The 72,089-nt window shown below is 44.6% G+C and overlaps 1 protein-coding gene and 1 long non-coding RNA gene across 3 annotated transcripts; both read left to right on the forward strand.

Moving 5' to 3' along the window:
- Nucleotides 1-19,582: 19,582 nt before the first annotated feature.
- On the forward strand, nt 19,583-41,352 carry LOC109746300 (uncharacterized). Of its 2 annotated transcripts, XR_005760256.3 has the most exons (6): nt 19,583-20,023; nt 20,109-20,214; nt 20,405-20,442; nt 20,959-21,128; nt 26,516-26,701; nt 41,161-41,352. It is a non-coding gene; the product is annotated as an uncharacterized lncRNA (long non-coding RNA). The 2 variants fall into 2 exon arrangements; XR_005760255.3 differs by lacking the exons at nt 26,516-26,701; nt 41,161-41,352 and having other exon boundaries at nt 20,959-21,253.
- LOC141025383 (uncharacterized) lies at nt 27,255-32,484 on the forward strand. Its single transcript, XM_073500666.1, has 7 exons — nt 27,255-27,260; nt 29,583-29,855; nt 29,973-30,017; nt 30,153-30,220; nt 30,299-30,818; nt 31,269-31,545; nt 31,621-32,484. The coding sequence occupies exons 1-7, from the start codon at nt 27,255-27,257 to the stop codon at nt 32,274-32,276; spliced, it is 1,845 nt and encodes a 614-aa protein (XP_073356767.1). The 3' UTR covers nt 32,277-32,484.
- Nucleotides 41,353-72,089: the final 30,737 nt, after the last annotated feature.

Genomic DNA, 72,089 nt, shown 5'->3' on the forward strand with positions numbered 1-72,089 from the left:
GTGCGTCGGCTCACTGGCTGCATTGCCGCCATGAGCAGATTCATCTCCAAGTCCGCCGAGCGTGCCCTTCCCTTTTTTCAAAATCTTGAAAAAGGCGGGCCCAATGGAGTGGACCCCAGAGGCCGAAGCAGCACAACAGGATTTGAAGAAATACCTCTCCTCTACACCAATACTGGTCGCGCCTAAACGACGAGAGCCATTGCTGCTGTATCTTGCGGCAACGAATCAAGTGGTCAGCACCGCGCTAGTGGCACAGAGGGAGGTCGATGAAGAGGCAGTGGCAATGACAGGACCGGCGGAGGGCGAGCCAGACCTCCCCCCAGCAAGGCCTAGTGCCGGCAAGGCAAGGCCCCCGGTAGAGTCTGATGCCATTGGGACGGGGCCCATGCAACCAAATGAAGTGGTGCGGAAGAAGAAGATGATGCAGCACCCGGTTTACTTTGTCAGCTCCCTCTTGCAGGGGCTAGGTCAAGGTACTCCGGTGTGCAGAAATTGCTCTTCGGCCTCCTTATGGCCTCGAGGAAGCTGCGTCATTACTTCCAAGCCCACAAAATCACCGTCGTCACCCGCCTCCCGTTGCAACGGATACTGCATAACCCAGACGCGACCGGGAGGATCGTGGAGTGGGCCTTGGAACTGTCAAGCTTTGGTTTGAAGTTTGAAAGATCTTCGACAATCCAGAGTAGAGTCTTGGCAGAATTTATTGTGGAATGGACCTCAACGCCCGACGAAGAAATCCAGGAGACCACTCTCCCCGGCAAGGAAGCAAGTCGCAACTGGATTATGTACTTTGACGGGGCTTTCTCGCTAGAAGGCGCCGGTGCCGGAGTGCTACTCGTTGCACCCACTGGAGAGCACCTCAAGTATGTAGTCCAAATGCACTTTCCCAGAGAGATGTCAACAAAAAACACTGCTGAGTACGAGGATTGCTTGCCGGTCTCAGGATAGCAGTAGACCTCGAGATCAAGAAGCTTATCGTCAGAGGTGATTCACAGCTCGTCGTCAAGCAAGTTAACAAAGATTATCAAAGCCCGTTGCTACCTCTTGAGCACTCCGTTGTTTTCCCATGAAGAGGAAAGGGTGATGCAGTAAAGTAGCGTAAGTATTTCCCTCAGTTTTTGAGAACGAAGGTATCAATCCAGTAGGATATCACGCACGAGTCCCACGCACCTACACAAACAAATAAGAACCTCGCAACCAACGCGATAAAGGGGTTGTCAATCCATTCACGATCACTTATGAGAGTGAGATCTGATAGATATGATAAGATAATATTTTTGGTATTTTTATAATCAAGAGAAATAAAGATGCAAAGTAAAATAAACGGCAATAAAAATAGCTAAGGGTTGGAAGATTAATATGATGGAAGATAGACCCGGGCGCCATAGGTTTCACTAGTGGCTTCTCTGAAGAGCATAAGTATTACGGTGGGTAAACGAATTACTGTCGAGCAATTGATAGAATTGAGCATAGTTATGAGAATATCTAGGTATGATCATGTATATAGGCATCACGTCCCTGACAAGTAGACCGACTCCTGCCTGCATCTACTACTATTACTCCACACATCGACCCCTATCCAGCATGCATCTAGAGTATTAAGTTCATAAGAACAGAGTAACGCTATAAGCAAGATGACATGATGTAGAGGGATAAACTCATGCAATATGATATAAACCCCATCTTTTTATCCTCGATGGCAACAATACAATACGTGTCGTTTCCCCTACTGTCACTGGGATCGAGCACCGCAAGATTGAACCCAAAGCTAAGCAATTCTCCCATTGCAAGAAAGATCAATCTAGTAGGCCAAACCAAACTGATAATTCGAAGAGACTTGCAAAGATAACCAATCATACATAAAAGAATTCAGAGGAGATTCAAATATTGTTCATAGATAAACTTGATCATAAACCCACAATTCATCGGATCTCGACAAACACACCGCAAAAGAAGATTACATCGAATCGATCTCCAAGAAGATCGAGGAGAACTTTGTATTGAGATCCAAAGAGAGGGAAGAAGCCATCTAGCTAATAACTATGGACCCGAAGGTCTGAGGTAAACTACTCACACATCATCGGAGAGGCTATGGTGTTGATGTAGAAGCCCTCCATGATCAATGCCCCCTTCGGCGGAGCGCCGGAAAAGGCCCCAAGATGGGATTTCACTTGTCCAGAAGGTTGCGGCAGTGGAAATAGGGTTTTGGCTCTCGTTCTGATGGTTTGGGGGTACGTAGGTATATATATAGGAGGAAGAAGTACGTCGGTGGAGCTACGAGGGGCCCACGAGGGTGGAGGGTGCGCCCAGGGGGAAGGCGCGCCCCCTGCCTCGTGGCCTCCTCGTTCGTTTCTTGAAGTCCACTCCAAGTCCTCTGGATCACGTTTGTTCCAAAAATCACGTTCCCGAAGGTTTCATTCCGTTTGGACTCCGTTTGATATTCCTTTTCTGCGAAACACTGAAATAGGCAAAAAACAGCAATTTGGGCCGGGCCTCCGGTTAATAGGTTAGTCCCAAAAATAATATAAAAGTGTATAATAAAGCCCATTAAACATCCAAAACAGAATATAATATAGCATGGAACAATCAAAAATTATAGATACGTTGGAGACGTATCAAGCATCCCCAAGCTTAATTCCTGCTCGTCCTCGAGTAGGTAAATGATAAAAACAGAATTTTTGATGTGGAATGCTACTTAGCATAATTTTGAATGTAATTCTCTTAATTGTGGTATGAATATTCAGATCCGAAAGATTCAAGATAAAAGTTTAATATTGACATAAAAATAATAATACTTCAAGCATACTAACTAAGCAATTATGTCTTCTCAAAATAACATGGCCAAAGAAAGTTATCCCTACAAAATCATATAGTCTGGCTATGCTCTATCTTCATCACACAAAGTATTTAATCATGCACAACCCCGATGACAAGCCAAGCAATTGTTTCATACTTTTGGTGTTCTCAAACTTTTTCAATCTTCACGCAATACATGAGCGTGAGCCATGGACATAGCACTATATGTGGAATAGAATGGTGGTTGTGGAGAAGACAAAAAAGGAGAAGATAGTCTCACATCAACTAGGCGTATCAACGGGCTATGGAGATGCCCATCAATAGATATCAATGTGAGTGAGTAGGGATTGCCATGCAACGGATGCACTAGAGCTATAAGTATATGAAAGCTCAACAAAAGAAACTAAGTGAGTGTGCATCCAACTCGCTTGCTCATGAAGACCTAGGGCATTTTGAGGAAGCCCATCATTGGAATATACAAGCCAAGTTCTATAATGAAAAATTCCCACTAGTATATAAAAGTGATATCATAGGAGACTCTCTATCATGAAGATCATGGTGCTACTTTGAAGCACAAGTGTGGTAAAAGGATAGTAGCATTGTCCCTTCTCTCTTTTTCTCTCATTTTTTTCTTTGGGCCTTTTCTCTTTTTTTATGGCCTCTTTTTTTTTGTCTGGAGTCTCATCCTGACTTGTGGGGGAATCATAGTCTCCATCATCCTTTCCTCACTTGGGACAATGCTCTAATAATGATGATCATCACACTTTTATTTACTTACAACTCAAGTATTACAACTCAAAACTTAGAACATAATATGACTCTATGTGGATGCCTCCGGCGGTGTACCGGGATATGCAATGAATCAAGAGTGACATGTATGAAAGAATTATGAACGATGGCTTTGCCACAATACGATGTCAACTACATGATCATGCAAAGCAATATGACAATGATGGAGCGTGTCATAGTAAACGGAACGGTGGTAAGTTGCATGGCAATATATCTCGGAAGGGCTATGGAAATGCCATGATAGGTAGGTACGGTGGCTGTTTTGAGGAAGGTATGGTGGGTGTATGGTACCGGCAAAAGTTGCGCCATACTAGAGAGGCTAGCAATGGTGGAAGGATAAAAAGTGCGTATAATCCATGGACTCAACATTAGTCATAAAGAACTCATATACTTGTTGCAAAAATCTACAAGTTATCAAAGCAAAGTATTACGCGCATGCTCCTAGGGTGATAGATTGGTAGGAAAAGACCATCGCTCATCCCTGACCGCCACTCATAAGGAAGACAATCAATAAATAAATCATGCTCCGACTTCATCACATAACGGTTCACCATATGTGCATGCTACGGGAATCACAAACTTTAACACAAGTATTTCTCAAATTCAGAACTACTCAACTAGCATGACCCTAATATCACCATCCTCATATCTCAAAACAATTATCAAGCATCAAACTTCTCATAGTATTCAACACACTCATAAGATTTTTTTTACTAATCTTGGATGCCTATCATAATTAAAGCAAATTACCATGCTGTTTTGTAGGACTCTCAAAATAATATAATTGAAGCATGAGAGACCAATAGTTTCTATAAAACAAATCCACCACCATGCTCTAAAAGATATAAGTGAAGCACTAGAGCAAAAACTATATAGCTCAAAAGATATAAGTGAAGCACATAGAGTATTCTAATAAATTCCGAATCATGTGTGTCTCTCTCAAAAGGTGTGTACAGCAAGGATGGTTATGGTAAACTAAAAATCAAAGAATCAAATCATACAAGACGCTCCAAGCAAAACACATATCATGTGGTGAATAAAAATATAGCTCCAAGTAAAGTTACCGATGGACGAAGACAAAAGAGGGGATGCCTTCCGGGGCATCCCCAAGCTTTGGCTTTTTGGTGTCCTTAGATTACCTTGGGGTGCCATGGGCATCCCCAAGCTTAGGCTCTTGCCAGTCCTTGTTCCATAATCCATCAAATCTTTTACCCAAAACTTGAAAACTTCACAGCACAAAACTTAACAGAAAATCTCGTGAGCTCCGTTAGCGAAAGAAAACAAAACACCACTTCAAGGTACTGTATTGAACTCATTCTTTATTTATATTGGTGTTAAAAATACTGTATTCCAACTTCTCTATGGTTTATAAACTATTTTACTAGCCATAGATTCATCAAAATAAGCAAACAACACACGAAAAACAGAATCTGTCAAAAACAGAACAGTCTGTAGTAATCTGTAACTAACACAAACTTCTGGAACTCAGAAACATCTACCAAAATAGGAAGGCCTAGACAATTTGTTTATTGATCTACTTCAATTGGAATCAGTATTTTATCACGTTCTGTTGATTTTGAACAATTGTTTTCGTGAACAGAAAGTTTCTGGAATTTTCAGCAAGATCAAATAACTATCATCCAAGAAGATCCTATAGGTTTACTTGGCACAAACACTAACTAAAACATAAAAACAAATCTAACCAGAGGGTAGATCAAATATTTATTCCTAAACAGAACCAAAAGGCAAAAAAAACTAAAATAAAATTGGGTTGCCTCCCAACAAGCGCTATCGTTTAACGCCCTTAGCTAGGCATAAAAGCAAGGATAGATCTATGTATTGCCATCTTTGGTAGGCAATCTATAAGTAGCTCTCATAATAGGTTCATATGGTAATTTTATTTTCTTTCTAGGAAAGTGTTCCATACCTTTCCTTAATGGAAATTGGAATCTAATATTCACTTCCTTCATATCAATAATTGCACCAATCGTTCTAAGGAAAGGTCTACCAAGAATAATAGGACATGAAGGATTGCAATCTATGTCAAGAACAATGAAATCTACGGGCACATAGTTCCTATTGGCAACAGTAAGAACATCATTAATTCTTCCCATAGGTTTCTTAATAGTGTAATCCGCAAGGTGCAAGTTTAAAGAACAATCATCAAATTCGCGGAAACCTAACAAATCACACAAAGTATTTGGAATCGTGGAAACACTAGCACCCAAATCACACAAAGCATAGCATTCATGATCTTTAATATTAATTTAAATAGTAGGTTCCCACTCATCATAAAGTTTTCTAGGGGTAGAAACTTCCAACTCAAGTTTTTCTTCATAAGATTGCATCAAAGCATCAACAATATGTTTGGTAAAAGCTTTATTTTGACTATAAGCATGAGGAGAATTTAGCACGGATTGCAACAAGGAAATACAATCTATCAAAGAGCAATTATCATAATTAAATTCCTTGAGATCCAAAATAGTGGGTTCATTAATATCTAAAGTTTTGATCTCTTCAATCCCACTTTTAACAATTTTTGCATCAAGATCTAAAAACTTCGAATTTTTGGGACGCCTTCTAGGTAAAGGTGACTCATCTCCAGTCCCATCATTATCAAGATTCATATTGCAAAACAAAGATTTAATAGGAGACACATCAATAACTTTTTGATCTTCATCTTTATTTTCATAGAAACTAGAAGAACACACTTTCACAAAGCAATCTTTCTTACCACGCATCCTAGCGGTTGTTTCTTTGCACTCATCAATGGAAATTCTCATGGATTTGAGAGACTCATTGATATAATGCTTAGGTGGAATAGATCTAAGTTTCAAAGAATCAACATCAAGAGAAATTCTATCAACGTTCCTAGCCAATTCATCAACCTTAAGCAATTTTTCTTCAAGCAAAGCATTGAAAATCTTTTGTGAATTCATAAACTCCTTAACACTAGTCTCAAATTCAGAAGGCATCTTATTAAAATTTCCATAAGAATTGTTGTAGGAATTACCATAATTATTAGAGGAATTACTAGGGAACGGCATAGGATTAAAGTTTGCTCTATACGCGTTGTTACCAAAATTATTCCTACCAACAAAATTCACATCCATAGATTCATTGTTATTCTCAATCAAAGCAGACAAAGGCATATCATTTGGATTAGAAGAAACACTTTTAGTAGCATATAATTTCATAAGTTCATCCATCTTTCCACTCAAAACATTAATTTCTTCTATCGCATGCACTTTTTTTATTAGTAGATCTTTCGGTGTGCCATTGAGAATAATTAACCATAATATTATCTCGGAGTTTAGTAGCTTCTCCTAAAGTGATTTCCATAAAAGTTCCCCCCGCGGCCGAATCTAAAAGATTTCTAGAAGCGAAATTCAATCCGGCATAAATTTTTTGTATAATCATCCAAAGATTCAAACCATGTGTAGGGCAATTATGTATCATTAATTTCATCCTCTCCCAAGCTTGTGCAACATGTTCATGATCAAGTTGCTTAAAATTCATGATATCGTTTCTAAGAGAGATGATTTTAGCGGGAGGAAAATACTTAGAGATAAAAGCATATTTGCACTTATTCCATGAATCAATACTATTTTTAGGCAAAGACGAAAACCAAACTTTAGCACGATCTCTAAGCAAAAAAGGAAATAGCTTCAATTTAACAATATCATTGTCCACATCTTTCTTATTTTGCATATCACACAAATCAACAAAGCTATTTAGATGGGTAGCGGCATCTTCACTAGGAAGGCCGGCGAATTGATCTTTCATGACAAGATTCAACAAAGCAACATTAATTTTGCAAGATTCAGCATCGATAAGAGGAGCAATCGGAGTGCTAAGAAAATCATTGTTGTTGGTATTGGTAAAGTCACACAATTTAGTATTATCTTGAGCCATTGTGACAAGCAAGCAATCCAACACACGAGCAAACAAGAAGCAAGCGAAAAAGAGGCGAACGGAAAAGAGAGGGCGAATAAAACGGCAAGGGTGAAGTGGGGGAGAGGAAAACGAGAGGCAAATGGCAAATAATGTAATGCGAGGGATAAGAGTTTGTGATGGGTACTTGGTATGCCATGACTTGACTTGACTTGGCGTGAATCTCCCCGGCAACGGCTCAAGAAATCCTTCTTGCGACCTCTTGAGCACTGCGTTGGTTTTCCCATGAAGAGGAAAGGGTGATGCAGTAAAGTAGCGTAAGTATTTCCCTCAGTTTTTGAGAACCAAGGTATCAATCTAGTAGGAGATCACGCACGAGTCCCACGCACCTACACAAACAAATAAGAACCTCGCAAACAACGCGATAAAGGGGTTGTCAATCCCTTCACGATCACTTACGAGAGTGAGATCTGATAGATATGATAAGATAATATTTTTTGTATTTTTATGATAAAGAGAAATAAAGATGCAAAGTAAAATAAACGGCAATAAAAATAGCTAAGGGTTGGAAGATTAATATGATGGAAGATAGACCCGGGGCCATAGGTTTCACTAGTGGCTTCTCTCAAGAGCATAAGTATTGCAGTGGGTAAACGAATTACTGTCGAGCAATTGATAGAATTGAGCATAGTTATGAGAATATCTAGGTATGATCATGTATATAGGCATCACGTCCGTGACAAGTAGACCGACTCTTGCCTGCTTCTACTACTATTACTCCACACATCGACCGCTATCCAGCATGCATCTAGAGTATTAAGTTCATAAGAGTGGAGTAACGCTTTAAGCAAGATGACATGATGTAGAGGGATAAACTCATGCAATATGATATAAACCCCATCTTTTTATCCTCGATGGCAACAATACAATACGTGTCGTTTCCCCTACTGTCACTGGGGATCGAGCACCGCAAGATTGAACCCGAAGCTAAGCACTTCTCCCATTGGAAGAAAGATCAATCTAGTAGGCCAAACCAAACTGATAATTCGAAGAGACTTGCAAAGATAACCAATCATACATAAAAGAATTCAGAGGAGATTCAAATATTGTTCATAGATAAACTTGATCATAAACCCACAATTCATCGGATCTCAACAAACACACCGCAAAAGAAGATTTCATCGAATAGATCTCCAAGAGATCAAGGAGAACTTTGTACTGAGATCCAAAGAGAGAGAAGAATCCATCAAGCAAATAACTATGGACCCAAAGGTTTGAGGTAAACTACTCACACATCATCGGAGAGGCTACGGTGTTGATGTAGAAGCCCTCCGTGATCAATGCCCCCTCCGGCGGAGCGCCGGAAAAGGCCCCAAGATGGGATCTCACGAGTACAGAAGGTTGCGGCGGTGGAAATAGGGTTTTGGCTCTCGTTCTGATGGTTTGGGTGTGTGTAGGTATATATAGGAGGAAGAAGTAGGTCGGTGGAGCTACGAGGGGCACACGAGGGTGGAGGGCGCGCCCAGGGGGGTAGGCGCGCCCCTTGCCTCGTGGCCTCCTCGTTCGTTTCTTGACGTCCACTCCAAGTCCTCTGGATCACGTTTGTTCCAAAAATCATGTTCCCGAAGGTTTCATTCCGTTTGGACTCCGTTTGATATTCCTTTTCTGCGAAACACTGAAATAGGCAAAAAAACAGCAATTTGGGCTGGGCCTCCGGTTAATAGGTTAGTCCCAAAAATAATATAAAAGTGTATAATAAAGCCCATTAAACATCCAAAACAGAATATAATATAGCATGGAACAAAAAAAATTATAGATACATTGGAGACGTATCAAGCATCCCCAAGCTTAATTCCTGCTCGTCCAAGAGTAGGTAAATGATAAAAACAGAATTTTTGATGTGGAATGCTACTTAGCATAATTTTGAATGTAATTCTCTTAATTGTGGTATGAATATTCAGATCCGAAAGATTCAAGATAAAAGTTTAATATTGACATAAAAATAATAATACTTCAAGCATACTAACTAAGCAATTATGTCTTATCAAAATAACATGGCCAAAGAAAGTTATCCCTACAAAATCATATAGTTTGGCTATGCTCTATCTTCATCACACAAAGTATTTAATCATGCACAACCCCGATGACAAGCCAAGCAATTGTTTCATACTTTTGGTGTTCTCAAACTTTTTCAATCTTCACGCAATACATGAGCGTGAGCCATGGACATAGCACTATATGTGGAATAGAATGGTGGTTTTGGAGAAGACAACAAAGGAGAAGATAGTCTCACATCAACTAGGTGTATCAACGGGCTATGGAGATGCCCATCAATAGATATCAATGTGAGTGAGTAGGGATTGCCATGCAACGGATGCACTAGAGCTATAAGTATATGAAAGCTCAACAAAAGAAACTAAGTGGGTGTGCATCCAGCTCGCTTGCTCATGAAGACCTAGGGCATTTTGAGGAAGCCCATGATTGGAATATACAAGCCAAGTTCTATAATGAAAAATTCCCACTAGTATATGAAAGTGATATCATAGGAGACTCTCTATCATGAAGATCATGGTGCTACTTTGAAGCACAAGTGTGGTAAAAGGATAGTAGCATTGTCCCTTCTCTCTTTTTCTCTCATTTTTTTCTTTGGGCCTTTTCTCTTTTTTTATGGCCTCTTTTTTTTCGTCTGGAGTCTCATCCCGACTTGTGGGGGAATCATAGTCTCCGTCATCCTTTCCTCACTTGGGACAATGCTCTAATAATGATGATCATCACACTTTTATTTACTTACAACTGAAGTATTACAACTCAAAACTTAGAACATAATATGACTCTATGTGGATGCCTCCGGCGGTGTACCGGGATACGCAATGAATCAAGAGTGACATGTATGAAAGAATTATGAACGGTGGGTTTGCCACAATACGATGTCAACTACATGATCATGAAAAGCAATATGACAATGATGGAGCGTGTCATAGTAAACGGAACGGTGGTAAGTTGCATGGCAATATATATCGGAATGGCTATGGAAATGCCATGATAGGTAGGTATGGTGGCTGTTTTGAGGAAGGTATGGTGGGTGTATGGTACCGGCGAAAGTTGCGCGATACTAGAGAGGCTAGCAATGGTGGAAGGATAAAAAGTGCGTATAATCCATGGACTCAACATTAGTCATAAAGAACTCATATACTTGTTGCAAAAAAACAGCAATTTGGGCTGGGCCTCCGGTTAATAGGTTAGTCCCAAAAATAATATAAAAGTGTATAATAAAGCCCATTAAACATCCAAAACAGAATATAATATAGCATGGAACAATCAAAAATTATAGATACGTTGGAGACGTATCACCCGTTGATGGAGGCCTGCGTGAATGAGGTGAGGAAGCTGGAGGAGCGTTTTGACGGTATACGGGCGGAGCATGTTCCCCGAGCGGAGAACGACACCGCCGATTACCTGTCGAAGCGCGCCGCACTCAAACTACCTGTGGAGCCAGGTACTTTTGTGCTTCAGTTAACTCAACCATCCGTTGAACTATCGACAGAGCAGAACAAGCGCAGGAAGTCAGGCCCCGGCAAGTACTTTCCCGCCGAGCTCCCAGGAGCCGCCGACAAGGGTGTTGCCGTGGATGCCAAGCCTGCCACGGGGTGACAGACTCCGTGAAGGCGTCAAACCCTAGCCGTAGAGACAGCCGCTCCCATGGCAGAGGAAATGCCTTTGGTCCTTGCCGTCGAGCCCTAGGCTCCGGCATGGGCACAGCATACCGTCCGATTCCTCCAAACAGGGGAACTCCCTGAGGAGCAGGAAGAAGCGGAGAAAGTAGCCCATCGGTCTGCCATGTATCAGTTCGTCGATGACGTCCTGTACAGAAAAAGACCGAACAGTGTGAAATTGAAGTGCGTTCCCCGGGAGGAAGGACTGGAGCTATTGGCAGAGATACACGGGGGCATATGTGGTTCTGACATAGGGTCAAGGGCCCTTGCCGGCAAGGCATTCCGGCAAGGTTTCTTCTGGCCCACTGCCCTACAGGATGCGACAGCGCTAGTAACCAAGTGTGAAGCGTGTCAGTTCCATTCGAAGAAGCTTCATCAACCAGCTCAAGCCCTTCAAAAAATTCCCCTCTCCTGGCCATTTTCGGTCTGGGTGCTCGACATACTGGGCCCTTTCCCCCGCGCTGTCAGGGGCTTTGAGTACTTGTACGTTGCAATCGACAAGTTCACAAAGTGGCCGGAGGTGGAAGCAGTGAGGAAGGTGACAGCGCAGTCAGCCGTCAAGTTCTTCAAGGGGCTAGTCTGCCGTTTTGGTGTGCCAAATAGAGTTATCACCGACAACGTCACACAGTTCACAAGCCACACCTTCATGCAATACATCCAAGACCTCGGCAGCAAGGTCTGTTTCGCTTCCGTGGCGCACCCACGGAGTAACGGCCAGGCGAAGAGGGCAAATGCTGAAGTACTGCGAGGCCCGAGGACAAAGACTTTTGACAGGCCTGGAACATTGAACATCTTCGCAAGTTTTACCCATAAGCCGCGGTTGCCGGGCCCCCCGGCAAATCACCCTTTGTACAAGCCTTGCCGGCAAGGCATGTAACCCTCTGTACAAAGCCAGGCGTAGACCCTGAGCATAAATAAATGAAGCGCTGGCGCCATAAGTTTTAGCATGCATGCTAGGTTCAGCCTCTCCCTCGATTAGAGTTGATAGTGCTTAGCGGCGACTAACCCCTAGCATAGAGGTCGAGTGTGCGTCTCTCTGTCCCTTTCTGTCCTCTTTGGTTCGCAAGGCACATGGACGTCTTTACTGAGCTGTTTGGAAGAAAGAGAACAAGTCGGCACTCCGGCCCCGGCAAGCCAAGGTTGCCGGGGGCTGCAGACACAAGAATCCAACCATGGCAAGCCAGACCGCCGGGGGTTGCAGATTCAGCTAAGTCTTCTATCCCCTATTATGCATTTCCGTATGAGGTTGGGACGTATGAAACCTCGTTTTATTCCTAGGCCACCGTGCCCCCCCTTTTTTCCTATACCCAAGAACTTTTCCCTGGGTCGGAACCGGGTCGTAGTCACGATGACGAGGAAATAAACGAAGGGCCTAACTCTACTTCGCCCCTGCCTCTGCCAAGAGCATGAGAATGGTCGAATGAAGTAAGGGGACGACAAGGCCTGTTGCCGGGCGACAATGTTTTTCTTAAAAATAACAAGGACTCACTCCTTGGCATGGGCCTCGCTCACGCACAAAGAACCCGACAAGCACCCCTTTTTCATTAAAAACATCCCATACAGGTACAGTTCATAGAGAATGAAAAACATGAGCAAGGGGATTACAAGTTTCAAATTTAACAGATGCCCGCAGGCTTACAAACTAAAAAGAGATAAGATGCCCGTGATCCCTTTCTTGCCCCTCTCCTCAGAAGGTGGAACGAGATGGTAGGAGGGCAAAAAGAACGCCTAGGCGAGGTACGAGAAGCACAAGACGAGGCAGCGGGCCGACAATATGCGATGAAGGCGTCGGTGCCCGCGTACTCCGACTTGACGGCCTGCCACCCGCCTTCTTCATCTTTTCCGGCGCTCCTACGCCAGCCGCCCAAGGAGGCGACGGGGAACGCGCCGATGGAGAGCTTGACGAGGGAGGCCCTGGGCAGGGCGCGTGGCCGAGGGAGGGGCGACGCGGTCAGTCGGAGCTGAGGTCGACGTCCCCCCGCTCAACGGCCTCGTCGTTGCTGTCGCTGTCCTCCTCATCACTCCCGCTTGAGGAGGATTCTTCATCATCGAAGGAGCTCTCCATGCAGCACTTTAGGCGAGTTCCAAGGTCCCCGAAGACCTTGACGGAGAGCAGGCCGTTCTCCATTAATTTGAAGTACAGAACGAGCCCCACCGTCAAGCTGTGGACACGAGCAAAAGTCTTCCATCCGCGACGAAGGTACATGACGTGAGGAGCGGGAAAGTCGACGTCGACCCGCGTGCCGCCGTTCCCGCAGCCCCTCATATGCAACCTGAGGGTCTGCGGCGGGTCGAGCTCCATCTCCCGAGCGAATGGAGTAGGGAGACGAAGACGACGATGCGGTGGCCGGCGCAGCCTGATGAAGAACTCACGGGACTGGTCCCCGACGTGGCCCTCCATTGGGGGAGGCATCACCGGTGGAGGCAAGGCCGGTGCACCGCCCCGTCCCCCTCTTCCCCGAGCGCCACAGCGACCTCGGCCTCGCCCCCTCCTCCTTCCTCTCGTGGCCGGCTCCACCGCCGCAAGCTCTTGGGAAGGTGGGACTCGCTGTCGAGCAGAGACCCTCGCCGCCACCGTAGACGGACCAGCGCACCCTATCGCCATGGCAGATGGAAGGAAGGAGACGAGGTGGAAGGAGATGGATGATGAGAGAATGTGGGATGCCATCCCCCTCCCCCTTCTTATAAAGGGACGGGGTCGGGGCTCGGCCGCCCCACTCAGCCAATCCGGCCGTCGGGGGCACATGGAATCGACACCGACCCGCTGCTCCAATCAGGGACGGCCCGGTTTCCCGCCTCCACCGCCTGCCACCTTGGGGGCATGGAGGACACGTGGCGAGCAAGCAGAAATCAAGGGGATGGGTGAGGCGACCGTTCCCCAACCCGTGATCGTCAGGCGCGGACGCCTTGAAGACCGTGACCCGAGTCCACTCAGTAAATGAGCCACGCCTCTGCGTTTCCCTCTTTTTATGGGGAAGGCGCGAGCCGCCTCTTACTACGGTGTGACGCATGAGGGCAGCGGCCGCCCCACGCATGCCCCCCACGTCACGCGTGACCCTCCACGACGCGCATTCAACGCGGGTCGTGGGGAAGTGCAGCGGGCGGAGGAGTTACTGCAGTAAAAATCCCATCCCGCCTGCCCGCGCACCATTTTGGGCCCGGCCCAACAACGTGCTACGCTTATGTGTGGCCCAGGCCCGGGGGCTCCTGTCGGTGTACAAAAGTAGGGGCTCTCCTTTTAACCCCTTTACTTGTGCGCGGGCAGTCAAAGCCGCACCCATGGCCACCCTAAGGAGGGTAGAGGAGGGAAGCCGGAGGTGCAAGACATCCAGAGCCACGCCAAGACCAGAGACACAAAGAGCATAAGGGCAAGGTGGGCTCCCCCGGCAATGCCCTTGCCGGGGCGGCCTCGCGGCCCCGGCAAGAGCCTTGCCGGGGCAGCTCGCCCGATGCCAGCGAAGCGCGCCACCCTTGAGCCAAGGGTTCCAACGCCATCAACCACATTGGAACCAAGGCTCGGGAGGCACCTCCATGGTGCATGAAGATCTTTGTGAATATCAGAAGTACACAAGAGCAGATGAGGACCAGAAGGCGACGATCCTTGGCGAGATCCTTGTCGAGGAATTCCACGAGATCCCCGGCAAGACCCTTGCTGGGGACGACCATGATCACCACGGCAAGGCCCTTGCCGAAGACACCTATGGGGCCGCAGCCAAGCCCACGTCTGACAAGATTCCACCACCGTTCCCATGCAGGTGCCAGCCCGACCAGCTGGGCAGGCACCTGCGTGGCGACATGCAGCTTCCAGGCCAGCTCAGCAAACACCTACGTGGTGGCATGCAAATCTTCGTGAAGACCCTACCACCGTGCCATCTCAGCAGCCTGCCAGCCCACATGGCGCTGCATGCATCGTTGGCCTGGACACGTGTCGGAACAAGGCGGAGCGGCGACGGACGGGGCGGGCCTCGTTGCCACCCCCAGTAAAGCAACGGGACACCTAAGGGGCACATTTAATGCGCCTTGTCCCGTAATGACAAGCGATAAGCTTGCACACTGTACACCTTTCCACCTCCTGTGTGCCACTTTGGCAACCCCTTTTGTCTATAAAAGGAGGCCCGAGGCGTCCAGGAGAAGGATTTGGATCTTTTGGGCTGGACACGCACCGTAGCTAGCTCAAGAACTCAAGAACACTCCAATACATACACCAAAGCAGGACTAGGGTATTACGCATCTTCGCGGCCCGAACCTGGGTAAACGATCCTCGTGCTGACCGCCAGACCCGCTCTTTGCACAACCCCGCGCCCGCCAACCGTAGAAGGGATTCAAGTGATCCCATAGGTGTCGTTTCCCTGACAGAAGCATACACTATACTAGTACTATTATTGTTCGACTTCCCGAAGAGGCGAACAACTAAGCGCAAAGTTTATTAGTACTAGAACTACTACTATAGAGGTATGTACTACTACTAGGAACCGGATGAAGGAGCGTCTGCACTCTTATTTTATTTTAAAATGTGATAAAGCAATCTTCAACACATTTGGTTCTCTTCGAAGGTTCTCGCATGTGATAATGGAAGTTGATTGCATGGAACACTCGCCACAATTCTCCTTAATTCTGGCTCATATCCTGTTACAAATAGGAGCACTTGGTAATATTTTCTCTTTTTTTATTCAGCATGTAAACAGGTTAGCAAACCTTGCGGCGCATCTTTGTGCGAACCGTGCTTGCTGCACTTCGAATGTGGCCGAGAGCTGGCTTGATGAAACACCTCGCTTCCTTCTTTTTTTTTGCGGGGTACCTCGCTTCCTAGTGACCAGTCTCTTGGCTGATCGTCCCAAGAATGCTTATATATGAATAAAACTCTCTCATTTACCCGCAAAAAAGATTAAGCCATATTAACCGGAAAGGAGGGAGTATGGACTAGCACGACTTTTTGGTGTGTCCCGTCAACTCGCAGAACGAGGAGAAGCTTGAAGGACAAGGTGAAGCTCGCTTACGCCTTTTGACTAATGCAACCTACCTTGCCCAGGCGATGGACATGTAGCAGTTCATTCGGTGTCAGATTGCCAGAGGCATACATTGTAGTACCCAACATGCGGAGTACCATCATTGTTCGACTTCATGAAGAGGCGAAGAGCCAAGCGCAAGGTTTAGTTGTACGAGTAGTACTACTACTAGAACCGCATGGTGGAGCGTCTGTACTCTTATTTTATTTTAATCTCCGATAAAGTACACATTTATTCGGGAGAAGGGCGGAAAACGGCAGCCCAATGGTAGTGTTAAAAACCATCGAACATGTAATGATGATATCGATCAACCTTGCACGAATATATCTTGGCCTCCGTGTGAGCCTATCTGTGTGTTCTCGCTCCTCTCTCTCTCTCTCTCAAGGAACGGCGGGTTGGCCATTTTGCCGTCAATTGAGATCGGTTTTCTCACACTCCGGTCCCACATGTCAGTGATATGCCAAGAGGAAGTGCATTGACCGACTGGCCATACACATACTTGGTTTGGCACCTTCATACTACTCCTCCCTCCGTCATAGTTTACAGGGCGCCCTTTATTCTGATGCATTTCTCTCCATGCATTTCCACCACCAGAGAGACTTTAGACGCGTTTGGTTTAATGCTCAATTAATTAGGGCGTGGTAACCGCAATCAAGTCCACAATTTTCTCTCGATGTACTACGGAGTGGAGTAAGTGAATGCATGTGTGTACCCGAGGTGGAAGCACTGCATGCATGTGTGTATGCATTATTTCCTCTAGTAATAGACGCCATGCTATAACTACCAATGCTATTTTTCAGGCCGATCGCTAGTCGCCTTGGTCCCAGAGATTGTTCTTTTTTTAAGCGCGCTCTATAAATAGTGACGAAGGGAGTAGTATGAGTGGATTCAAAGAAGAGCGTATTGATGGTTGCTTCTTCCGAGCAACTTACAGTGGGAAAGGTGGGGCTTATGATTTGACTGCTCATTACTACTCACTATTAGTGCGGCGCAACAACCGGGCTGAGTCTCCCATGCGGTTGTGCGCTACTCCCTCCATTCTTAAATATACTACAGAGTATTTGTCTTTCTTGAGATTTCAACGAGTGACTACGTACGAAGCAAAATGAGTGAATCTAGACTCTAAAATATGTCCATTTGAAATTTGTAAAAAGATAAATATTTAGGAACGGAGGAAGTATAATTTTGTGCATGGCACATGGACCCGGATGCTGAAGAGGCTTCTCGCAATGCTATCAAGCTTCCAGCATTTGTTTACATAATTGACGTACTATGCAAATAATTTTTCAGCGACATGAAATTGTACAATGCTTTGAGCTTTCAGCTTTTGTTTCATGTGTCTTGCCATCCATGCTCTTTCGGAAACAGTAAAAAACTAACTTCCTTGCTAATGCATCTCAATGATTAGCAGATCAGAGCTAATATTTAGATCACAACTGAAGACAAAGTTGTGAGAAGGTGTTAAATTAAAATTGGTCCATGCTTTCATTGGCAGCAACGTCCCCCCAGCTCTGTCTAAATCAACAAGGCATGTTGGAAAAAAAGTAGCTCTCTGGAGCATGCAACATTCCGATCATTTTGTGCAGTTCCACTAAAATAGAGCTGGGCGTCCCTGTTCCAAAGATATTAAGTGTGATTACAATAATAGAGGACTGTTGATTAAACAATAAACACACAAATAGAAGCCAGTCACCTTTGCAGTCTCTCTTAAGACTAACTAGTTGGAGCAGATTAAGCAAATAGTTGGAGACGATTAGGCTCGGAGTTGGATGAGGAGGATAGAGCAAAACCAATCTCCCTTTGTGCAGTCGCGCTGACATGTAGAGACGTTGCCAGTGCGACATTTTAGTACAGCTGCACAAAACACTCTTAAGAAAAAAGTGATTTGTGCAGTTCACCAAAAGGTCGCAATAGCAACGAGGTGAAATGGATAGCCCTGTTTGCAAAAAAGAGGTTGAAAGGAAACAATTACTGGCCAATAACAGTTGATGACATATACGACGACAAAAAAGAAGCATATTCCTTGTCCTAAGGGAAGATAACAACACGGTTGTGTTTGTCTAAAACGGTGTGAGGACGAGATTGAAATATGGAAAGTACGTCGGATGAGCTATGTTTTGGGCAAAGAACTATGGAAGATCCACATGCAAGATTTTCCACATGCAGCGACGTGGGAAGACGGGCAGTGGAGCAAGGCCGGAGGGGGTACCTGGGGGTCGTCGCGATGTAACTAGGAGAGCGGCGGCGGGTGGGACCTGCCCATACTGCGGCAGCGAGCAGGTGGCGTTGGCCCTACCGCACCGGAGCTTGGTCACAGAGAACGGCGGGTACCGCATATCGGGACGTGCTGCCTCGGCGCCGTCGAACGAAGAAACGATGCACATCCTCCCTTTCCGCCGACGGATGAGATGCGGCCGGTCAATCACCAACGGTGACAGAGAGAGAGGCCACCGCTGCCTTGTGTGAGATACTCTGAAGAGAGACAAACCCAGGCAGGCAAGCTCCATTGTATATAGTGGAGCGGACTACCTTTTTCTCCATAAAAATCGTTTTATATTCTGTGTACGTGCTATCGAGCGATATAACTTTATTTAAAAATAACGCGCCAACGCATCAAGTCGAACTTTGTTTCGTGCACGCGTGGTACACGACCTCCGTAGGTAAACAACCGCTACAGGCGTTCAAATTAGCACGTGGTCTGCCATTTCCTACAGAAATGAGCTCCACCGTGTACCCGCGCGGGTGTGGCCAGGCACGAAGCGTGAGTACGTGCACCTAGGGGTTGTATGAGAAAGATACAAACATAGACAGATATAGTGTGTGGGTTCGTGAGTGTCTTTTTTCTTGGGGGGGGGGGGGGGGTTGAGAAATAGACAAGCAATATATGTGGATGATATTTCAATAAAAAATGTAACATATGCAATGTGTGTGAAATAGAGTCCTGGATATATCATATATATAGAGGGGGCGATCCACGAGAAGAGAGTGGAGGTATCATCGGGTTGAGGTATCCATAGAATCGAAGAGAGGGATGATGTGTGTGTGTGCGTGCGCGATCGATAAAGAGTGCCATCGAATTTGTGTGTGCCCACGTCAAAGATATAAGGTGACTGGCCTACTGAAACGTGCGAGGGGACATGTGCAGTTTGTCTCTGTGGCATGGATACCTACTTACAGCGCTCGACTATCGGTGTGTGGTGGGATGGGGTGGGGGGTGACCTAATCTCTACTATTAAAGGGGATCGAACGTCGTGATGGTTCGACCTCGTCGTAGGCTATCGATAGTCCTTCCACCCACGATCTCCACGATCAAAAAAATCTGCCAAACCAGCCGATCGCTCCCACACGTTTTGTTGAAAAGAAAAAAAACACGTCCCACGCCCCATATTCCTCACCCGTTCGCTCCTGATCCTCTATCCCGAAAATAATTCGCCACCGCCTATGCTCGCCGCCTTGCCCCCAAGCATCACCTTGCCGGCCTAGATCTCGACCCGCCGCCGGTCCCCACCAAGTAGAAGCACCCAGAGGCCATCCGCCCCAACCGCCAACATATGCCGCAACCCGACGTCGCCCAACCGGAGTGCCGTCGCACCAGCTCGCCATAGCACCAAGCGCATCCCCTACCGCAGATGTCAGGGCTAGCCGCCACCCCTGCCAATCGCGTATGGGCAGGTGCGGGCTAACGCCCCCTCCCGGACTCGACCTTCCCCGTGCCCTTGCTTCCAGTCCCCAAATCCAGGAGAGATAGCGGGGGCACGGCCCAAGATCGACAGGTTACCAGCAGAAGCTGCCCACGCCAGGAAGAAACTGCAAGAAGTGCACTTGGTAATTCACTCGATTGTTATCTCGCTCTCTTCCTCCATTTGTCTCTGGGTATTGGCCTCCTGAGTTTTTTTTTTTCTGTTTCTAGCTGCTGTTGCGTTGGACTAGCTGGTGTTGCGTTGGAAGGAAGACGAATGTGAGCAGGAAGATGAGGTAGACATTCTACGTGATGGTAGCGAATCAGAAGCTCGCTGGTGAGAATCCCTAGTTTCTTGGTTCTAATCCCTCATGTAGTCATGTTCACGTGATGGTATTCCAGATTTGGCCTTCTCTTCATCTATCGCGAACCACTAGCGTCATTTATTGCTTGACTTGTTGATTCATAATTACACAGTGCACTTTGTTTTTCTATGGTGATTTATTGCTTTGTTCTTAATTTTGCAGTATCCGGCAAGAACAGCTTCAACATCTCACATCATCAAGTAGGTGTGACTATCCTCTGTACGGAACTTGCCAAAAAGTCATTATATGTACTCTTGTCATAGTGCAAAACTAAATGACATGCAAGAACGACTGTTTGTTAGAATAGTTACTATTGTACTCCCTCCATTTCTAAATATAAGTCGTTTTAGAGATTCCGATATGGGCTACATACGGTTGTATATGGGCATATGTTAGAGTGCAGATTGACTCATTTTGCTCCATATGTAGTCCATATCTCTAAAAGGTCATATATTTAGGAACGGAGGTAGTATTACGTTGCTACCTATGAAAAATTGAAAATTGAAAGGAGGAGCTTTGATGATGAGATAAATTAACCAAACCAAATAAAGAACTACACGTTATACACTGAAATGGTGAGTTGTGCAGCTTTTAAACACATGCCAATCAAAACTATCAAACCCTACAACCTACTGGCCAATCTCTATTTTTATCTATTCCATCATTAGTTTTTGACCTGGTCGACCTCCATTGTCACCTGCTGATTTGTCACTCAGTAGGCTGAATGCAGAGACCAAGAGGGCACATAATTGGAGCTACAGAAAGCTCTGGCAGCGTATTTTTCCTAACATTAACTAGGGACTGGATGCATAGAGGGTTGAAGCCTGTAGATGAAGCATGTGTGCTGCTTAGTCCAGCTGCACATGGCGAAGGTGTTCCTTGATTGGTAAGTAAGTTAACTTACCACCAACGATGGTAGTGTTTACTAGGTTGTGTTAACCTAACACAGAAGATGGAGCTTTTACTGTTTGTGAAATATTTGAATGCCAATTTGAATGAAGACCATTTACAAAGTTTATATGTCTTTTATTCTTCTAATATAAAACTTCGTTTAATGGATTATGATGTCCTTGTTCAATTACTTAATTTACATTAACACTGGACCTGCAAGGAAGTACTTCTCTAATAAATGAAGTATACTTGTGGATGATTCTTGGATTTCTAATTAGGTAGGGTTGAGATTTCTAATTAGGTAGCGATGACAACAAACCCAGCCCTTTCTCCCTCCCCGTTGATTCTATTTTATCATTTCTCAACATTTCAAATGAAAAAAATGCTATGCAAACAGTGCCTTCTTTCTATATATTGTTGGAATCCACAGTGGCGGAGACAGGGGGGAGGGGGCGAGTAGGGGCCTGCCCCCCTCCCTATCAATCGACGAGACACTAAGTACGACATGTTGATTAGCGATATGATTCACATAAACAAGTACTTGGCCCCCCTATCTTAATGTGAATTCTGAAAGAAGGAAATAGGCCCATGTAAAATCCCATTAGTGTGTTGTTTTCAAGTCCTTGGGAATGCTAGATTGGCCTCGCTAAGGGATGGGCATTCTCTTCATGATTAGCGTGTGTGTGCGGATTAGTGCTACGCCTGCTCACCGCCCCATACTCCTGATACACCTCTACCCGCCTGCTCGGTCTTAGTTCGAGAGTGCCTCCCGAAGGGCTGTCCGTGTTTCGAGGGTCCTCCCGAAGGGCTGCCCGAGTGACCGTCCGAGTTTCGAAGGTCCTCTTAAAGGGCTGTCCGCGACACCGTCCGGGGGACTGTACGACTGCCTCTCGGAGGGCTGTCCATGAAGCAGATGAGGGTATACATCCTCGCGGTTGGGAGGTTGTAAATCCTAGTTGCGGGGGTCTGCACCGCCGATCGTCATCGACTCTACTTCTGCTGTGCTACGAGTCGATAACGAAAAGATCAAAACCTTGTATGCAGTCTTCATAGTGGTCCTGGGCTGGTGCGTAAGTCGGAAAATTTTTGTTTTCTGCTGCGTTACCCAACATGTTCAACTTGTTTTTCTTTGACACACGTTAAAATGCTTAAGCCTTCCTCCTAAAATTTCGGATGTGACGATAAGCACATCTATTATTTTTAGATATTTTTTACACTTCAAAAAAACATTTTTTGTGCGCCAGAGCATGTGCTTTTGGGAGTTGAATTTATTTCCAGTCACATATTCATTATTTTTGTTAATATTAATGTGTTGAAGACGTGATAATTCATGATGATATGAACACACAGTAGTGACCGAAGTTATAGAAGGCATTATGCATGTGGTGGTTGGTGGAGGTGATGTGCGGTGGATAAGAGGAAAGCTTGTGGTGGGATGGAAAAAGCCACATCGCAACCTTCGCCAAAGAGATTATGGGGGAACGATGATGTGCGATGGAGAAGAAGAAATCTTGTGGTGGAAGGGAAAAGCCACATCACAACCGTCACCAAAGAGATTATGGGAGATGAGTAAAAAACATGAATGTTTACTGGATAATAGAAGCCACGTGACTTCATAAAAAAAGAAACCACACAATTGTCTTTCTTCAAAGTTCTCATAACTTGGTTGTTGAAAACAATGTGATGAGTGTGTCTATTTAACATGTATCTTTTCACTTCATTAGCAATACTAAAGCAAGACATTTAATGTGCATCCATCCATCAAAGAGATGATGGAAACCACCTCTATAGTTAAAGAATGAATGCACATAACTGGCAGCATGATTCAGAACCACAACAAGGAGGCAACATCAACACGAGGTAGAGATGACGGTCAGATGGAGAGGTGTGTGGAAACAAGGGGCAGGTTGCCTTTGGGGACGAAAATATGAAGAAAAAAACATGCAAGGGTTTGTGGGATAGTGAGAAAATATATTGACATTGTGTTTTACACGTATGTTCACAATAAATATATATGTATATCTCATCATTAGTCCGTGGCAACGCACGGGCAACCAACTAGTTAACTATAGAGGTACAATGGCTGGTATATGTGTGGAGGAGGAGAGAGGCCTACCTTATGTATTGAGGGAGATCGATCGGCATCCATGCATATGTGCAGGAGAGGAATAATGTTGGGACAGAGACAGAGCTAGAGTGTTGGAGGGGGTGGTGGTGGAGTTGCTTCTAGCAAATGGTGGGAGAGGCTTGCTAGACAAACGGAGGGCACGCGTGCAATATCAATAAGAGAGGGGATGGCTACCTGTCTGTGCACGTGCGTGTGAGAGACGGGACAAGAGGCATGCACGAATGATGAGGGGGGACGATATGGCTATGGTAAGCAGAGGTAACTACATAGGAAGATCAATCATCCTTTGTCAGAGAGGAGAGACATAACTTGTGAGGTACGTCGATCGATGGGCGGGGGAAAATAGTTAAAGTCGATCTAGGTATATCTAGGGAGATCGATCGGTATACATGCATGTATGTGTTATAAGCAAATAAGGCCCGGGGAGAAGGATAGAGAGAGAGGGATGCAGCTAGGAGGTGGTGCGAGAGGCATACTATATCGAGGGGAAAGGAGTTTGCGAGTACGAGATCGATGAAAAGAGGGGTGGGAGTGAGGCATGGACGGTGAGAAGAGAAGAGGGAAAGCTTGTGTTTGTGGTAGGCACACCTGGCTAGAGAGGCATATCGATCGATGCGTGCCGTAAAGAAGGAGCTGGGGGGCCTACACACACCGTGGGTGAACGACCTAAAGTGAAAAGGCGAATTTTTGCGATGGAGCTAGAGAATGCCGAGGGAGGGTCAGAGGGATGCGGGCGTGTGCATGCACGAGAGAAAGTTAGCACTAGCTACAAAGATAAGAGGATTGTGTGGGTGGAAAAGACGAATAGAGATCATAATTCATTATAAAAAGTGAATTTGGATATTTGAAGATTTTATCATAGTGTTTTAAACCGACGCATGCGTGAATATATATAACGGTGATACACATGGTGTGGTTATGAACATGTTATACTACATATAATATATTTTATCTCTACTCTTATAAAAAAACAGAGTTGTTGATGATGGTGTGCCTGCCATCCAGCAATATAGGCCGTCCGATTTATATCTGACGGATAGGAAGGAAACTATGGCAATTCTGAAAAAAGATACCCCCCACACCCCTCTCCACATTTGCAAATATGGCCTCCTCTCGATCATCTTGATGTTCCGTGGAACGCATGGACATCTTGCTAGTACTACATATAATATATAGAACATTGATTATAATTTGGGCTAATGTGTGGCTTTTGCAGCTCAGGGCTAAATACTTGTCATAATGTAGGGGGCGGGGCACTATACTTTGTGTGATAAACACGGTGTACGTATGGAACATGGTTTAGATTATGAATATATAGTTAGTACATCAAATGTACTATTATTTGGAATCAACATCAAGTGTATTCAAAAAATAGAATTCGAGTTCATATAGTACACATAGTTCATATCTATCTCTAAAGTATCATGTGGTGTGTTGTTAAGGTAATACACGAATGATGGTTGAAGTTGGCAACAATCATGATTGTAGATTCTTATTGAAATAGAGAAACAAATTCAAATTTAGTTCGAATTGCAGCGGTAGTATAGACATTTGGAATGCACTAAAATGTTGGTATGAGTAGGTTACATGCATTATACAGCCAACGAAAAAATTTAATTGGACATAACATGTTGGTATGAGTAGCTTTGAATAGCATTTGTATAGTAAAACGGGACAAGACTCTCTCTTTGTGTGGTGTGAATAGTTTTATTTTTTTCGTTTTTTTATTGAGGGAAGTGCGAATTGATTTGGTACGTACAAGTACAATATTACACGTTAGGCTTGTCCCTAAATTTCAACCCGTGCCTTGTTATATCCCGAAAATTCAGATATCGTGCTTCCAAAACTGGCGCCTTCACAACCCGCGCCTTGTTATCCCGAAATTACAACGCGCGCGAAAACTCCCTCCAGCTGCCAAATCCCGACACGCGAAATCCTCCTTCTAACCCTAAGCCGAAAGGGCCGCTAGTTCAAATCGGTGGGGGTACTTTTGTAACACACCCTACATTTTGGACAAGCGCGTCCTTAAGTCATGGTTCCCCCCTTCCATCGCCTCCTTTTCGCCATTCGAAATCCCAGGCCGCCATAACCTCTGCGCTCCAGCCGCGAAACCCCACCCTCCTCCGTCCGCCACCTCACCGCTGTCCAGCCGGAGCCTCTTCCCCAATGACGTCGTCCACCGCAACAGCTCGACGTCCCTCGTCCACCTCCCCGGATGAGGATCCGTCGTCCCGCCGGTTCAGCCGCCCCGTCCTCCGCCTCCAAGGAGCTGCTCCGACGATCACCTCGTCTATCGCTGCTGCTCCGTCCCCACAGCGCCGCCTTAACCTGCTCCACCGGAACCGCAGCATCTTCACCGACTCCTCGGACAAAGCCGAGGCCTACTCGGCGCCACCAAAGAGGTTGTACACTCATCGCATCGTGCCTTCTCCTTAACTCGACCTCCCGGCGCCGACGGTGCTCCATCCCGCACCCCCATGGACAGGCTACCTCGAAGCCAGCGCCGCGGGCGACATCTCTATGGCGGCTCTCCCCTAGTGCGAGGCCCCTTTAGCGGCAGCGTCCATACAAGTCGGATCTGCTGCTTCTGCTCCGGCTCTCGCTCGCACTGGTGTTGCTGCTCCGGCTCTCGCTCGCTCGCTCGCGCTGCTGCTGCTACTCTCCCCCTCGCTTGTGCTGTTGCTCTGCACCGATTTAGCTACACTTCAGTCGACTGAATCAACTTTTGGGTTAGTCACTTTTCAGGGGGTGGGGGGCGGGCTCGCCGGAGTTAAGGAAGAACTACCCGCAGTGGGGAGGGGTGCTCGCCGGAGAGGTACCCCACTATCTATCTTAGGGTTCAGGGTGGGGGGCAGTGGACCGGCGGTGGGGAGTTGTTTCAGCGCGGCTGGGGCGGCCGCGGACCGGCGGTGGGGAGTTGTTTCGGGGTAGTGAGGCGGCGCGGGGGCCGGCGGTTCGGCCGGTGGCGGCTGGCGGCTCAGGGGGGTGCAGGTTGAAGATGAACTGCAGGCCCTCCCTAAACTACTTGTCAAGTGCCTCTCTGGTACCATTGCATTCAGTTTCGACAGTAACATTTAGATTCCACAGTAAATTTCAGTTTCGACAGTTAAGTTCAGAGTCAACAGTTTTTACCTCATCGGTTGTAGTGAGGTGGATTTTGGTGATGTAAATTTTACATCTATTTTACATCATCTATTGGATATGCTATTAGAATCTGACTAAAGATTAACGATGTCTGTCTTGTGCTGCTTCAGTCTTGATGTCTTACGGCTCACCGGAGCTGCTCCAGCGATAGAACGATCCATCACAATAGAGCAGTGCCCTGGACGCCGTCTACAGATTCCTCAGATCTTCCTCCACACCTCCGACAGCCACCTCTGCCTCAACTTCTTCAGCGACCAACCCAATGATGCTGAGGTCGACACGGCTACGACAAAGAGGTTGTACACTTGTTGCATCACTTATTACTCTACATTCATGTCGATCCATTAGGGCTATTTTGGTTCAACAGAAAAAAATAGCAATAGGAAATTTTCTTATGGCACTCTACTATTCAATTATTCATGCATTTTGTTGAATGGAATGGAGAAAAACATCCACCTGGACCTACTTTTCAAAATCCTATGCATGAAAATAAGACCAAGTGCATTAGTGGCAGAATAACATTCTAACTGTACAAGCTTTCATATGGTTTCACTTTATTTTGGCCATGTTTCTTTGCATTCCTCTGCTCTTCCAATTCCCGTGAACCAAACACCCAAGTTGACAGAAATCCTGTGTTTACAAATGCACTGTTTACCATGTGCATTCCTATCCTATTCCGGTGTTTTTCCTATCCCTGCGTTTTTAGAATCATGCAAGCTGTCGTGGTTTTTTCACGGCAGATGTCCTAGAGAAAGGACTTAGTCATGGAGCCATCGCTACGGGTTAGCTTAAAGGGGTTAAAGCGGACAAGGGATGCAAGAGAGTTTTATACTAGTTCGGCCCCTTACGATGAAGGTAAAAGCCTACGTCTAATTGTGATGGAACTGATGGGGTTTCGATGACCAGGGAGCGAATACGCTTTGCCTGAGTCTCGAGTTGTTGTGTGTTGTCCTGAACCGCCGCCGGGTCGTCCCCTTATATACATGGGTTGACGCCCGCCGGTTTACAAAATCCCGAGGCCGGCTCATAATCGTGTCCGGCTCGGTCTCTGCTACTTCTATCTTACAACACAAGTTTACATATCAATGCCGGTGTACGTCTACAGGCCTTAAACCGGCTTTGGGCCCTGGGCCTTCATGAAGCGTCACCGTCTGTCTTCATGGACTTCAGATACAGATGAACTACTTATGGGGTTAACCCGGCCTCTCCTGGCCGGTTTACGCCCAGTGGTAATATCCCCAACATTAGGCCGCAGATTGATTTGAATGGTTCATGTCAATCCTCAATACTTAAGAAATTTGCTTTTTCAACATCTTCACATAATCTTGTAAACCGTCGTGACATCATCTTCTAGGATCATGGTAAACCGCCGTGACGTCACCTGCTATTTAAAACTGTGTATAACTCACCTTCATTAATGAGCCTCCGACAATCGAGGCGACAGCTGCGCCTCATATCCAAAAATTCGGCTCCTCGATTTTCGCGCCTGTCGTTTATCTCCCTTATAAATAGGGCCAGGGGGTCTTTCCATTTTCCCCCTCATGCCTCTTCGCGTCATCGTCATCCTCGCGACGCCCGAACCTTCGACCTCGGCCGCCGCCGTCAACCTTCGAGTGCTGCACCAACCTTGGCCGCTGCATTGACTTGAACACACCAGAGCTCCTCCGCGCGCCGCCGCTGCTCAACAGCCTCCGTAAGTCTCCCCTTTCTCTTACCATAGATCTGCACTTAGGGTTTCTGTCGTTCATCAGTGTTCGTCGCCGCCCTTCTTTTTCCTTATTTATATCCATGGATTAAATCCAAAAACCATATAGATCTCGCGCGGTAGTAGTTTTAGCACCTGTTTGATATCCAACTCCTCTCAACTTGGCAAACTTTTAGTATGCTGGAAATTAGGTCAGAATATATTTTGTTTTTCCAATGGGCGGTAGATCTGAAATTATCATAGCAAGATGTGAAACCTGTTTTTCCCTTCACTTATACATATTTAATACCAGATTGGGCGGTTTAACTTCATATACCAAATGATGACCCAGTAGATACCATTAGTCCCCTGTTGAACCGCCAATGAATTACACTATTTCCATCGTCAGACTCCGGTTTACAAATAACCAAATCCGGTTTATCAATATGCTTGTATCCTTATATCGCTGTATAGTTGTCCACTGTAAATCTTAAACCGGCAATAATCATGTTTCAGATTTCCCTTGTCATGGCCAAGCAAGTCTATGAATGCAATTGGGCTCCCTCTCGAGTAACCGAGGAGCAGTTAAACAACCTTGTTAAAACGGGCGCTTTAGCCAAAAAAGATGTTATGCACTTGAGGGTCCCTGGCCCCGAAAATCCTCCTACACCCAAGGATGGAGAGGTAGTCGTGTTCGCTGACCATATCGGACGAGGTTTTAGCCCTCCCGGTTCAAAAAAATTCCGAGATGTACTAGCCAATTTTCTGCTGCGCCCTCAAGACATTGGTCCCAACTCTGTTACCAACATCTGCCACTTCCAAGTATTCTGTGAGGTTTATCTGCAAGAGGAACCTACAGTCGAACTGTTTAGGGATTTCTTTCACTTAAACCGTCGCACCGAGTTCTCAGATGGACCCAATACGGAACTGGGCAGAATGGCGGTTCAGAAGAGGAAATAGGTCACCTTCCCTCATCCCAAACTCCACAGTCACCCCAAAGAGTGGAACCAAACTTGGTTTTACTGCATGGATACCTCTCCATCTGACGAAAACCCCTTGTCGGGTTATCGCCCTGAACGCCTGAGCAACACACACCCTTTTCCTCAGAGGTTGACTGCAAGAGAAAGGGCCAACTATGCTCCTCAATTATCAAAGCTCAGAGCCTTCATGGCGAACGGTTTGACAGGAGTTGATCTTGCTCGTTGTTGGATAAGCTGGAGTATTCTGCCCTTAAGCCGGCGCTCCGGTTTGATGTGTGAGTACACAGGAAGTTTGAAGGATGCTCAGCGGCACATTGACATTCAGCTTACAGATGCAGAAGTCACTGAAGCTGTAAAAAAGATACTGAACGAACCGGAGGCTGTCTGAGCCCAAACCGGACTACTCCCTTTCTGCACCTTCAACAAACCACCAGCTGTAAGAATCATACAATCTTTTTATCTGAAGTTGCTTGTGTCCAAATATTCTCTGAAAGTGTAATTATTTTCTGACAGGGTGATGATCCGTTCTGGAATAAGAAGCCATCACAAGACAAACCGGTGAAGCCGCAAGACAAACCGGTCAAGTCAGTTCGTCCAAAGACCAAGGTTGTTAGAAACCCTGCCAAGAAAAGGACCACTGCATCCTCCAATCTACCAGTTGATGACGATGTGGGTAATCCGAAACCAGAGGTAGAACTTGACTCTCTTGGTTCATTTTTCGTACATCTCATTGATGATGATTATTATCAGGACGACGCTGAAGGCAGTCATGCTGAGGACGTAGAGGTAACTATTCTTTCCTCCGATTCAGATCCTCTGCCAACATAAAAAATCCGTCAGGCAAACCAGAAAATAAAATTTTCTCACCCTCTTGCTTACTTGGATCCAAACTTTCTTTTGAAGACACAACAGCACGAGGCTCGCCGTACAACCCGGCACAGCGGCCAGGTAGTTACCTCCGCCGGTTTACCAAACAGTCCGGTTCGGAAACGCCGATCTGTGGTCTCTTATCCCATTGATACTTCATACCCCAAAGCAGGTTGTTTCCGCCAGCCTCTTAACCCGTCTGATTCAAATTATCAGGGTACTTCTCACTCATCTTCTGGCGAGTCATCGGCCACACAGCTTCCGCCCCTCAAAACAGTTCCTGGGTGAGCTATGCACGTGTCTTTATTCTTGATGTGTTTTCTTTTCATATTGTACTGATTCTCATGTCTATCTTTTCTCAGCGCCAAGCCAAGACCCAGCAGGAAGGCTCGATTAAGCAAACCGGCTGATGATAATGTAGCTGTTGAACCGGAAAAAACTCCAGATCCAGAAGAAACCGATGCTGATGACATGCTTAACAATCCGCCGCCTCAAGACCATGATTTCCTTGCCGAACAAGTGCAAGTTGACACTTCAAGCCATGCAGACCGGCCAACCAGCCCTGTCCAAACTGATGACAAACCGGTCAGTCCAGTTAAGGATACTGACAATCCGCCGACTCCAGTGAGGGCTGCCGATGACCAAGATGATGACATTATGATTACTGGCACTGGCCACACCACTCCTGGCAACCCGGTCGCTTTGTCAAAGCATACTGCCAAGGACAACCTCTCTGCTATCGGCAAAGGCAAATGGAATGCCGATTTATCAAGCTACGCCCATCTCAATGCTCAAGACATTCACTCTGGCTTCTTGAACCGTCTGTATACCAGCCGTGACTATGAAGCCAGTTTGGTAAACTTGATGAAGGAGCGATATGAGGTAACTACCATTTTTCTCTTTTGTCCAATTGCAGTTTATCAACTCCTAGTAGCCCCCAAGTGACGGTTTATGATACCGATCTAAACAGGGACTTTTGTCATAATTCAACTTTTCATATTTAGCCTCCAGGGACCGGATTACCTCTTTCAGATGAACCGGTTCCTTAAAATTTGCCATACTGCTCTTTCACCGGTATAGCCCCCAAGGGCCGGTTTAACTTTATAAAGATGAACCGGGACTGTAGAATAATTCCCATACCAATAGTTTTTGAACAAACACACATTAGCCCCCAAGTGCCAAGATTAATACTTGTATTGTGCTTGGGACTTATAGAAATTTCTGATAAGGAGCAAATATGCATTAGCCCCCAAGTATCAAGGGCATAACTTGTTATGTGCTTGGTACTTCAAATATATAATGTCAACTCATTATAGATCTGTCCCTTTATAGGCTGAGCTGAGCAAGAAGGATAGCCAAACCGCTGATCTGCAAGAGAACATCAAAACCCAGCAAGCTAAAGCCTCCAAAGTGAAGGAAGAGTTGACCCGCGCTCTAGGCGCTATGGAGAAACTGAAAGAGGGCTTCAACAAAGAGCGGGCAGATTGGGAGACTGAAAAAGCCACTTTGATAAAAAGGGCTGAAAACGCAGAAGCCGCTCTTAAACCGGTGGTTGACGAGCTGACTGGTGTAAAGCGGCAAGTGCATGCTATGACCGCTGCTGTGTTTGGTAAGCATCCTTACTTTATGCTTTCAACATATCTTCCCATGCGTTGCCGGTTTACTGATGTTTGTAATGATACAGGAACTCGCATTAGCCATCTGGGCTCTGATGTACAGAAGAAGTTGAAAGCTGCCTATACGCTGATAGAGCAACTGTATACCGGCGCACAACGGATTATCTGCACCGCTTCTCACAATAAGCCACCCCCGACGTTGATGAAGGATACCTTAGACATGCTATCTATGCTGCCTGCCCGGGTAGAAGAGCTAAAGAGGTCTGCTGCAAGGGTTGGCGCTCTGACCGCACTAACCCGGGCAAAAGCATGGGTGCCTGACCTTGATCTGACGAACGTGGCTAAAGGCTACCCAAGCTTAAAAGAAGACGGATCAGAATTTGGCACTGAAGATCTCCGCGCCATAAACCGGGAAGTACGTCCACTGGCTTGTCAACTTGCTGAAGAGGCTGATCTTTCATTTTACCAGGCGAGTTATGATACCAATAACAAGCGGGTTGCTGCACCAACTCCTGAGGCTCAAAACCTGATTCCTCCAATCCGTAAGCACACTTATGCCCCTAATATTGAACCGTCAACCCTTATAATCGATGAAGCTGTGTTTCAAGCTTTAACTGGGATCGACTGGACAACTGTTGACTTCCAGCCGCTGGGTAGAGACGAAGAAGATGAACTAGTGCAAGCTGATCCTCAGCCGTCAGGTCAAGCTGATAAGCAATCATAATCCGGGGGCCGGTTTAGTCTTCCTCATGCTGCAATACTTATTGAGAAACAATTATCCATTTGGGCACTGAAATGCCTTGTAATAGGCTAGTTAAAACAGTTGGTCTGTTATGCCTTCATGCATATTTATCTGCAACTGATGCGTGTTAATCCGCCATGCTTAAGATATGATGTTCATAATCCATAGCTATTTATTCAAGCTGTTCCTGTAGATAAGAAGCTTAAAGCGCCCTGGCGTTTTACCACCGGGCGGGTCATGATACCCAAATATATATATGACCAAGGTTGGAAAAGATAACCAAATATAGAAATATATGATACCTGTGACCTTTAGGCATAGTGTTGGTTGACCAACCTTGTAATGAGGGTAATAACCCTAATCCGGAGTAAAAGTAACTCATGTTATATGATGCCGGTTTACAATAAAACCGTTCCGGGCTGTGATAAACACCGGTTTATTCCATACTGGTGACTATGAGTCAAAACCAGACCGGGATGATAGTCTCCGGATTATAACTTGACCATGTACTGACAACTTGTAGTTGACAGCCTAACCGGGTTGATAAACACCGGTTTGAAAACATCACAAATCTTATGAAAACAAAGAAAACTCAGCAAAAGGCAAGTAAAAACCATTGTAGTCGAGGCTTTTTACGGGCTACCAGGCCCTAAAATCGACAGCAAAGAAATCCCAGGCAACATTATGAGCTGTGCTCAGTGGGTGTTGATGTTTGAGCTGTTGTTTTACAACACTCTCTTTGGCCCCGGTTTGACGTGGCTTTGAGCCGATCAAGAGGCGTGACTATGTTTCAGGTTCGACCAAGTCCCCAAGTGATGCTGTGGCATTACGCCGATCAAGAGGTGCAGCTATGGTTCGGGTTCGACCAAGCCCCCAAGTGATGTTGTGGCATTGCGCCGATCAAGAGGTGTAGCTATGGTTCGGATACGACCAAGCCCCCAAGTGATGCTGTGGCATTGCGCCGATCAAGAGGTGTAGCTATGGTTCGGATACGACCAAGCCCCCAAGTGATCTAATATGAAGCTTCGAGAAGCTAAATCAAGGGGTAAACCGGAAGCCGCTTTGTAAGCTCCATGTAACCGCACATGATGTATGGAAAACAACAGATACCCCGCTTTAGCTAAGGTTCCGGTTTATTATATTGATCATAATATATACAATGTCATAATATGTATATAAGCAGAGCCTGTAGCTCAAGTATAGTAGGGCCGAAGATGAGCAATATTCCACGGCCGGTTGGTCTCCTCCTCCGATTTACGTGAGTCTTTGCGCTCTCGAACATCGATTAGGTAGTATAACCCGTTGTGCAGATTCTTGCTGACCACAAAAGGTCCTTCCCAAGGGGGGATACCTTGTGCATATCCGTCTGATCCTGGATGAGTCGAAGCACCAAATCTCCTTCTTGAAAGGTTCTGGTTCTAACCCGGCGGCTATGATAACAACGCAGATCTTGCTGATAAATCGCCGAACGGGCTGCCGCCATGTCACGCTCCTCATCTAACAGGTCAAGAGCTTCCTGCCGTGTCTTCTCGTTGTCAGCTTCAACGTATGCCGCTACACGAGGTGAGTCATGACGGATGTCACTAGGAAGAACGGCTTCCGCTCCATAAACCATGAAGAACGGTGTGTATCCTGTCGATCTGTTGGGTGTGGTATTGATGCTCCATAACACTGAAGGTAGCTCCTCAACCCAACAACCCGGGGTCCGTTGCAAAGGAACCATAAGCCGGGGTTTGATGCCTCTCAAGATCTCTTGATTGGCCCTCTCCGCTTGACCATTGGACTGGGGGTGAGCCACTGATGACACGTCAAGCCGGATGTGCTCACGTTGACAGAACTCCTTCATGGCACCTTTTGACAGATTGGAACCATTGTCTGTTATGATGCTGTGTGGAAAGCCAAACTGGAAGATCACCGTTTTGATGAATTGAACCGCCGTGGCTGCGTCACACTTACTAACTGGCTCTACCTCCACCCACTTCATGAACTTATCAACCGCCACCAAGAGGTGGGTCTTCTTGTCCTTGGACCTCTTGAAAGGCCCAACCATATCCAGCCCCCAAGTTGGAAATGGCCAGGTGATTGGAATCATCCTCAATTCTTGAGCCGGTACATGAGCGCGCCTTGAGAATTTCTGACAGCTATCACATTTTTTGACCAAGTCCTCGGCATCAGCATGAGCTGTCAACCAATAGAAACCGTGACGAAACGCCTTGGCCACCAAAGATTTTGAACCGGCGTGGTGACCACAATCTCCTTCGTGGATCTCACGCAAAATTTCACGGCCTTCCGCAGGAGACACACAACGTTGAAACGCCCCTGTCACACTGCAATGATGTAACTCTCCATTGATGATAGTCATGGATTTGGACCGCTGGATTATCTGCCTGGCCAGAGTTTCATCCTCTGGTAACTCGCCCTGGTTCATATACGCCAGATACGGAACCGTCCAATCCGAGATAACATGAAGGGCCGCCACCAACTGAGCCTCCGGATCAGGAACAACCAAATCCTCTTCACCAGGGAGCTTGACGGATGGATTATGCAAAACATCCAGGAAGACATTAGGTGGAACCGGTTTACGTTGGGAACCCAGGCGGCTTAAAGCATCCGCCGCTTCATTCTTTCGCCGGTCCACATGATCCACCTGATAACCTTTAAAGTGACCTGCAACAATATCCACCTCACGACGATATGCTGCCATGAGTGCGTCCTTGGAATCCCAAGTGCCGGACACTTGTTGAGCCACCAAATCCGAGTCACCGAAGCACTTAACTCGGCTTAGATTCATCTCCTTAGCCATTCGAAGACCATGGAGTAAAGCCTCATATTCAGCTGCATTGTTAGTGCAAGGGAACATTAAACGGAGAACATAACAAAACTTATCACCTCGTGGGGAAGTTAATACGACTCCAACCCATGAGCCCTCCAATTGCCTGGACCCATCAAAATGAATAGTCCAGTAAGTATGATCCGGCTTCTCCTCTGGCGCTTGTCATTCTGTCCAATCATTGATGAAATCCACAAGTGCCTAAGATTTGATCGCCGTTCGGGGTATGTATTTCAACCCGTGAGGCCCGAGCTCGATAGCCCACTTAGCAATCCGGCCAGTTGCTTCCCTGTTCTGGATTATATCCCCCAAAGGAGCAGAACTGACCACCGTGATGGGATGACCTTGGAAATACTGCTTAAGCTTCCGGCTTGCCATGAAAACCCCATACACCAACTTTTGCCAATGCGGGTACCTCTGCTTGGACTCAATAAGTACCTCACTGATATAGTAAACCGACCGCTGAACCGGATATTCCTTTCCTGCCTCCTTGCGTTCCACCACAATAGCCACACTAACAGCCCGAGCGTTAGCTGCCACATATATCAATAATGGTTCTTTATGTACTAGAGCGGCCAGAATCGACGGATTAGCCAGTTGCCGCTTTAAGTCCTCAAATGCTTCATTAGCGACGTCACTCCAGACGAAGTTATCCGTTTTCTTCAGCATTTGATACAAAGGGATGGCCTTCCCGCCAAGGCGACTGACAAACCGGCTCAACGCGGCAATCCGGCCTACCAGGCGTTGAACATCATTGATACCCTTCGGTTTAGCCAAGGAGGTGATAGCTTTGATCTTTTCCGGATTAGCTTCAATGCTCCTGTTAGACACCAAAAAGCCCAAGAGCTTGCCTGCAGGTACACCAAAGACACACTTGGCCGGATTAAGCATCATTTTATAAACCCGCAGGTTATCAAAGGTTTCCTTCAGGTCATCAATCAATGTCTCCTTCTTCCTTGACTTTACCACAATATCATCCACATAGGCATGAACATTGCGGCCGATTTGTTTATGAAGACAATTCTGCACACACCGTTGATAAGTCGCCTGGGCACTCTTGAGCCCAAAGGGCATTGACACATAGCAGAAGGCTCCAAAGGGAGTTATGAAGGCTGTCTTCTCCTGGTCCTTAACAGCCATTTTGATCTGATGATAACCAGAATATGCATCCAAAAAACTTAAACGCTCACAACCCGCCGTAGCATCAATAATTTGATCAATACGGGGGAGGGAAAAAGGATCTGCCGGACAAGCTTTGTTGAGATCTGCGTAGTCCACACACATACGCCAACCACTTAGGATGGAATACTTCAACGATAAATCCAGCCGCCAAGAGCCTGGCTACTTCTTCTCCAATAGCTTTGCGTCTTTCTTCATTGAACCGGCGGAGAAACTGCTTGACTGGTTTATACTTAGGATCCACATTGAGAGTGTGCTCAGCGAGTTCTCTCGGTACACCAGGCATGTCAAAAGGCTTCCATGCAAAGATGTCCCGATTCTCATGGATGAACTCGATGAGCGCGCTTTCCTATTTCGGATCCAAGTTAGCGCCGATGCTAAACTACTTGGACGAATCGCCAGGCACGAAGTCAACAAGCTTAGTCTCATCAGCCGATTTAAATTTCAGGGCCGGATCATGTTCTGTAGTTGGTTTCTTCAACGAAGTCATATCTGCCGGATCGACATTGTCTTTGTAAAACTTCAACTCTTCTGTTGCACAAACCGACTCAGCATACGCCGCATCACCTTCTTCACACTCCAGAGCAATCTTGTGGCTCCCATGCACGGTTATAGTTCCCTTGTGACCTGGCATCTTGAGGTGCGGATAGACATAACAAGGCCGTGCCATAAACTTAGCATAAGCTAGCCGTCCAAATAGGGCATGATACGGGCTTCTGATTTTCACCACTTCAAAGGTCAAGGTTTCTGATCTCGAGTCATGCTCATCTCCGAAAGCCACCTCCAGAGCTATCTTACCAACAGGATATGCCGACTTACCAGGCACCACACCATGGAACACCGTATTGGATGGTTTAAGATTTTTATTTGTTAGCCCCATGCGACGGAAAGTTTCATAATAAAGGATATTGATACTACTCCCTCCATCCATGAGTACCTTAGTGAACTTATAACCTCCCACCTGAGGTGCCACCACTAGAGGCAGATGACCCGGATTGTCAACCCGGGGCGGATGATCTTCTCTACTCCACACAATTGGCTGCTCGGACCAGCGCAAATAATGGGGCACCGCCGGTTCAACGGCATTCACCTCCCTTTTATGAAGCTTCTGATTGCGTTTGTCCAAGCTAGTGGTGAAGACATGATACTGTCCGCTATTCAACTGCTTCGGGTTGCTCTGGTAACCCGACTGCTGCTGCTGCTGATTGCCCTGATGATTATAGCCACCATGATTACCTTGATTACTTTGATTGCTATGTCCACCCTGATTATCGTGGAAGCCTGAACCGGAATTTCCTCCGCCATAACCCGGCCCATGACAGGCAGGGACCGAACCGCCTCCTGGTCCATGATCATACCGGAGAGAATCAGAATTTTTGAACTCCTGCATGATGTAGCAATCTTTCCAGAGGTGCGTGGACGGTTCTTCCTTCGTCCCATGCTTTGTACATGGCTGGTTCAACAGATAAGATAAACGGTCCGGATTAGGACTTGGCTTTCCGCCGCGCTGGGGCGGTTTACCCTTACGCCGCTGGCCCTTGTCATGTGCATTAGTGTTAGCCACAAAGTCTAAACCGTGGTCCGCTTTACGCTTGCCGCTGTTTCCATGACCCGCCGGGTTGTGGTGCTGCCCCTTGGCGTTGCCGCTCTTTTTTCCCTTCCCTGTCTTATCATCGTCAGACTCGGGATCCTTGGTACTATCAGAGTCGGCATACTTCACCAGTGCAGCCATGACGGTTCCCATGTCATTACAATGACGTTTGAGCCATCCCAACTTCAACTTCAAGGATTCAAACCGGCAATTGCCTTCCTATGTTAAAACTGCAGTGTCAGCGTTGATGCGGTCTGATGAATGCAAAACCTCCGAAACCCGGCGCACCCAATGGGTTGTTGACTCTCCTTCTTCCTGGACACATGCAGCTAAGTCCACAATTGACATGGGCTTCTTGCATGTATCCTTGAAGTTCTGAATGAACCGGGCTCTCAACTCGGCCCATGACCTGATAGAATTAGCCGGTAAGCTCTTTAACCAAGTGCGGGCTGTCCCTTGCAGCATCATGGTAAAGTATTTCGCACACGCCGCATCATCCACATCCAGCATCTCCATGGCCATCACATAGCTTTCGACCCATGTCTCAGGGGATAAATCGGTGGTGTAATTCGGCACCTTGCGCAGGCCCTTGAAATCCTTAGGCAGGCGCACATTGCGTAACGCCGGGACGAGGCACTGCACTCCCAAAGAACTAGAGGTAACTCCTAGTTCCACCGATGTGGTTGGACGAACCGGAGTAAGCTGACGGGCTTCATGATGCGCCGCTAACTCGGCCTCTCTGCATGCCCGAGCCCGGTCCACCACCTCCTGAGCATCACCAGCACCACCCGCCGGGTTATTGCCACGGGGCGGATCACGGTTCCGCGCATTGCTTGACACTGTCGGTTCATCCATACGCGTGCTGTAACTCCGGCTTGGACGGGGAGTAGAATGAATCCGATCGCGACTATATGAATAAGCCTCCTGTTGAACCAAGGCTGTGTGAAGAAGCTCCTTAACCCGACGCGTCTCGACCGCCGCTGGAGAATCGCCTTCGATCGGGATGGCCGCCAGCCGTGAAGCGGCAGCGACAATGTTGTCCATTGGGTTAGAATATTGACCCGATGGCGTGGGGACATGCGGTACTACATTGTTATTCTGACGAGGCGGATCCACCAAACGTGGCTGAACCGGCGTCCCTGCTCCAGGTGCCTCCGCCCGGTTTACCACCGGCGGATTACTGGTCCCTGCTCCCGGGGTGTTAAAGAGATTTCTAGCGTCATAAACCGGCGGCAAACGAGATCGGTGCCTCCTCTTCAAGACTTCGTTCGACGCACTCTGATCCAGCATAATCCGGTAAGCTTGTGCATCCAAAGCGGCCCGCTCCGTGGCTATCCTGGTATCCTCAGCTGCTAAGTCGGCTTTGGCCTGGGTGATCTTTTCTTTCACTTTCGCGACTTCCACATTGTGTGCATCCTGATCCGCCGGGTTAACCTCCGCCATCAGCGTTGCCAATGCGTCAAAAAAATCAGATAGAACCTGAGCTGGCGGTCGCACAGGGCCTCCTGCCCTGGCCGCTGTTGCCGCTGCCGATCCGGAAATCATCGCCGCTATGGTCAAAGAGTGAAGCGCCGGCGTGCCGGCCATGAAGATCGCAACCCGGTTTGGTAGATCAAAGGGGTCCGGAATACTGTCGCCATCGGAACAGCCCCCAATCCGGCCATCTTGTAACTGATATAACGACTCGGTCTCTCCGGTCGATGACTCGTCGCCGGAATAAACGACGGTCTCACCACCAGATTCCGATCTATCCTCAGATTCCCCTCCATGGATAACTCCCACGAAGGCACGCTTCATGACAGGCTTGACCCTGGCAGATCTCGCACGCTGAGCCGTTTCGACGAGGTCGGTGCAGATGTCCGGCTCAGGGCCTGGTTCACCGATCTTGCCAATGAAAACGTGTATGGCACCAAAGGGGACCCGGTACCCGTACTCGATTGAGCCGGCCTCGGGGCCCCAGCCTGCATCGTCGATGTAGAGCTTGCCGCGACGACTCTTGGTCATCCAGCCCAGAGCATAACCCTTGAGTCCTTCGAAATTGCCCTCCAAGAACTTGAAACCATCGTGCGATAGCCCCATGGTGGGCACCAACTTTCGTGGTTTTGTCATGGCAGATGTCCTAGAGAAAGGACTTAGTCGTGGATCCATCGCTACGGGTTAGCTTAAAGGGGTTAAAGCGGACAAGGGACGCAAGAGAGTTTTATACTAGTTCGGCCCCCTTACGATGAAGTAAAAGCCTACGTCTAGTTGTGATGGAATTGATGGGGTTTCGATGACCAGGGAGCGAATACGCTTTGCCTGAGTCTCGAGTTGTTGTCTGTTGTCCTGAACCGCCGTCGGGTCATCCCCTTATATACATGGGTTGACGCCCACCGGTTTATAGAATCCCGAGGCTGGCTCATAATCGTGTCCGGCTCGGTCTCTGCTACTTCTATCTTACAACACAAGTTTACATATCAATGCCGGTGTACGTCTACAGGCCTTAAACCGGCTTTGGGCCCTGGGCCTTCATGAAGCGTCACCGTCTGTCTTCATGGACTTCAGATACAGATGAACTACTTATGGGGTTAACCCATCCTCTCCTGGCCGGTTTACGCCCAGTGGTAATATCCCCAACACAAGCCAAATGAGCCCTTATAGAATTACTTCAGTCACAGGTAGGTGTCGAAGGACACTTTGTGTGGTTTGTCCTGCTCCTGTCGTGACGTCGTCCACGTCACCTGAGCTGCTCCATAGACAGAAGCATCCACCAAACCAGACATCACGACTCCTGACCGTCTTTCGCCACCTCAGATCTCCTTCCCTACCGCCGGCACCCACCGCAATGGCATCACCATCATCGACTCGGCACATGAACCTGAGGAGTACACGGGCCCACAAGAGAGGTCACACTCTTTTGTTTCTGCTTATGTTATGCATTGCTTAAAATTACCTACTACTTTATCGTCCTGTTCACCTCTTAGACTCCATGTTAGGTCCAAATTAATCTTCAAACTTGAGTTCTAAATTAGTTGTGGGGCACATATCGAGGCAGCAATGAATAGTATCTCTGTCTAATATCGGGTTCACCTAGGGTATGCCTATGTTGTTCATCTTGCGTGGGAAACAAATAGTAAAGCAATCATCATCTGTCTTCTTATTAAATTAAAGCAATCATCAACCTGCTATCATTATTTTTGGATTCATCCACTGGTTGTTACCATCACTCTAGATTTCTGCATGCTCTCCTTAATAATCTCACCATATTTTTTTCGTATGCATGTCAGATATTGTACACAGTCATGCTGAACATGTTGAGAAAAAGAGAAGAGTTTTGCGCGGCAATACAATGTCATGCAGACATCGCTCCATGGTGGGTTCAATGGCAAACCCTCCCCCTCTCCAGATTGTAATCCAGAGGAAGATATCTGTTCTGAGGCGGATTCAGACGCAGCTGACCACTCCTATTTACCCCCAAGGTGTTTTCTCTACCTTGGCATGATGATGTTAGTCATATCATGCATATGTTGCCTTGTAGTGCCGACTTTTGACATCATATATGTCATCTGCTTAGTTTAGACGTGTTCTGTAATGCCACTTGTTTAGTTTCTATATCATATATGGGAATTATGCAGTCTCATGTCTTTTAGCCAGCCATAATATATGTGAAATGTGCAATGCCATCCTATTTAACCAGGCATCATATAGGTGAATGATATCTTGCCCATCCTTTTCTTCATTACATTTCCATTTGTCGACAATGTTTGTACATTAATCTACTCTTCCTGCGAATTAGCCATTTGGGTGGGAGGAAAAATCTGGTGTGAAAACAAGGCCTTCAGAGCAGATAGTGCTACCCGTCGAAGCAGATCTCTTGTTGGGTCCCGACAGCTCCTCAGAGATGGATTCAGAGACAGATGACCAGTCCTATTCCCCCACCGAGGTGTATGCTCTAACTTGGCACGGTTATACTGCTCATATCATGCATATGGTGTCTTGCATTGCATATTTTAGACATCATATACACAATATTCAACACCATGTTCTTAGTTCAGACATCATATCGAATGCCCTCTGTTTAGCATATCTCTACTCTTATAAAAAATAGAGTTGGTGTTGATGGTGTGCCTGCCATCCTGCAATATAGGCCGCCTGATTTATATCTGATGGATAGGAAGGAAACTATGGCAAGTTTCAAAAAGATACCCACACCCCTCTTCACATTTGCAAATAAGGCCTTCCTTCATTCATCCTTTTCTCTCACAAGATAAACTACTCATATAAATGCATCTTGATGTTCCGTGCAACGCATGGGCATCTTGCTAGTAAGTCACATTATGTGAATTAAATCATGCAATCCTGATTACTTAGATAACATGTATGTGAATTATGTCATGCGATCCTGTTTAGTTATTCATCATATCTTTGAATTATGTTATGCTATGCTATCCAGTTTAGATAGACATCATATATGTGAAATTATGTCATGCTATCCGTTTTAGTTAAACAATATACATGTCAACTATTTCATGCCCTCTTTTTCCACACTATATATTGCATCTGTCTCTCATACAATGTCTGTACATTCAACTATGTTTCCTGTTTATCAGCCATTTGAATTGGAGCGGGTGATGCCAGTATCTAGTGGATTAAAAACACGGTCTTCAAGTAAAATAGTGCTACCTCTTGGTGGAGATAGCACCCCGGTTGTACATGCACGAGAACCAGCCCTACCACACATAACCCAGACTCTCGCAGATTGTACCCCTACTGCGATGGACAGAGAACCAGCTTCACCCAATCTAACCCCAACCATAGCAGATAGTAACCCAGTTCCTATTGACACAGCACCATCTCCACCACAGAGCTCCCAAACAAGAGCAGTTAGTAAGGCAGCTCCGGTGCCCAAAGGGCCAGTACTACGACGGCGAACCCCAACTCCACCAGTTAGTACGCCTATTCCTATGGAGGAAGCACAACCAGCCAGTCGTAGTTTAGCATCTATCGCATTTGATGTTGTTAAATCCTATGTGCATATCTTCCCATCTTGGAAATATTATACTGAAGATGAAGGAAAATGCCTGTTGCAGGTGTTTGTCCAGGAGTTATGTGTAAGTAATGTTATTCATGGCAATTACTTTGCTTTGTCCCATACATTCTACCTCCATGATGGTTATAATACAACAAAATTTCCCATTTTTCTCTATAGAGAAGGACCGATTTGGAAACTCAGGATGAGGTAACCTATGCTAATAACTCTGCTATCTTCAAGAATGCTTGGTGACAGTATCAGAATTACCTGAAGAAAACATACTTCACTGGCAAAGAAACTCATCAAATTCCCTTACGTTCTCCTGAGACACATTTACTGGACGATGACTGAGAACGCCTTGTTCTGTACTGGTCCCGAACTAAGAATGTGGTAAGGTCTATGAGCTCATTTTCTATTTTTAAGTAGTATATTCTTGCATCTCACTGTACTCTGTTCATGTAGAACAAGTTCTTAAACCTGAAGAACAACTGTTCTAATTTAAGATTCCATTGCTATCGTGCATACTGCTTTGCTCTTGTATCATTGTATTTACTCATACAAACTTAATTTTTAAATTGAAGGATCCAATCAAAACTCCATTGGCACAACAGGTATGTTCAGGCATGTTTCTTTAACAGGTTTGCTCTTATCAATAGCTCTGTTGATTTCAATTTCAATTCTGTATACAGTTGACTTCTCATATCATGCACATTACTAGCATCACAATAGAGCCAATAGTGTTGTTGTACATGTAGACCCATGGTACCCATCTGAAATCTTGTTGTGCCGTGTAGTTTCCCATGCTTTGTATTCTTTCACTGCTGCTTTGTCTTGAACTGATATGATTTGAACCGTGTCTCTATTTTGATTTGGCAAGACAATGCAGTGACCATAGGACATAGATATATGTTTGTTTGATACTTTTATTATGTACTAGTACTTGGCAATAGAAGACTTGGTAGTTTAATCATGTCCACCTTACAAATGAACTGGTTCATCGAAATGAGTTTCATATACTAGTACATGCTAAACCTGTTATGTGTCTGCTGGTTTCTTCTTTTAGAATGCTGACATAATATTGGGGAAGAGTGCCTTATTAAGCAATGGCAAAGGAAGTAATGCAGATAAGGTTCAGGATAGTGAGACATCCTTGTTGGTCTCCAATAAAGCTGATAAAACAGCTAAGGAAGACTATCTTGAAGACAGTGAGACAACCCCAAAGTCCTGTCTTGGTTTAGTGTTCGAGTTACTGGCCACTACCGCTTGCACAAGCTATTCAAACTCACTATTTGAATCAGTTCGGTTTCTTGAGTCTCAACTACAAGCTGAAAGACATCGATCAGCTGCGCTGCGACAAGAATCGGAAGGACTGCGGAAGTCCCTGGAGCATTCAGATGCATACTTTCTGGTGCAACAACAAGCGTTGGAGGATTTTAGCGCCAATCAGGACAAAGCTAATAAGCTAGCTAAGCTTATTGCTAGCATGGTGGCTACCCAGGATTACGTTTTCTTGAGCTCTTTTGAAGTTGTTTCAGTTATGCTCTTGTTTTGCTACCGCGTTTATTTGCACTGGTGGCCAATTTTGACGGCCAGTGTATGTAATATGCTGCTTTGTTCCCTATATTTGCACTGGTGGTGAACTTTGATGCCCAGTGGATGTAATATGTGTAATAGTTGTAATAGCCTAGCGTTAGTTGCTTGCTTATTTATTTCCTTATTGTCTTTGTTTATTTGTTTGCTTTAGTCACTGCAGTTCTTTTTCCATGTTTTTCTAGTGGCCACAATAACCTATTTTTGGTGCTAGGCCACAATAATCATGGCAACACACGGACTATTGTAACCATGGGCCTCCTGCGGGCTGTAGGATCCATGGGCATTCTACGGGCCGTAGGATCCATGGATTTCTACAGGCCGTATGATCCATCGGCCTTCTACGGGCCGTAGGATCCATTGGTCTTCTACGGGCCGTAGGATCCATGGGCCTTGTACGTGGTGTATCATCATTTCGCCAAACATGGGTCATACTATTCATGGACCATAATGGGCCGTTAATAGGCCGTATTTGATAACGCTATGAAAACAGCCCAACAGGTTAGCGGTTCACAAACAGGCCAAATGTAACCACGAGCTGAATTTGGCCAACAAATGAAACATGCCAGTAACAGACCGTAACTAACCGAATTCTAGAAATGAGCCCAAGAATAAATGGGCCCTGAGAAGGCCGAAAGTTAACATGGGCTGGAAACGGCCGACGAAATAATGGGTCGTTAATGGGTATAAAGCGATACACTGGTCATTATGTGCCAGTTTCATCTCGGGCCTTTAATGGGCCTAGAGTTACGAAGGGCCTCATATGGGACGAAAGACATCATGGGCCATACATGGGCCGGAAGTTACAACGGGCTGGAATCATATTGGACGGCCCAGATGAAGCTACCGGGCTTAATTCCGATAGGCCATAACGGGCCAGGAGTTAGCGGGCCGTAAATGGGCGATATACAAACAGGCCATTAACAGGCTTTCCGTGGGCCGGCCCGTTACCTTTTGACCATGTCAAACCGGCCGGCCTTTTACTGGAATGGGCCTCTGTTGGGCTGTGCCACGTGTTGACGGTTATCGTCATGGAAGTGGACACTTCCGTGATGATAATTTTGGTAATGTCATGGAACACTTCTACGACAGCACATGTATGGCTATCTTGATTATGTCATAAAATCGTCATGGATGTACATGCATGACAGAAAACCTGACCTACTATGACAAACATGTATCATCACGGAAGTGTATATTTTTTGTAGTGGTCGATTGCGAGGATGAACAGGAAGGGCGACAAGGGGTCACCCTGCCGTAGGCCTCGCCGGTGCTGTATCTTCTTGCCGGGGGTGCCGTTCAGGAGGAATGAAGACGAGGATGTGGAGAGGAGCAGAGCTATCTAGTCTCTCCAATGTGCACTAAAACCTCTCTGTGGCAGCAGTTCTAGGATGTATTCCCAGGACACGTTATGGAAGGCCTTTGCGATGTCCAACTTGAGAAGCAAAGCTGGTGTTTTCCGTCTATGCAGGACCTTGATGCAATTTTCAACATACAAGAAACTATCGTGGATGCATTTCGTCAGAAGAAAGGCCAATTGTGCTGGTGATATGAGCGTGTGGATTACACTAGCAAGCCTGAGGGAGAGCACTTTGGAGATCAGCTTCGCGATGGAGTGAATGAGGCTAATCGGCCTATAGTCACTAACTGAGGCCGCTCCACCTTTGTTTGGCAACAACGCAACAACAACCGTGTTGAGTGCTCCAAAATTTCTGCCCACTAGATTGTAAAACTGGTTGAATGCCGCCATGATGTTGCCTTTGATTGTTGCCCAGCATGACCTAAAGAAGATGCTGAAGAAGCCATCTGGTCACGGCGCTTGATCGGCCGGTGACACCTTGATTGCACGCCACACTTCCTCCTCCATGAAGGGGTTGTCGAGCCCTCCGCCTTGTAGCCTGGGTATAGCTAAAGAGTGCCAGTTGACAGTGGTGTCGCGGTGCGCTGCCGTGCCTAGTAGGGAGGAGAAATGATCATGGATCATGTTTTCCTTGTCCTCTTGCGAGGTGACGACTCTGGATGGCCCCTGAAGTGTGTGAATAAATGCCTTTCACTTTCTAGCATTGATCTTCGCCTGGAAGAAAGCCGAGGGCGCATCTCCAGCAAGCAGCCATGTGATCCTAGAAGCCTGGAGCTTCTTGCGCGGTCGATTACCGCAAGCCCTAAGATTTTGAGCTTGAGCATTTTTCCCAAGATGGAACTCCGCATCTGAGAGGGCTCTAGTTTCTTGAGCTATGTCAAGGCGTAGAACTACTTTAGTTGCAATGTGCATCTGAATCTTGGCACCTCCAAAATGTGATTTACTCCATATATTGAGGTCTTTTGCTACCCTTTCCATTTTCTCCTTCAGCCTTGCAAAAGCACACCTAGTTGTGGCTAGGCGGTTCCAGGTGTTTTGAACTGTCTCCTGGAAGCACGGGAACCGAGGCGAAAACGATTCGAATCTGAATGTAGCTGGGCGGTGCGGGGCTGCCGCAGCTGCGAGGAGCAGGGGCAATGATCTGAACAGGATGTGGACGCATCGTGCAGAAGATATGATGGGAAAAGCCCCTCCCATGCGATGGTGCAGAAGAATTTGTCAATGCTAACTAGGGTCGGTTGTGACGCTCATTGCGCCAGGTGAAGCGACGGTTCTTGCACTTGATTTCACGTAGGCCCCCAGCATCGATCGCTGCTCTAAATTTTCCCATGATCCTATGGTTGATGTTGCTATTACTCTTGTCTCTTGCCTCATATATAATGTTGAAATCTCCGTTGATGAGCCACGCTTGGCCTGTTGGTGGGGAACCCTAGCTATTTCTGCGAGGAAATCATCTTTTCGAGCATCACCCGAAGGCTTGTAGACTGTGGTCAGCCAGTACTCTTTGTTTGTCCCTCCTATCTGAACTTTTGCCGTGATGGAAAATCTGCCTATTGAGTGAGACTGCACGGATACAGTGCTAGAGTTCCAGAAAATGGCCGCCCCTCCTCTTGTTCCAATGGCTGGAAGAATTATGCACTGGTCAAGCCAAGTGCCGCCTACTTCTCTAGCTAAGCAGGTGGACAAACAATCTATCTTAGTCTCTTGTAGGCATAGGATAGCAAGTTTGTGTGCGTGTGCGGTGTCACGGATGACAGAGCGTCTCGCCGGTGTATTTAACCCCCTCACATTCCAACTCATGATTGGTATGTTGCTTTCATCCATGGGGCAACCAGCGGGGACTCTTGCTATGGTGGAGACGATCAAGGTACTGCGCGATGGATTGCCGACGACTAACTACTGCTGAATTAATAATGAAACACGAGCACACCAGCCCTACATCCTGGGGTTGTCGGCAGGCACCAATAGGCCCAAAACCCCGCCGGCAAGCAGCCACCCTTCAAACCTGACTACTGGTACAGTACATCTGCAGGAAACTAAACCTAACTCTACCCAGCGCACTACTGGTCGTCGACGGCCGATCACATGACTATGGTTGTCTAACATGGGGAACGGGGCTCAGAGGCATCTCCTTGCTGGCTTGGCAGGCCAGCGATCACCTTGAGCACGCGGGCATCGAGGCTGGTGAGCTTTGCAATGGCAGCAATATCATCGTCCGAGAGGGATTCATCAAAACGGCGAATGAGGGCTTCTGCCGCCCGTGCCATCATCTTCTCCTTTAGCCCCAGAACACCGAGCCCCTGCACCAGTCAGAGCATTCCCCGCTGCAAGACCGGCACAGAGGAGGGGTTCTCAGCCTGCCGGGCACTCTGCCTGACTGGCTTGGCGTGCGGCCTGGCCTTGAGCGGGGTCTTCTCTCTTGCCGGTGGCTTCCCGATGATCGTCGGCTTCGGCTTGGTGAAGAGGGGCTGCTGCGCTGCATCTTCTCCTTCCCCCTGGAGTTGCATCTCCGTGACCCTCTGTGTGACCTCTCCCAGCCGCACCTCGTGCGTGTCCATTGCCAGTGGAGTGTGACGGGCTAGGGACAGGGCCGGTCCCATGTCCAAGGATTCGCCGCTGCCTCCGTCATCCTCCTCGTTGAAGCAGAGTAGCTTTTCCAGCTTGGCGGCGATCACCTTGTCGATTTGCAAGGCCATGTCGTTTGGACGGGGCGGGGGAGGGAGGCTCTTCTTTGCTCCTTGGAAGAACTCCTCAACCGGGTCCGCCAGTGCCTCCGGTTCTCTAGTTGGGTCAACAGCAGGCCTCTGCTCCTGGGCAAGCCTGCGAGGTGAGGCGAGCAGGGAGGGGCAGCCCGATGACTCCGCCACAGCCGCCCCACCGTGCTTGCCCCGGGCCGCCTCCTTGCATATTTAACGTGTATGATATAACTCAAGGTGTAACGGGAGTTCTCTTAGCCGCATGAGTAATTTTTAGTCTAGGAATAATCCATGCGCCCGTGCGCTTATTGATCAAGAGATTTAATATTTTTCTGATGATGTTGACTCATTGCATAGCCTTTGATCCGTTTATTGACCAGGTAATTAATCTCCTAGTACAACACCCTCACTTTAAGATGTTGGTGTACCCACTATTTTGTGTTCATTTATCCAAGGCATTAATGTCCTACCAGTATTTCCTCATTCCCCCAATTTATTCAATGGATGATTTTCTCCGACGGTGTTGGCTCGCTGCGCGGCCTTTAATCAAACCTTTCTCAGCATCTTATCTTAGTATTTCTGAAGGGATAAATAAGTTAGGTCAATGCCTCGTCCTCTGCTTATCGATTCCTAAGACGGTTGGTCGATGGCCTAGATAACTCAGGCACATATATAAATTGATAGAATTCAAGATAAAAAAGTAAGGCAGGGCTATTCACCAAAGAAACGATCGAAAACATAGATATAAGAGTGTGAATAGCCCTGCCTTACTTGGGCAGATATGCGCCCGTATGCTTGGCAGACGGACGAACGAGCATACTGGACTATGATTTTATTCTCAAAAACATGAGGGGGTTTCTGCAAAAAGACGTGACAGACCAACAATATCAATTCTATTTATTAGTAGGTATAGATATGTGGCATATGAGAACAAATCATAGGTTGGATGGCTAGGTGGATTATTGTACCTTCAACCTAGCCTACCAGAGATCAAAGTCCAGGGTTGACACCATCCATCTTTACTATCTTTAGTATTAAAGGGGATAGCTGGAACGTTCAGGTATCCTTCTCCAAGGATCACACCACCTCTTCAAGCCCACCACTGTTTTTTTCTCCAATCCCTGTTATTGTTTTTTTCCGCCTAGAAAAGCATCCACCTCTTGTTTTCGGTTTTATCCAGTGATACCCCCCCACATACTTTCCTTTGCCTATTCTCTTGTCTTGACTCCCCCGATAGAGGGCTAGGTCAACCCCCTCACGCCACTACCACCCTCCCGCTCACCCTTTACCACCGTGATGACCCACAAGTATAGGGGATCAATCGTAGTCCTTTCGATAAGTAAGAGTGTCGAACCCAACGAGGGGCAGAAGGAAATGACAAGCGGTTTTCAGCAAAGTATTCTTTGCAAGTGTTGTAAGTAACATTGATAGATAGTTTTATAGCAAGGTATTTCGCAACGGATAACAATAATAACAAAGGTGCAACAAGGTAGCCCAACCCTTTTTATAGCAAAGGACAGGCCGGAACGTTCTCTTATAACAAGCAAAGCGTTCTTGAGGACATACATGAATTATCATCTAGTCACTTTCATCATGTTTGTTTGATTCATGTTCGCTACTTTGATAATTTGATATGCGGGTGGACCGGTGCTTGGGTGATGTTCTTACTTGAACAAGCATCCCACTTATGATTACAGCAAGCATCCACAACTACGGAAGAAGAATTAAAATAAATATAACCATAGCATGAAACATATGGATCCAAATCAGCCCCTTATGAAATAACACATAAACTAGGGTTTACGCTTCTGTCACTCTAGCAACTCATCATCTACTTATTACTTCACAATGCCTTCCGTGAGGCCCAAGTATGCTGATGTGTCATGTAGTCGACGTTAACATGACACCACTAAAGGAAGCAACAACATACATATCATCAAACTATCGAACGAATACCAAATTCACATGATTACATATAACCAAACTTCTCCCATATCCTCAAGAATGAAAGTAACTAGTCACAAATCATATTCATATTCAAGATCAGATGGGTATTGAATATAATTAAGGATCTGAACATATAATCTTCCACCAAATAAACCAACTAGCATCAACTACAAGATATAATCAACACTATGATACGTCTCCAACGTATCTATAATTTTTGATTGTTCCATGCTATTATATTATCTGTTTTGGATGTTTATGGGCTTTATTATGCACTTTTATATTACTTTTGGGACTAATCTATTGACCCAGAGCCCAGTGCCAGTTTCTATTTTTTCCCTTGTTTCAGTGTTTCGCAGAAAAGGAATATCAAACGGAGTCCAAACAGAATGAAACCTTCGGAAAAGTTATTTTTGGAAAGAAAGCAATACGGGAGACTTGGAGTGCACGTCAGGGAATCAACGAGGAAGGCACGAGGCAGGGGGGCACGCCCACCCCCCTAGGCGCGCCCTCCACCCTCGTGGGCCCCTCTTGGCTCCCCTGACGTATTTCTTCCTCCTATATATACCAATATACCCTAAAACCTTCTGGGAACAGAATAGATCGGGAGTTCCGCCGCCGCAAGCCACTGTAGCAACCAAAAACCAATCGAGACCCTGTTCCGGCACCCTGCCGGAGGGGGGGATCCCTCACCGGTGGCCCTCTTCATCATCCCGGCGCTCTCCATGACGAGAAGGGAGTAGTTCACCCTCGGGGCTGAGGGTATGTTCCAGTAGCTATGTGTTTGATCTCTCTCTCGTGTTCTTGATTTGGCACGATCTTGATGTATCGCGAGCTTTGCTATTATAGTTGGATCTTATGATGTTTCTCCCCCCTCTACTCTCTTGTAATGGATTGAGTTTTCCCTTTGAAGTTATCTTATCGGATTGAGTCTTTAATGATTTGAGAACACTTGATGTATGTCTTGCGTGGGATAACCGTGGTGACAATTGGTTATTCTATTGATCCACTTGATGTATGTTTTGGTGATCAACTTGCGGGTTCCGCCCATGAACCTATGCATAGGGGTAGGCACACGTTTTCGTCTTGATTCTCCAGTAGAAACTTTGGGGCACTCTTTGAGGTTCTATGTGTTGGTTGAATAGATGAATCTGAGATTGTGTGATGCATATCGTATAATCATACCCACGGATACTTGAGGTGACATTGGAGTATCTAGGTGACATTAGGGTTTTGGTTGATGTGTGTCTTAAGGTGTTATTTTACTACGAACTCTAGGGCTGTTTGTGACACTTATAGGAATAGCCCAATGGAATGATCGGAAAGAATAACTTTGAGGTGGTTTCGTACCCTACCATAATCTCTTCGTTTGTTCTCCGCTATTAGTGACTTTGGAGTGACTCTTTGTTGCATGTTGAGGGATAGTTATATGATCCAATTATGTTATTATTGTTGAGAGAACTTGCACTAGTGAAAGTATGAACCCTAGGCCTTGTTTCCTAGCATTGCAATACCATTTACGCTCACTTTTATTATTAGTTACCTTGCTGTTTTTTTATTTTCAGTTTACAAAAACCTATATCTACCATCCATATTGCACTTGTATCACCATCTCTTTGCCGAACTAGTGCACCTATACAATTTACCATTGTATTGGGTGTGTTGGGGACACAAGAGACTCTTTGTTATTTGGTTGCAGGGTTGCTTGAGAGAGACCATCTTCATCCTACGCCTCCCACAGATTGATAAACCTTAGGTCATCCACTTGAGGGAAATTTGCTATTGTCCTACAAACCTCTGCACTTGGAGGCCCAACAACGTCTACAAGAAGAAGGTTGTGTAGTAGACATCAAGCTCTTTTCTGGCGCCGTTGCCGGGGAGGCTAGGTAAGCGGCACTCACAGCCCGTCAACTAAGCTCTTTTCTGTCGCCGTTGCCGGGGAGGTGAGTGCTTGAAGGTATATCTTTAGATTTTGCAATCGAATCTTTTTGTTTCTTGTTTTATCTCTAGTTTGGTCTATAAAAGAAAACTACAAAAAATGGAATTAAGGGTGCCTCATATGCTTCATCTTTTTAATGTCTTTCGTGAAAATGATGGGAAGGAAAATTGTGCTCAAGTACTATAAGAAGAATTACATAGAATGCTTGGCATAAAATATGTGAATGATGAGCATGATTGCAATGTTGTTAGTATGAATTCTTTGAATACCCATGATGCTAATGATATGCAAAGCCACAAGCTTGGGGATGCTATGTTTGATGAAGATGATATGTTTAGTCCCCCAAGTTTTGATGAGAAAATTTATTATGATGAAAGCATGCCTCCTATTTATGATGATTATTGTGATGACACGTATGCTATAAAGAATAATGATAACCATGAAACTTGTCATCTCGATCTTAATTTTCAATCACATGATAGTTATTTTGTTGAGTTTGCTCCCACTATTATTCATGAGAAGAATTTTGCTTATGTGGAGAGTAGTAAATTTTCTATGCTTGTAGATCATGAAAAGAATGCTTTAGGTGCTGGTTATATTGTTGAATTCATTCATGATGCTACTTCAAATTATTATGAGGGAGGAATATATGCTTGTAGGAATTGCAATAATATCAAGTTTCCTCTCTATGTGCTTAAAATCTTAAAGTTATGCTTGTTTTGCCTTCCTATGCTAGTTGAGAATTGTTCACATAAGTTGTTTGCTCATAAAATCCCTATGCATAGGAAGTGGGTTAGACTTAAATGTGCTAGTCATATTCTTCATCATGCTCTCTTTATGTTTCAATTCTTATCTTTTTGTGAGCATCATTGAAATCATCATGCCTAGCTAGGGGCCTTAAACGATAGTGCTTTTTGGGAGGCAACCCAATTTTATATTAGTTTCTTGCTTTTTGGTTCTGTTTAGTAATAAATAATCCATCTAGCTTCTGTTTGGATGTGGTTTTATGTTTTAATTAGTGTTTGTGCCAAGTAGAACCTTTGGGAAGACTTGGGTGAAGTCTTTATGATCATGCTGTAAAAAACAGAAACTTTAGCGCTCACGAGATTACCTAAAACGTTTTACTGGAGAGTGATATTTAGTTAATTATTCTTGCAGATGATTACTAGACAAATTCCTCAGGTCCCCCAATTTATTTTAGAATTTTTGGATTCCAGAAGTTTGCGTTAGTTACAGATTACTACAGACTGTTCTGTTTTTGACAGATTCTGATTTTCGTGTGTTGTTTGCCTATTTTGATGAATCTATGGCTAGTAAAATAGTTTATAAACCATAGAGAAGTTGGAATACAGTAGGTTTAACACCAATATCAATAAAGAATGAGTTCATTACAGTACCTTGAAGTGGTGTTTTGTTTTCTTTTGCTAACGGAGCTTACGAGTTTTTTGTTAAGTTTTGTGTTGTGAAGTTTTCAAGTTTTGGGTAAAGATTCGATGGACTATGGAATAAGGAGTGGCAAGAGCCTAAGCTTGGGGATGCCCAAATCACCCCAAGGTAATATTCAAGGATAATCAAGAGCCTAAGCTTGGGGATGCCCCGGAAGGCATCCCCTCTTTCGTCTTCATTCATCGGTAACATTACTTTGAGCTATATTTTTATTCACCACATGATATGTGTTTTGCTTGGAGCGTCATTTTATTTTCTTTAGCTTTGCTTGATGTTTGAATAAAATAATAAGATCTGAAATTATTAAACGGGAGAGTCTTCACATAGTTGTATAATTATTCGACTACTCATTGATCTTCACTTATATATCTTTCGGAGTAGTTTGTCATTTGCTCTAGTGCTTCACTTATATCTTTTAGAGCACAATGGTGGTTTTATTTTGAAGAAATAGATGAACTCTCATGCTTCACTTATATTATTTTGAGAGTCTTAAACAGCATGGTAATTTGCTTAATCCTAATATGCTAGGTATTCAAGACTAGTAAATTTTTTTTTTGAGTGTGTTGAATACTAAGAGAAGTTTGATGCTTGAAGATTGTTTTAAGATATGGAGGTAGTGATATTAAAGTTGTGCTAGTTGAGTAGTTGTGAATTTGAGAAATACTTGTGTTGAAGTTTGCAAGTCCTGCAGCATGCACGTATGGTAAACGTTATGTAACAAATTTGAAACATGAGGTGTTCTTTGATTGTCCTCCTTATGAGTGGCGGTCGGGGACGAGCGATGGTCTTTTCCTACCAATCTACCCCCCTAGGAGCATGCGCGTAATGCTTGGTTTTTGATGACTTGTAGATTTTTGCAATAAGTATGTGAGTTCTTTATGACTAACGTTGAGTCCATGGATTATATGCACTATTACCCTTCCATCATTGCTAGCCTCTTCGGTACCGTGCATTGCCCTTTCTCACATTGAGAGTTGGTGCAAACTTTGCCGATGCATCCAAACCCCGTGATATGATACACTCTTTCACACATAAACCTCCTCATATCTTCCTCAAAACAGCCACCACACCTACCTATTATGGCATTTCCATAGCCATTCCGAGATATATTCCCATGCAACTTTCCACCGTTCCGTTTATCATGACACATTCATCATTGTCATATTGCTTTGCATGATCATGTAGTTGACATCGTATTTGTGGCAAAGCCACCATTCATAATTCTTTCATACATGTCACTCTTGGTTCATTGCATATCCCGGTACACCGCCGGAGGCATTCATATAGAGTCATACTTTGTTCTAGTATCGAGTTGTAATCATTGAGTTGTAAATAAATAAAAGTGTGATGATCATCATTTTCTAGAGCATTGTCCCAAGTGAGGAATAAAAAGAGAGAGAGAGAGAGGCCATAAAAAAAGAGAAGGTCCAAAAAATGAGACAAAAAGAGAGAAGGGACAATGTTACTATCCTTTTACCACACTTGTGCTTCAAAGTAGCACCATAATCTTCATAATAGAGAGTCTCTTGTTTTGTCACTTTCATATACTAGTGGGAATTTTTCATTATAGAACTTGGCTTGTATATTCCAACAATGGGCCTCCTCAAGTGCCCTAGGTCTTCGTGAGCAAGCAAGTTGGATGCACACCCACTTATTTTCTTTTGTTGAGCTTTCATATTTTTATAGCTATAGTGCATCCGTTGCATGGCAATCCCTACTCCTTGCATTAACATCAATAGATGGGTATCTCCATAGCTCATTGATTAGCCTCGTTGATGTGAGACTTTCTCCTTTTTTGTCTTCTCCACATAACCCCTATCATCATATTCTATTCCACCCATAGTGCTATATCCATGGCTCACGCTCATGTATTGCGTGAAGGTTGAATTTTTTTGAGATTGCTAAAGAATGAAACAATTGCCTGGCTAGTCATCGGGGTTGTGCATGATGAGAGCATTCTTGTGTGACGAAAATGGAGGATGACTAAACTATATGATTTTGTAGGGATGAACTTTCTTTGGCCATGTTATTTTGAGAGGACATAATTGCTTTGTTAATATGCTTGAAGTATTATTATTTTTATGTCAATATTGAACTTTTATCTTGAATCTTTCGGATCTGAATATTCATACCACAATTAAGAAGAATTACATTGAAATTATGCCAAGTAGCATTCCACATCAAAATTCTGTTTTTATCATTTACCTACTCGAGGACGAGCAGGAATTAAGATTGGGGATGCTGATACGTCTCCAACGTATCTATACTTTTTGATTGTTCCATGCTATTATATTATCTGTTTTGGATGTTTATGGGCTTTATTATGCACTTTTATATTACTTTGGGGACTAACCTATTGACCAAGAGCCCAGTGCCAGTTTCTGTTTTTTCCATTGTTTCAGTGTTTCACAGAAAAGGAATATCAAATGGAGTCCAAACGGAATGAAACCTTCGGAAAAGTTATTTTTGGAAAGAAAGCAATACGGGAGACTTGGAGTGCACGTCAGGGAATCAACGAGGAAGGCACGAGGCAGGGGGGCGCGCCCACCCCCCTGGGCGCGCCCTCCACCCTCGTGGGCCCCTCGTGGCTCCCCTGACGTATTTCTTCCTCCTATATATACCAATATACCCTAAAACCTTCTGGGAATAGAATAGATCGGGAGTTCCGCCGCCGCAAGCCTCTGTAGCCACCAAAAACCAATCGGGACCCTGTTCCGGCATCCTGCCGGAGGGAGGGATCCCTCACCGGTGGGCATCTTCATCATCCCGACGCTCTCCATGACGAGGAGGGAGTAGTTCACCCTCGGGGCTGAGGGTATGTTCCAGTAGCTATGTGTTTGATCTCTCTCTCGTGTTCTTGATTTGGCACGATCTTGATGTATCGCGAGCTTTGCTATTATAGTTGGATCTTATGATGTTTCTCCCCCTCTACTCTCTTGTAATGTATTGAGTTTTTCCTTTGAAGTTATCTTATCGGATTGAGTCTTTAATGATTTGAGAACACTTGATTATGTCTTGCGTGGGATAACCGTGGTGACAATGGGTTATTCTCCGGTATGTCTTGAGTTTTTCCACTTGATGTATGTTTTGGTGATCAACTTGCGGGTTCCGCCCATGAACCTATGCATAGGGGTTGGCACACGTTTTCGTCTTGATTCTCAGGTAGAAACTTTGGGGCACTCTTTGAGGTTCTATATGTTGGTTGAATAGATGAATCTGAGATTGTGTGATGCATATCGTATAAGCATACCCACGGATACTTGAGGTGACATTGGAGTATCTAGGTGACATTAGGGTTTTGGTTGATGTGTGTCTTAAGGTGTTATTTTACTACGAACTCTAGGGCTGTTTGTGACACTTATAGGAATAGCCCAATGGATTGATCGGAAAGAATAACTTTGAGGTGGTTTCGTACCCTACCATAATCTCTTCGTTTGTTCTCCGATATTAGTAACTTTGGAGTGACTCTTTGTTGCATGTTGAGGGATAGTTATATGATCCAATTATGTTATTATTGTTGAGAGAACTTGCACTAGTGAAAGTATGAACCCTAGGCCTTGTTTCCTAGCATTGCAATACCATTTACGCTCACTTTTATTATTAGTTACCTTGCTGTTTTTATATTTTCAGTTTACAAAAACCTATATCTACCATCCATATTGCACTTGTATCACCATCTCTTCGCCGAACTAGTGCACCTATACAATTTACCATTGTATTGGGTGTGTTGGGGACACAAGAGACTCTTTGTTATTTGGTTGCAGGGTTGCTTGAGAGAGACCATCTTCATCCTACGCCTCCCACGGATTGATAAACCTTAGGTCATCCACTTGAGGGAAATTTGCTACTGTCCTACAAACCTCTGCACTTGGAGGCCCAACAACGTCTAGAAGAAGAAGGTTGTGTAGTAGACATCACACTACTAGCAACCCACAGGTACCAACCTGAGGTTTTGAGACAAAGATTGAAAACAAGAGATGACCTAGGGTTTGAGATGATATGGTGCTGGTGAAGATGTTGATGAAGATTGATCCCCTTACGATGAGAGGGTTGTTGGTGATGTCGATGGCTTCGATTTCCCCCTCCGAGAGCAAAAGTTGTCCTACCCAGGTTCTGCCTTGAGACAACTGCGCTTTGTCCCGAAAGTCTTCTTCTGATTTTTTCTAGGGAAAATGGCATCATATAGGAGAAGATGGGCCTTGGAGGCGCGACGGGGGCCCCACAAGCTCGGTGGGCGCGCCCTGGGGGGTGGGGCCCCTTCTGGTAATTCTTTCGCCAATAATTTTTATATATTCCAGAACAATTCTTTGTAATTTTTTAGGTCATTTGGAGTTGTACAGAATAGCTATCTCTGGTGTAGCCCTTTCCGGTCTAGAATTCCAGCTTCCGGCAATCTCCCACTTGATCTGAAACTTGCAAAATAAGAGAGAAAAGGCGTAAGAATTGCACAATGAAGTGAAATAACAATCCAAAATACAATAAATAACAGTAGGAAAACATGATGCAAAGTGGACGTATCACATCGCCACTCACGCCTTCGACGCCGTCCTCCCAATGCACGCTGCTGCCGCTACCACCCCGCTTGCACGGCGACCGTTCCACCATCCTGCCTTTAGGTTGCTACCACTACCCATTCCATCTTCTGTCCTTCCCTCAATTCACCAAAGCACATCGTTGCCGCGCAACCAACAATGGTCGTCGTTGCCTCTTCTACGCAACCATCTATTGCCCAACTCGAGCCTTCCATGCCGCTGCTAGGTCATGAATGTTGTTGTCATCCCTCGCCAATGGCAGGTGGTTGTACCGCCCCAATGCCTGCATGATCCATCACATTTGATTTTTTGCTTTACAGACCAATTGTCATGTCCATGTTGCCTCTCCCTGAGAGAGGATATGTAACATGCAACTATGGGAACACGCATATTTTTGACTGTCTTATTGCCTCACGATTCGGAAATTGGTTTGGTCTTTGCGTGTTCTTTAATCCTTAATTATCTTAGATATGGTTCGTGCATCCAGTTTTCCGCAGCTCAACCTAAACCACGTCCCATCTTTTTTTCTTTTGAACCAAAAATCCAATTTATGTTTTATTTGCATAGTCATGTTCCTTGCGAAGAGGGTATAAATAAGACCACTCTTGAATACGTTTCGACAATTTTTAAAAATTCACCAGTTTCAACTATCAAAACTTGATAAGAACGAATGATAAATTTACCATCTTTCAGGAACTAAACTTAAACCTTATATCCCAAACCTTAACAGTTAAGCCCTAAGCCCGAGACCCTAAACCCTAAAAGCAAAAAAATGAAACAGGGTGAAATTTGGTAAAATCCTAATATTACAACTAGCAGTTTTAATATTTAAAACTTAGTAAAAATTTGAAAGTTGTCAAAATGTATTCAAGAGTGGTACGAAAGTTGTCGTTGCAATGAACACAAATATGCAAATGAAACTTCACCTGAACTTTTGGTTCAAAGGACAGATTTAATTCCATTTCTACCCCCAAAATTCACCGAATTGACAAGAATTACCCTTTTTGAGAAAAAACTCAATTTATAATCCTAATTTAGATATTTGTGCTACATTTTACTCCCATTTGAACTAGTAGAACGCCCGTGCGTTGCTATGGGCTGCAATGTATATAAATAAATAAATAATGATTAAGATCCTCTATAAGTCGAAGTTATTTTCTCTCATATTCCCAGGTGTGTACGAGGGCCTAGAGCGCTCCCCAAAATTCAACCTTAAGGACAATCCGGGCTCCCCTGAATGACCATATGTGTGGAAGAAATGTGGTTTTCTAGACTACCTGCCATGTTATCTCTAACACATGGGCCCAATACTTAAAACCCACCCCATGATACATCTCCGTCGTATCTATAATTTTTTATTGTTTCATGCCAATATTATACAACTTTCACATGTTTTTGGCAACTTTTTATATGATTTATTGGACTAACCTATTGATCTATGCCCACTGCCAGTTCCTGTTTTCTGCATATTTTCTGTATCGCAGAAAATCCATATCAAACGAAGTCCAAATGCAATAAAATTTCACGGAGAATTATTTTGGAATATATGTGATTTTTGGGAGTTGGAATCACCACAAACTGAGGCCCACACAACCCACAAGGCACCAGGGCGCGTCAGAGGCCCCTAGCGCGTGGTGGTGGGTTGTGCCCTCCTCGAACGCCAGTTGGAGCTCTACTTCAGGCGCAAGGAATCTTATATCCGGAAAAAATCGTGTTAAAATCTCAGCGCAATCGGAGTTGCGGATCTCCAGGAATATAAGAAACAGTTTCGGCCAGATCTGGAGAACACGAAACAGAAGAGAACAGAGAGGGAGATCCAATCTCGGAGGGGCTCCGCGGCCATGGAGGCTATGGAACAGAGGAGGAACTCCCCTCCCATCAAGGGGGGAGGACAAGGAAGAAGAATAAGGAGGGGGGCTCTCTCCCCCTCTCTTCCGGTGGTGCCGGAGTGCCACCGGGGCAACTATCGGGACGGCGATCTACATCAACTATCTTGCTACCGTCAACACCAACTTTCCCCCCTCTATGCAGTAGTGTAACACCCCTTCTCCCTGCTGTAATCTCTACTTAAACATGGTGCTCAACTCCATATATTATTTCCCAATGATCAATGGTTATCCTATGATGTTTGAGTAGATCCGTTTTGTCCTGTGGGTTAATCATGATCTTGGTTGGTATGATTGTATATTTTATTTATGGTGCTGTCCTACGGTGCCCTCCGTCTCGCGCAAACGTGAGGGGCCCCCGCTGTAGGGTGTTGCGATATGTTCATGGTTTACTTATTGTCTGTGTTATGGGGGATGACAGCAGCCCAAACGCGGATAAGTGGGTTATGGCGTATGGGAGTAAAGAGGACTTGATACTTAATGCTATGGTTGGGTTTCACGACCTTAATGATCTTTAGTAGTTGCGGATGCCTGCTAGAGTTCCAATCATAAGTGCATATGATTCAAGTAGAGAAAGTATGTTAGGTCATGCCTCTCCCTCACATAAAATTACAAGAATGATTACTGGTACTTGTTATCGATTGCTTAGGGACAAATAACTTTCTTGTTGACAAAAGCTCTCTACTAAAACTAACTTAGTTTTATCTTTATCCAAACAACCCCTAGATTTTATTTGCGTGCTCTTTATTATCTTGCAAACCTATCCTATCACACCTACAAAGTACTTCTAGTTTCATACTTGTTCTAGGTAAAGCGAACGCCAAGCGTGCGTAGAGTTGTATCGGCGGTCGATAGAACTTGAGGGAATATTTGTTCTACCTTTAGCTCCTTGTTGGGTTCGACACTCTTACTTATCGAAAGAGGCTACAATTGATCCCCTATACTTTTGGGTTATCAAGACCTTTTTCTGGCGCCGTTGCCGGGGAGCAGTAGCGTGGGGTGAATATCTCGTGTGTGCTTGTTCGCTTTATCACTAAGTAGTTGGGGAACCTCCTAAAACCCTCGATGCTCGATATGTGAAAGATATTATGCACTACTTTGATAATCCCGAGAAAACCCCATTCAACTATATAATGGGAGTAACATCGGATCAACATGAATACTTTAGGGATTATCGCTTGACACAAAAAGGGAAACTATTATGGTATCAAATTTATATGTTGCATTGGTATGCTCGGGATGTATGCTTGAGACATGATTATACTTGTTGCTCTAGGATGAATGCTCCACATCTTCCCTTTTCATGCGAATTTAATGATAATGAAACCTTGGCTTCTTATGCTAGAGGTATATATGATTAGTATGATGTGGAACGAATAGAAGAATTTGTTGCTTTTAAGGGTGCTTATGAAATTGAATCTTTGTTTGAAAAGTTTGAAGATTTTGATGATCCAGTTTATAGACCTGAAAATTTTGCTATACTTAAATATTGCTATGATAATTATAAATACAATTCCGATATTGATGCATTTATTAAGAAACTCTCCGCTGTCCAAGAAGATACTATCATTTTGCAGGAGTCTATGGAAGAAGAATTCGATGAAATTGTGAGCTCATTGGATGAAAGAGATGGTGAGGAGAGCGAAGAACAAACGGAGGAAGAGCGGATTAGCTACCCATGCCCACCTTCTCATGAGAGTAACTCTTCAACTCATACATTATTTAATGCCCCTTCGTTCTTACCGAAGGATGAATGTTATGATAATTGCTATGATCCTGTTGATTAATTTGAAATATCCCTTTTTGATGAACTTGATGCTTGCTATGCTTGTGGCCAAGATGCCAATATGAATTATGCTTATGGAGATGAACTTGCTATAGTTACTTATATTAAGAATGAAATTGTTGCTATTGCACCCACACATGATAGTCCTATTATCTTTTTGAATTGTCCCAACTGCACTATATCGGAGAAGTTTGCTCTTATTAAGGATTATATTTATGGGTTGCCTTTTACCGCTGCACATGATGATTTTGATGAATATAATATGCATGTGCTTGCTGCTCCTACTTGCAATTATTATGAGAGAGGAACTATATCTCCACCTCTCTATGTTGCCAACACGGTAAAATTGCAAGAAACTGCTTATGCTATGTATTGGCCTTTACTTGATGTGCATAAATTGTTCTTGTATGACATGCCAATGCATAGGAAGAGAGTTAGACTTCGTCATTGCTTGATATATGTTGCTTTGTGCTCACTACTAAATGCCAAATCATTGTTAATTAAAATTGGCTTTGATATACGTTGGGATCGGGGTGGATTCATTACTTGAGCACTTTATGCCTAGCTTAATGGCTTTAAAGAAAGTGCTGCCAGGGAGACAACCCGGAAGTTTTAGAGAGTCATTAATTTCTGTTGAGTGCTTTTATATAGTTTAAAAACAAAAAAATATAGAGGGGAACTTAAAACTTCACAAAAATAAAAGTGAAAGTGAGAAGGATGAGCACCGTGGAAGTGGGAGCATGCCTTGAACTTTGTTCATGCCCATGGAAACTTTGTGAATCTTGAATTGCAGAAACTTTGCTAAAAAACTAATTATTCTGTTGTAAAAATCCATTGTATTCCCAGTCAAAAAAAATCCATTGTATTATAAAAACAATGTGCCAAGGTTTGCCTTTAGGATGTTTAGATTGCTTGTTGGTATGTGCGGTGCAGAAACAGAAAGTTTGGCTGTTGTGTGCGATTTTACATTTTTTACTAGGACGTCAAATGGTTCTAGAACTTTTTGCACTATCTTTCTATACAAAATGTTTATTTTTCCTAATATTTTAAGAATTTTTGGAGTACCATAAGTATGGTGAATGTTCATATTACTATAGACTGTCCTGTTTAAGACGAATTCTGTTTTTGATGCATTGTTTTGCTCTTTTTGAAGAAACTATTGATTTTTATTGGTGGTATAAGCCATGGAAATGTTATATTACAGTAGCTACAATGCAAAAGCAAAATATTAACTAGTTTGCAACAGTACTTAGAGTAGTGATTTGCTTTATTATACTAACGGATCTTACCTAACTTTCTGTTGAGTTTTGTGTGGATGAAGTGATCAAAGATCGAGGAGGTTTCGATATGAGAAGGAGGAGAGGCAAGAGCTCAAGCTTGGGGATGCCCAAGGCACCCCAAGTAAATATTCAAGGAGACTCAAGTGTCTAAGCTTGGGGATGCCCCGGAAGGCATCCCATCTTTCTTCAACAAGTATCGGTATGTTTTCGTCTTTGTTTCGTTCATGTGATATGTGCAAACCTTGGAGTATCTTTTGCTTTTAGTTTTTATTTTTATTTTATGCACCATGCTGGTATGAGATAGTCCATGATTGATTTATAGGATGCTCATTGCACTTCACTTATATCTTTTGAGTATGGCTTTATAGAATGCTTCATGTGCTTCACTTATATCATTTGAAGTTTGGATTGCCTGTTTCTCTTCACATAGAAAACCGTTGTTCGTAGAATGCTCTTTTGCTTCAGTTATATTTATTAGAGCATGATCTTTTATAGAAAGAATTAAACTCTCATGCTTCACTTAGATCTATTTAGAGAGTTAAAAGGAATTGGTCAATTGCATGGTTAGTCATAAAATCCTACATAAAACTTATGGATCATTGAATATGATATGTTTGATTCCTTGCAATAGTTTTGCGATATAGAGATGGAATATGTGGGAGGTACTGGTAAATGGTTGTGTTTAGTAAGAATATTGGTGTGAAGGTTTGTGATTCCCGTAGCATGCACGTATAGTCTCTCGTTACGCTATGATGTTGGAGCATGATTTATTATTGATTGTCCTCCTTATGAGTGGCGGTCAGGGACAAGCGATGGTCTTTTCCTACCAATCTATCCCCCTAGGGGCATGCGTAGTAGTACTTTACTTCGAGGGCTAACAAACTTTCGCAATAAGTATATGAGTTCTTTATGACTAATGTGAGTCCATGGATTATACGCACTCTTACCTTTCCGCAATTTACTAGCCTCTACGGTACCGAGCATTGCCCTCTCTTACATCGAGACGTGGTGCAAACTTCGCAGGGCATCCAAACCCCGTGATATGATACGCTATATCACACATAAGCCTTATTATATCTTCCTGAAAACAGCCACCATACCTACTGCTACCTCTTGAGCATGCGTTGGTTTTCCCTTGAAGAGGAAAGGGTGATGCAGCAAAGTAGCGTAAGTATTTTCCTCAGTCTTTGAGAACCAAGGTATCAATCCAGTAGGAGGCCACACGCAAGTCCCTCGTACCTACACAAACAAATAAGAACCTTGCAACCAACGCGATAAAGGGGTTGTCAATCCCTTCACGGCCACTTGCAATAGTGAGATCTGATAGAGATGATAAGATAATATTTTTGGTATTTTCATGATAAAGATTGAAAGTAAAGAACGTAAAAATAAATGGCAACAGAAATAACTAATTTGTGGGAGATTAATATGATCGAAAATAGACCCGGGGGCCATACCTTTCACTAGTGGCTTCTCTCAAGATAGCATAAGTATTACGGTGGGTGAACAAATTACTGTCGAGCAATTGATAGAATTGAGCATAGTTATGAGAATATCTAGGCATGATCATGTATATAGGCATCACGTCCGCAATAGACCGACTCCTGCCTGCATCTACTACTATTACTCCACACATCGACCGCTATCCAACATGCATCTAGAGTATTAAGTTCATAAGAACAGAGTAACGCGTTAGGCAAGATGACATGATGTTGAGGGATAAACTCAAGCAATATGATATAAACCCCATCTTTTTATCCTCAATGGCAACAATACAATACGTGTCGTTTCCCCTACTGTCACTGGGATCGAGCACCGCATGATTGAACCCAAAGCTAAGCACTTCTCCCATTGCAAGAAAGATCAATCTAGTAGGCCAAACCAAACTGATAATTCGAAGAGACTTGCAAAGATAACCAATCATACATAAAAGAATTCAGAGGAGATTCAAATATTGTTCATAGATAATCTTGATCATAAACCCACAATTCATCGGATCTCGACAAACACACCGCAAAAAAAGAGTTACATCGAATAGATCTCCAACAAGATCGAGGAGAACTTTGTATTGAGATCCAAAGAGAGAGAATAAGCCATCTAGCTAATAATTATGGATCCGAAGGTCAGTGGTAAAGTACTCACACATCATCGGACAGGCTATGGTGTTGATGTAGAAGCCCTCCGTGATCGATGCCCCCTCTGGCGGAGCATCGGAAAAGGCCCCGAGATGGGATCTCAAGGGTACAGAAGGTTGCGGCTGTGGAAATAGGGTTTCGTGGTGCTCCTGGTTAGTTTCGGAATACGTAGGTATATATAGGAGGAAGAAGTAGGTCGGTGGAGCCACGAGGGGCCCACGAGGGTGGGGGCGCGCCCAGGGGGCAGGCACGCCTCCCTGCCTCGTGGCCTCCTCATTCATTTCTTGACGTCCACTCCAAGTCCTCTGGATCACTGTTGTTCCAAAAATCATGCTCCCGAAGGTTTCATTCCATTTGGACTCTGTTTGATATTCCTTTTCTGCGAAACACTGAAATAGGCAAAAAACAGCAATTTGCACTGGGCCTTGGGTTAATAGGTTAGTCCCAAAAATAATATAAAAGTGTATAATAAAGCCCATTAAACATCCAAAACAGAATACGTAATAGCATGGTGCAATCAAAAATTATAGATACGTTGGAGACGTATCAAGCACCCCCAAGCATAATTCCTGCTCGTCCTCGAGTAGGTAAATGATAAAAACAGAATTTTTGATGTGGAATGCTACCTAGCATATTCTTCAATGTAATTTTCTTTATTGTGGCATGAATGTTCAGATCCGAAAGATTCAAGATAAAAGTTTAGTATTGACATAAAAATAATAATACTTCAAGCATACTAACCAAGCATGTATGTCTTCTCAAAATAACATAGGCAAAGAAAGCTCATCCCAACAAAATCATATAGTTTGGCCATGCTTCATATTCGTCACACAAGAATGCTTTCATCTTGCACAACCCCGATGACAAGCCAAGCAATTGTTTCATACTTTAGTAATCTCAAACTTTTTCCAACTTTCACGCAATACATGAGCGTGAGCCATGGATATAGCACTATGGGTGGAATAGAATATAATGATGGGGGTTGTCTGGAGAAGACAAAAAAGGAGAAAGTCTCACATTGACGCGGCTAATCAACGGGCTAGGGAGATGCCCATCAATTGATGTCAATGCAAGGAGTAGGGATTGCCATGCAACTGATGCAATAGAGCTATAAATGTATGAAAGCTCAACCAACGAAACTAAGTGGGTGTGCATCCAACTTGCTTGCTCACGAAGACCTAGGGCATTTGAGGAAGCCCATTGTTGGAATATACAAGCCAAGTTCTATAATGAAAAATTCCCACTAGTATATGAAAGTGACAAAACAAGATTCTCTCTATCATAAAGATCATGGTGCTACTTTGAAGCACAAATGTGGAAAAATGATACTAGCATTGTCCCTTTTTATTTCTCTTTTTTTCTTTTTTTTTTCTCTTTGTTTTGGGCCTTCTCTTTTTTTTGGCCTTTCTCTTTTTTTTATTTGGGACAATGCTCTATTAATAATGATCATCACACTTCTATTTATTTACAACTCAATGATTACAACTCGATACTAGAACAAAATATGACTCTATATGAATGCCTCCGGCAGTGTACTGGGATGGGCAATGAATCAAGAGTGACATGTATGAAATAATATGCATGGTGGCTTTTCCACAAGTACGATGTCAACTACATGATCATGCAAGGCAATATGACAATGATGAAGCGTGTCATAATAAACGGAACGGTGGAAAGTTGCATGGCAATATATCTCGGAAGGCTATGGAAATGCCATAATAGGTAGGTATGGTGGCTGTTTTGAGGAAGATATAAGGAGGTTTATGTGTGATAGAGGGTATCATATCATGGGGTATGGATGCACCGGCGAAGTTTGCACCAACTCTCAAGGTGAGAAAGGGCAATGCACGGTACCGAAGAGGCTAGCAATGATGGAAAGGTGAAAGTGCGTATAATCCATGGACTCAACATTAGTCAGAAAGAACTTACATACTTATTGCAAAAATCTACAAGTCATCAAAAACCAAGCACTACGCGCATGCTCCTAGGGGGATAGATTGGTAGGAAAAGACCATCGCTCGTCCCCGACCGCCACTCATAAGGAAGACAATCAAAGGAACACCTCATGTTTCAAATTTGTTACACAACGTTTACCATACGTGCATGCTACGGGACTTGCAAACTTCAACACAAGTATTTCTCAAATTCACAACTACTCAACTAGCACAACTTTACTATCACTATCTCCATATCTCGAAACAATCATCAAGTATCAAACTTCTCTTAGTATTCAACACACTTATATCAAAGTTTGTATTATATCCATCTTGGATGCCTATCATATTAGGACTAATTTTATAGCCAAAGCAAACTACCATGCTGTTCTATAAGACTCTCAAAATAATATAAGTGAAGCATGAGAGATCAATAATTTCTATAAAATAGAACCACCACCGTGCTCTAAAAGATATAAGTGAAGCACTAGAGCAAATTTATATAGCTCAAAAGATATAAGTGAATCACAAAGAGTATTCTAATAAATTCCGATTAATGTGTGTCTCTCCAAAAGGTGTGTACATCAAGGATGATTGTGGTAAATTAAAAAGCAAAGACTCAAATCATACAAGACGCTCCAAGTAAAACACATATCATGTGGTGAATAAAAATATAGCTCCAAGTAAAGTTACCGATGGGCGAAGAGAAAAGAGGGGATGCATTCCGGGGCATCCCCAAGCTTAGGCTTTTTGGTTGTCCTTGGATTTTACCTTGGGGTGCCTTGGGCATCCCCAAGGTTAGGCTTTTGCCACTCCTTGTTCCATAATCCATCAAATCTTTACCCAAAACTTGAAAACTTCACAACACAAAACTCAACAGAAAATCTCATGAGCCCCGTTAGCGAAAGAAAACAAAACACCACTTCAAGGTACTGTAATGAACTCATTCTTTATTTGTATTGGTTTTAAACCTACTGTATTCAAACTTCTCTATGGTTCATAAACTCCATTACTAGCCATAGATTCATCAAAATAAGCAAACAACACACGAAAAACAGAATCTGTCAGAAACAGAACAATCTGTAGTAATCTGTATCTAACGCAAACTTCTGTAACTCAGAAACATCTACCAAAATAGGACGACCTAGATAATTTGTTTATTGATCTACTGCAATTGGAATCAGTATTTTATCACGTTCTGTTGATTTTTAACAATTGTTTTCGTGAACAGAAAGTTTCTGGAATTTTCAGCAAGATCAAATAACTATCATCGAAGAAGATCCTATGGGTTTAACTTGGCACAAAGACAAATTAAAACACAAAACCACATCTAACCAGAGGCTAGATCAAATATTTATTGAATAACAACAAGTAAAAATATTGGGTTGTCTCCCAACAAGCGCTTTTCTTTAAAGCCTTTTAGCTAGGCATTGATAATTTTAGTGATGCTCACATGAAAGACAAGAATTGAAGTGCAAAGAGAACATCATAAAACAGGTGACAAACACATCTAAGTCTAACATACTTCCTATGCATATGCATATTATAAGCAAACAAATTTTCAAGGAAAACAAAAACTAGCATATGCAAGGAAGAAGAAAGTGACGATAGCAATCTCAACATGAAGAGAGGTAATTTAGTAACATGAAAACTTCTACAACCATATTTTCCTCTCTCATAATAGTTACATGTAAGATCATATTCAAATTCAACAATATTGCTATCACATAACATATTCTCTAGATGATCCACATGCATGCAAAGTTGACACACTTCAAAAATAGTGGGAATAACATAAACTAAAGTCATGACCTCTCCAAACCCACTTTTATCAAAAACTTCATAAGATTGATCAAAATCCAAATATGTGGGACACTACAGGAATCAGCTATTTTGCCGTCTGCCACGGCGGACGGCAAAGGCACGAACGGCGGACGGCAAAAGGCTCCGGCAAAGTAGGCTACGGTAAACAGCTACTTTGCCGTCTGCTTCCTGGCGGCTGACGGCAAAGGCCCTTTGCCGTCTGCCGCGGACGGCAAAGAGGGCGGACGGCAATAATTGTGCTCTCAGTCCGTTAAGTGGCTAACGGCAGGCCTTTGCCGTCCGCCGCGGACGGCAAACTTTCTAGTGCCTTTGCCGTCTGCCATATGATGTCATCTACACGTCACTACATGGCAGGCCTTTGCCGTCCGCCGCTGACGGCAAACTCTTTGCCGTCTGCCACTGTAGGCAAACTGACCAAATGGGTCAGCTCCTAGGAAGCACAGCTGGATGCCACGTGGCTTCTTTGCCGTCCGCGGCAGACGGCAAAGGGCCCGTTGCCGTCGGTGGCAGACGGCAAAGAGCCTGCATATTGGGTCTTTTTTCTGTTTTTTATTAAATCCAACAATTTTCACAGAAAATATATATGGCATATATAGATATATTTCACAAGGCAATTACAGAGCAAACATATAAGATATCCAACATGCATAGTTCCATCATACATAGTTCCATCACATAACTTCATCACATATGTTCCATCCAACTACCAAGTTCCATGCATAGTTCCATCATACATAGCATAGTTCATCCAACTAACAAGATACATGCATAGTTCAACGATACAAAAGAAACAGAGAAAGGGATAAGGAGCACTCCATCTATGCAAGCTGTCGTCAAGTGAATGAAATCTGCAAAATGAAAAATAAGAAAGTTAGAAATAGGTGACTAGAATAAGAAGACTAGAACAAGAAGAGTAGAACAAGAAGAAGAGTAGAACAAGAAGAGTATAACAAGAAGAAGACTAGAACAAGAAGGGTATGTCATTTATGAGCTAACTTACGTGAAATGGATCATATATGAGCTAACTAAGTTGAAATGGGTCGTTTATGAGCTAGCTAAGGTGAAATGGATCATTTATGAGCTAACTTAGTTGAAATGGGTCGTTTATGAGCTAACTAAGGTCAAATGGATCGTTTTTGAGGTAACTAAGGTGAAATGGATTGTTTTTTGCTAACTAAGGTGAAATGGATCGTTTTTGAGCTAACTTAGGTGAAATGGATCATTTATGAGCTAATTTAGTTGAAATGGATCTTTTGAGCTAACTTAGGTGAAATGGATCATTTAAGAGCTAATTTAGGTGAAATGGATCGTTTTTTAGCTAACTTGGTGAAATGGATCGTTTATGAGCTAAATTAGTTGAAATGGATCGTTTATGAGATAACCTAGGTAAGATGGGTCATTTTGGAGTTAACCTAGTTGAAATGGGTCATTTTAAAGCTAACGTAGGTAAAATGGATCATTTAGGAGCTAATCTAGGTAAAATGGGTCATTTTTGACCTAACTTGGATGAACTGGATCATTTATAAGCTAACCTAGGTAAAATGGGTCATTTTAGAGCTAACTTAAGTAAAATGGATCGTCTATGAGCTAACTAAGCTAATTAAAGCTAAGTCTAGGTCTTTATGCATGTGTTAAGAAAAACACTAGATAAACTTACTAAGATCCAGGAGGTGTAGGAGCGGGGTGGCTCATGTCGGTAGCTGGAGAAGGATCGTGCGATGCTTGTTTGGAGTTACGCTGCACCAAAGATCATTTCCAATGTCTTGTTAGCATGATGACACTCAAATGTTAAGACTAGCAAGTAATGTCCATTCAAATAAAACTCACCGTGGTCCCAGGGGCAATCACTGGCATCGGCGAAGCGGTCTGACCTGTCTTCTCGCACACAGACTGCACATTTGGTTTCGACGACTCAGTCATACTAGTTAGTAATGAGACAAACACTACATGAATGTTTGGCTAATCTGCAGAAGAAACTTACCACAAGGAGCTCGTACATGGCCCTTGCCTGCATGTCATTCCGTGCCCTCTCCTCCTCCATCATCTTTGTCGTCCTCTCCTCCAACTCCCGCTGCCTCTCCGCCGCCTCCGCCAGAAGTTTCTCCATTCTATCTCTCTCACTCTGTATAGCAGCCTGCAACACCACTCACATGACCATTTGTAATCATTGATGGAAGCGCACACAATGTAATGGAGAAAGATAACTGAGTACGTATCACTAACCTTGATGGCGAGTTGCACTGGCCGTTCACGAGGCCTTATCTCAGGAGCGGAGCTCGACTGGCGCGCCTTGATCTCCGGGAGAGTGCTAGGACAACGGATAAGTCCATCTCCAATGGCTATGGAGCCATGGGACCTCCCGCCACCAGATATCATCACCAGCTCTGGATCAATGGGACCCTGGCTCGGGTTAAAGTCCTCCCCTTTCCTCGCCTTCCCCTCATCTCTATATCTCACGAGCTTGTTGTGGGAGGAGATGTTGGTGAAGTTGTTTGCATATCGAGGTCAGACTGAGAGAAAGCCTTGACTTTCTTGAAAGAGGCAGTGTGGGCCATGGCATATAGGTCGTACACCTCTGGCACCTTATCCACCTTATTGTGGCGTGCCTGAAAGAGAGAAACAATGAAAATTAGTAATTAAAGGGCTCAAGCTAGCATGATGAATGAATTGCATGAATCATGAAGCAAACCACATACCCAGTTGCGCCCGAACTGATATAAGTTGGAGCTGCCTTGATGGTGTGGCACACCTTCCATTTGGGCAAGTTTGTCCTTGGCCTCGTTGTGGAGGGCTAGCCATTCTTTTGAGCACCACTCATCGACCAACACC

The sequence above is a fragment of the Aegilops tauschii genome, chromosome 6 (genome assembly GCF_002575655.3).
Source record: "Aegilops tauschii subsp. strangulata cultivar AL8/78 chromosome 6, Aet v6.0, whole genome shotgun sequence".
NCBI classification, from domain to species: Eukaryota; Viridiplantae; Streptophyta; class Magnoliopsida; order Poales; family Poaceae; genus Aegilops; species Aegilops tauschii.

Coding starts and splice junctions, on each gene's coding strand:
- LOC141025383 (XM_073500666.1), top strand. Junction 29,856..29,972: donor GTCATGCTGAGGACGTAGAG/GTAACTATTCTT, acceptor TTTCTTTTGAAG/ACACAACAGCACGAGGCTCG. Junction 30,018..30,152: donor CAACCCGGCACAGCGGCCAG/GTAGTTACCTCC, acceptor TCAAATTATCAG/GGTACTTCTCACTCATCTTC.